Source organism: Taudactylus pleione, unplaced genomic scaffold, assembly GCF_031769625.1.
Source record: "Taudactylus pleione unplaced genomic scaffold, aTauple2 ptg000250l, whole genome shotgun sequence".
Taxonomy (NCBI): Eukaryota; Metazoa; Chordata; class Amphibia; order Anura; family Myobatrachidae; genus Taudactylus; species Taudactylus pleione.
This window is the reverse complement of record NW_028284652.1, coordinates 1,845,423-1,917,511: the sequence shown is the minus strand read 5'-3', so window position 1 is coordinate 1,917,511 and position 72,089 is coordinate 1,845,423. Positions and strand designations below refer to the sequence as shown.

General features: G+C 45.2%; 1 protein-coding gene across 1 annotated transcript; it reads right to left on the bottom strand.

Annotated features, from left to right (window-relative positions):
• Nucleotides 1-26,644: 26,644 nt before the first annotated feature.
• On the bottom strand, nucleotides 26,645-64,181 carry EHD1 (EH domain containing 1). Its single transcript, XM_088480018.1, has 5 exons — nucleotides 63,422-64,181; nucleotides 49,720-49,817; nucleotides 35,905-36,317; nucleotides 30,036-30,200; nucleotides 26,645-28,564 (listed from the first exon to the last, which is right to left on the bottom strand). Exons 1-5 carry the CDS (start codon nucleotides 63,823-63,825, stop codon nucleotides 28,040-28,042), a joined length of 1,605 nt encoding a protein of 534 aa, XP_088336144.1. The 5' UTR covers nucleotides 63,826-64,181; the 3' UTR covers nucleotides 26,645-28,039.
• Between the last annotated feature and the right edge of the window lie 7,908 nt (nucleotides 64,182-72,089).

The following is a 72,089-nucleotide window of genomic DNA, read 5'->3' as shown; positions in this document are numbered from 1 at the left end:
TTCTTGGATTACGGTTTGGCCTTCCTGTGGGAATTTTCTTGTCTGGCAAAAAAAAAATGTTCCTTTGCTCTTCCCTGGGGGCGAAAGGTCCGTAAACGAAGACTGACTATATTTACAGGTAGCCGCAGATTGTAATCCGGCAGATTTTGATACTGCCAAAGTAGCCACTATGTTATCCAATTCTGATCCAAACAGTATTTTTCCAGCAAAAAATATGAGATATGGTAAGAACTTACCCTTGTTATCTCTATTTCTACGAAGTCCATAGGGTTCCACAGGATACCTTAGGGGTATAGGTGTGACGTCAGTCGCAGGGCACCAAAGAGTTAAGCTTTCAGCCTCCCAGGATGCACTAGGTCCCCCTCCTATACCCCGCCCCCGGGCCAAGGCACCTCAGTTAGTTACAAAGCCATAGGCCGGAGGAGGAGAAGGAAGAGAGAGAACAAAGATCTGGACACATACAAGAATCACATTCTCACCAGAGGGAGACGGAAAACCGGTGACCAGAGCAAAGCCCATCTGCAGCACAGGTGCGACAGGGCGGGAGTCCTGTGGAACCCTATGGACTTCGTAGAAATAGAGATAACAAGGGTAAGTTCTTACCATATCTCATATTTTCTACTTCAGGGTCCATAGGGTATCCACAGGATACCTTGGGGATGTCCCAAAGCAGTATCCTTTGAGGGTGGGGACGCTCCTGTGCAGAAAGGAGAATCCGCCGCCCGAAGGAAGCATCCTGAGAGGCGAAGGTGTCAAACCTGTAATACCTCACGAAGGTATGGACAGAAGACCACGTAGCAGCCTTGCAGATCTGAACTGCCGAGGCACCACGTCGAGCTGCCCACGAAGGACCCACAGACCTAGTGGAATGAGCCTTCAGAGAAGGAGGGACCGGTAGGCCTTCATGAAGATAAGCTTCAGAAATAGCCATACGGATCCAGGCTGCCAAAGTTTGCTTTGAAGCAGGCCAACCCTTTTTACGGAAGCCATAGAGGACAAACAAAGCGTCTGACTTCCTAAACGAAGAAGTGCGGTCAACATAAGTCCTTAAGGCCCGCACAACATCCAAAGAGGCCTCACCCACGGAAAGACCCGGTGAGTTAAAGGCCGGAACAACTATTTCCTCGTTAACATGAAACTGGGAAACAACTTTGGGAAGAAACTCGGGCCGAGTGCGGAGCACTGCCCTGTTCCCATAAAAAACCAAGAAAGGGGGTCTACAAGAAAGAGCCCCTAACTCAGAAACACGTCTGGCCGAAGCAATGGCCAGAAGGAAAACAGTCCTAGCTGTTAGCCATTTAAGATCCACTGAGCCCAGTGGTTCAAACGGCGGTCCTTGGAGAGCCCTCAGGACCACAGCCAAATCCCAAGGCGCCACAGGTGGAACAAAGGGCGGCTGAATGCGGAGAACACCCTGCATAAAGGTGCGCACATCCGGGATTGTAGCAATCCTACGGTGAAACCAGACAGATAGGGCCGAAACCTGTACCTTCAAAGAAGCAAGGCGAAGCCCATGATCTAGTCCCGCTTGCAGGAAGGCGAGAATCCGAGACAGACGAAACTCCCGCGGTGCATAACCTCTCGGTCGACACCACTGGAAGAACGTATGCCACACGCGATGGTATATCCTCGCGGAAGACGGTTTCCGAGCTCGTAACATGGTACGCACCACAGAGCTGGAAAACCCCCGGGACCTCAGCATGGCCGTCTCAACAGCCACGCCGTCAAAGACAGCCGAGTCAGGTCCGGGTGAAGGCAAGGACCCTGAGACAGAAGGTCCGGTCGTAGCGGCAACCGCAGAGGACTGTCCACGGACAGACCCTGAAGGTCTGAGAACCAGTGCCGTCTGGGCCATGCGGGAGCTATCAACAGGAGCGTCCCTCCTTCCTGTTTGAATTTCCGGATTACCCGTGGAAGAAGGGAGACCGGAGGGAACAGGTATGCGAACCGGAACGTCCACCGGACGGACAGAGCATCCACCAGAGACGCCCCTTCGTCTCTTGTGCGAGACCCGTACACCGGCAACTTGTTGTTGTGCCGGGACGCCATGAGGTCGATCTCTGGAAGACCCCATCTGTCCACCAGCAGTTGAAAAACGTCCGGGTGCAGGGACCATTCCCCTGGATGAACGTCCTGGCGACTTAGAAAGTCCGCCTCCCAATTTAGCACTCCCGGGATGAAGACCGCTGATATGGCCGGAAGATTGCGCTCCGCCCAAACCAGGATCCGAGAGACCTCTACGAGAGCCGCCCGACTGCGAGTTCCTCCTTGCCTGTTTATGTAGGCCACGGTGGTAGCGTTGTCCGACTGGACCTGCACCGGGCGACCCTGGAGAAACCGCTGTGCCTGCTGGAGAGCATTGAAGACCGCACGGAGTTCCAAGATATTTATTGGAAGCTCCGCTTCTGTCGGCGTCCACCTGCCCTGGAACAAGTGTGGACCCGAAACTGCTCCCCAGCCCCGAAGACTGGCGTCCGTTGTCAACAGGACCCAATTTGGAACCCAGAACGGACGTCCCTTGTTGAGGTGGGTCGTCTGTAACCACCACGCAAGGGACAGGCGAACCTCCTGGGTGAGTACAATCGTCTGGGACTTCAGAGACTGAGTCAGCCCGTTCCACTTGGACAGGATCAGGTGCTGCAGAGGTCTGGAGTGAAACTGGGCGTATTCCACCATGTCGAACACCGACACCATGGAGCCCAGTAACCTCATCGCCGAGTGTAAGGACACCCGGCGGCTGTGCAGGCAACTGCGCACCCTTGACTGTAAAGCAGAGATCTTGTCCTCCGTCACGAAGATCCTTTGCTGTCCCGAGTCCAATAAGGCTCCAAGATGCAGAATCCTCCGAGACGGGATTAGAGTGGACTTCTGCCAGTTGATTAGCCAGCCGTGCCGTTGCAGCAGTGCAATGGTCAGGTCCAAGTGGCGTAACAGGAGCTCTGGAGATCCTGCCACCAATAACAGGTCGTCCAAATACGGCAACATGCGGACTCCCTGCAGCCGCAGAGAATCCGCCATGACCGCCATCACCTTGGTGAAAACACGTGGTGCTGTTGCCAGGCCAAAAGGTAACGCCCGAAACTGGAAGTGGTCGCTGCGGATTGCAAACCTGAGGAACTGTTGATGGCGCAAAAGAATAGGGACATGCAGGTAAGCGTCCTGTATGTCCAATGACACCAAGTAGTCCCCAGGTTCCAGCGCCAGAATGATGGACCGTAGGGTCTCCATCCGAAACTTCGGGACCCGCAAAGACTTGTTGAGTGCTTTGAGGTTGAGAATCGGACGATATGACCCATTGGGTTTCTGTACCAAAAATAGATTTGAATAGAAACCCTGGCCCCTCTGGGAGAATGGAACAGCCACTATAACTCCAGCCTGGAGCATAGTGTGCAATACCTTCCGCAGCTCCGTAGCCTTGTTCCGGTCTGATGGGAGACCCGTGGTGAAGAAGCGAGCCAGGGGTCTGTGCCGGAAGGAGAGGGCGTATCCGTGGGAAACCACCTCCAGAACCCAAGTGTCTGTCGTAGTGGTCGACCAACACTGGGCGAACTGTAGCAGGCGGCCTCCCACCCTGGGATCCCCCAAAGGGAGGCCCGGACCGTCAGGCCGCAGGCTTGTCATCTGGCTTGGGGGCCGGACGTCTGGTACTCCATGCCTGCTTCCGGGGCTTGACCGATTTCTTAGGGCCAGCCTGTCGAGGAAACGACTGTGGTTTGGGCCTGCCCTGGGCCCTAGATGACCGAAAGGACAATGGTCCCGAACCAGAAGGAGCAGCGGCCGACGGGAGACAAGCAGATTTGGCTGCCGCCAGCGTGGCCACAATCTTATCCAGATCCGGACCGAAGAGAACTTCTCCGGTAAACTGCAACGCTTCCAGACCTTTCTTGGAATCTGCGTCCGCCTTCCAGGATCGCAGCCACAAGGTGCGACGAGCAGCCACCGCTGCTGAAGAAATTCTAGACACCAGAGTACTAATGTCTAGAGCCACCTCGTTGATGTAGGTGGCCGAATCACGGAGATTGCCAATCAACTCCGCCTGTTCGGCCGGACAGTCGGATTCAAAAGAAGCCTCTAATGAATCCGCCCAGCGCTCCATCGCTCTGGCAACCCAGCAAATGGCCATAGCCGGCCATGCTGCCCCCCCTGCAAGGGAATAAGCGGACTTCAGGCAGATTTCTACCTTGCGGTCCGTAGCATACTTAAGGGAGGACATGGATGGCATCGGCAATGTGGCACTACGGACAAGACGGGTCACGTGAGAATCCACCTGTGTAGGGGATTCCCACTTAGCAAAATAATTATCCGCGAACGGATAAGCCACCGCCAGGCGTCTCTGCGGCTGGTATCTTTTGCCAGGTTGTTTCCACGCCTCCTCTAAATGGTCCACCAACTGACCCGAAAGAGGAAAGACTGTGGCATCGCCCTTCACATCTTTGAAAAAGGCATACTTAGATTTAGCCGCTGGGGGAACTTCGTCCTCAATCACCAAGGCTGTGCGGACCGCCCGAATAAGTCCAGGAATATATACTTTGGACTTAGCATCAGCGTCCTTAGTATGGAGAGGTTCCTGATCGTAAGGATCCAGAATCTCCCCATCATCAGACGTCCCTTCGTCATCCTCATAAGGAGCGGACAGAGACGCCACCGGCCTTTTATGAGGCCGCATCACAGACTCCCCTTGCAACACATCCGACAAGTGCTGTACAGAACTCGTCAGGGAGTTAACCCACGCTGGCTCCTGAGAACCCGGGAGCGGGGAAATAGGGAGACTGTGGGGTACCACCAATTGTCGTGGGAACCCCTGCATGGGTGACGACACCACAGACTGCTGGGACAAACCCATCGGAGTAAACGCGGGCTGCGGAGCTAACTGGCCCACTAAAGCTGTTAACGCCTGAGCGAAACAAGCCCAGGGCGGCTCCTGTACCGGTGCTGTAACCGTAATAGGCCGCGCCATGGACAAACACTGCCGGCAAAGGCCCTCCGCGCTACCCTCCCCCTCCGCTAACGGTACTTTGCACGTGGTACACTGTAGCCGGAGGGGAAAATCACTTTCAGACATGATGGCACCACGTATGTGACCTCTCTCACCAATTAAGTATTAAATAGGCGAGAGACCACCCTGCAGCACCGCACCGCAAGGGCTTTAGCAGAAGAACAGGGACAGTAATAAAGCTGACAGTTTAGAGAAGAAAAGTTACAGGCAGCGCTAGCACAGTCACATACAATGCAGAGAAATAACAATTCCTGCACTAACAGCGCTGATTACTCAACTACACAGACACAGGGCCTGGTAGGACACAGCGCTGCATACACAGACCTGAGCCACAGCGGAGGAGAGGTATGCGGGGGGACCCAGACCACGATGCTTCCGTCCAGCGCTTCCAGCAGCGTTCACCATGCGTTCTGGAGAAGATGGCCGCCGAGGAGCAGAGAGGAGGCTGGCCTGGGGGAGGAGCGCTGCCACAGGACCAGTCGGCAGCATGCAGAGAGGGCTGTGTGCAGCGGGGGAGGCGCCGGCTGTGAGACAGGGAAGGCGCGCTCCCCTGGCATGCATTTAACCCCTGGGACGCCGCAGCGCTACCGCTCTGCTGCGGTCCGCTGTCCCAGGGGGTAGTGAAAGCGCAGGTTGGTCGCCTGGCTCCACGCTGCAGCCAGTCCCCAGGGAGCCCCCTGCCTGGGGACTTAGGACCATGTGATCAGCGGGGACCCACCGCGGGACCCCGCTGCTTACCTCTGTCCCCCTTGAATCCGGCCATGGTCCGGAGCATCTGGGGTCACCGCTAGCTGTGACCCCAGACGCCCACCAGCATCCCCGGATCAGTACCGGCGTTCTGGTACCGGCGGGGTGTAGGGAAGACAGCATGGACGTCAGGACTGACTGTCCATGCTGTTCATCCAGATGTGCAGCCACAGCTGCATGAAGAAAAAGCTTCAGGGGCTCTTCTAGCCCCCACTCCAACAGGTGCACCCGACTCCGGCCGGGCACCAAACTAAAACTGGGGTGCCTTGGCCCGGGGGCGGGGTATAGGAGGGGGACCTAGTGCATCCTGGGAGGCTGAAAGCTTAACTCTTTGGTGCCCTGCGACTGACGTCACACCTATACCCCTAAGGTATCCTGTGGATACCCTATGGACCCTGAAGTAGAAAGCAAAGATTCAATAGCTTTCTTGGTTTCCCCATCTGCCTTCCAGGACCTTAACCAAAGGGTTCCGAGAGCAACAACCGAAGTTTCCGATACTCTAATAGCCTGTGTCAATAACCGCTTCTCCCACATAAGCAGCCACTTCTTGCATTTGGGATAGGACAGTTGTTCTCTGGTAGCCTGTGGAATACTGTCTTCCAGTGCTTTCGTCCATTCCTCTATAGCCTTGGCTAGCCAGGCTACGGCCATAGCCGACCGGCTAATAGCTCTAGATAATGAGAAAACTGATTTCAAAGCATATTTTAAGTTTTCTATCTGTAACATCCTTGAGTGAGGATGCGGATGGAATAGGTAATGTAGAGCTCCTGATCAACCATGTCACCTGAGCATCTACAGTTGGTGGGACTTCCCACTTAGTACATTCACCAGGTGAAAATGGATACAGAGACGTTAACTTCCTTGTAGCATGGAAACATCTATCTGGAGTGCTCCATGCTTCAGCCATGAGGTCAGACAGCTGCTCAGACTGAGGAAAGTAATCCTTTACCACTTACTGACGCCTAAAGACTGGAGTCTTAGTATAGAGGAAGAGGAGGTCCCGCCTAAATCTATCCACTCTTACCAGAGAGGGGACATCCAGGGAAGATCGGTGGTCTTCACCAGCCGAGAGAGACCCAGAAGAACTATGTGTATCCTCATCTGATGATGTGTTAGAATCCCCAGGCTGCGCCTGATGGGATATTCTCTTATGCCCATGCTTAATGGTAACTGGCCAATTCGCTTGCACTACTTGCTGAGCAGCGGTTGACAGCAGAACCATAGGCATCCATCCAGAAAGGATGCATGGGGGCATAAACATAGCAGGATCTAACTGCTGCGGGTACCCCATAATGGGAGGCAGTACCTGAGCTGCTGCCCGGTCCACTAAATACGACATAACCTGAGACCAAGAGGACACCCAGGGTGGCTCTTGTACAGGAACTTGTGTACCGGATTGGAGAGGTGCCCATTTATAACAGCCAGCACACAAACCATCTCGCATGAAGTCTTGAGCTGACAGAGCCGCCAAACGGGATTTACATGAAACCAGCACTGGAGCCTCAACCTCCTGCTTCCCTTTAACCTTTGCCATTTCATTGTATAAAAAAAGTACAAGGTATAAATGCAATGCAATGTGACAGTCTTCACAAGTACAGTATTTGTGACAGGGTTGCAAAAAATTAGATTTAAAAAAAATCAATAAAAAAAAATCATGTACATGTCTTTGTCCACGTCCTCACGTTTGTCCACAACAGAAAAGGCTCTGTAGCATGCAACCAGCTTAGCTGCTTTTTCATTTCCCAATCTGCTACGTGTTTTGGATTGTACAAAACCGTACGCTGAAAAAAATCCTTTCAATTCCTACACTTGATGAAACTGCAGTAAACATCTGCTTCAGAAGATTTACTACAGAAGTGTCAAACTGAAGTTGAGCTGCGTAGGACATCCACCGGACTAGAGAAGATACTTGGAGTAAAGTGTCCACTTCAAACATGTATGGTGCAAATGGTTTCATGGGTGCACAAAAGTTGATGATGACCGGCATAATCTGACGATTATTGGCATGAGCAAACTCTATAGCAGTCTCAATTTTCCCCTGTACCTAGGATCAAGTAGATTAGCCAGCAAGTGGGCATCTATGAGTGCAATTTTCGCTCTTGTCTTTGCCAAACAGCTTCTTCCACACTTGTACAACATCACTGATTGTGCAGTTGTGTCTTTGTGCACGAGCCAGCGCTACAGCTACAGGTTTTAGTCGAGCCAAATAATCGTCAGTACTCCGCTTAATTACCAAAGTTGTTAACTTTGTTAATAATGTCTTGTGGGATATCATCTTTGTTTTCATCACATACTCTAACAAGAATGGTCCAGTTTTTCAGAAAGGACTCCAAAGAGTCTGCCATAGTATTCCAGCATACATCACTTGGAAGCCTTTTCCCACCTGCTTCTTTGTATTTGGCTGCTGAAAAATGGACATGAAAAAAAAGGACTGCCCCCACCTACACGTCTATCTCTTTCTAAGCAAAAGTTGTAGTTTAATGTTTTGATTTAAATCATGATTTAATCATTTGATTTTTATCATGCAACCCTGATTTGTGAAGTACACAAAAAACCACACACACCTTGTCAGTGGGATGAGGAGAAACACAGTGATTGTTATAACTGACAGAAATAAAAGGTAGTATCAATACAGCAGCTAACACAAGTCACATACAATGCATATGAAGTTTAATCGCAATGGGCTCTGAATCAACTGACCAACACCCAAGGCTTGGTAGGTTGTAGAGCACTATATACCCGACCCAGGGGAGAGGTACACAGGGAGACAAACCCAAACCTTCTAAGCAGCTTCAGCAGAGCACCGATGTGGACTGTGAACGTCTCATATACACGAGGCGGGTAGGAGGAGCAACCCAGGGTCAGGGGAGGGGCTGCCGGGGGGAGCGCCTACCTCCCCTAGGCTGCATCGACGCTGGCCTCGTGGCAGTAGATGAGTCTACTGCTGATCTCCGTCATCAGGCGATAAGGCCCCGGAGGTCTAGTGAGAACGCGGACTGTCTCGGGCCCTCACTGCAGCGGCTTCTGGTGCGTCTCCAGCGCCGGAAGCAAGGAATGCCGTGCGCAATTTCCCGTAATTGAGGAATTGCCTTACCTGACCTCTCCGTGCATCCAATTGCAGTCTGGGCCTCCAGCACACTAGCTAAGCTCCGCTGTGACCTGCCAAAATCACCAGAGATGTTACTGGTGTTTCGGCACCAACGGAGGTAAAAAGGAGTCTCAATGCATGTGTCTTTGTTAAGACGCGAGGCACTGCTGACCCAGTAAAATAGAAAATAAATTAAAATCATAAAATTAGAGCTTGGGACAGTCCCCTGTTCAAAAGGTGTGTCTGAATCCTGCTGAGCACCAAACAAAAAACTGAATGCTGGGGGCGAGGTATATATTAAGGAGGACCAGGGCATTCTGGGAGCTAAAGCTTTGACTGTTTGGTGCCTGTATTACTCCAACCACATACCCCAAGGTAGTTCCTGTGGACCCTATAGAACCTGAAGAAATATATTTAAAAAATTGCATCCAGTACATGGAAAACAAACAACTGTACTGATTACTTGGTCAATTTTGAAAAACAGGGGCACATTGTTAAAACTATCTTTAGAAATTAGGAATAGTAACAATAGGCAGCAAAAAAATGCACCACTCTTGGGTCATCCATTAGGCAGTCAGGACTACGGCTAGTATCCAGTGGTCACTGAGGGGCCTGGATTAACAGTGTTTGAGAACCTCTGATATAGGTGAAAAGTAGGGGTGAGCGGGTTCGGATTTCTGAAATCCGAGCCCCCCCGATCCGAGTCCGATCCGAGTCAGGCTCGACTTTTCCCGCCTGACTCGGATCTGAAATCGAGGCAAAACGTCATCTTCCCGCCTTCCGAGTCTCGCGGGTTTTGGATCCTATATAAGGTACACACGTCGGCGCCATTTTCTCACTCGGCTGTGGACAGTGAAGAGGGAGGGTGGGAGTTAGGGCTGTGTAGTGTAGTGTAGTGTAGTGCTGCTGTTGTCCACTACTTCAAAGTCCATAGGGGCTGGCTGTGTTGTGCTGTGCTGCTGTTGTTAATAGGGGCTGTGTCCACTACTTCAAAGTCCATAGGGGCTGGCTGGACTGTGTTGTGCAGTCAGTTCTCCATAGGGGCTGTGTCCACTCCAAAGTCCTGTGCAGTGTCCCAGTCCTAAAGGAGTGCTGTAGTGTTGTCCAGGGGGTGCTCTGTCCATCAGGGGTGCTCCCCCCAAGTGCTAAAAAAATAATATATTTTCTGTGTTTGTGAATTGTGTGCGCAGTAGCCGCACGTGCATCAACAAAGTAGTGCCAAGCGTGCGCCTGTGTCATAAGTAAAGGGCCGGCTGGCTTGACCGTTAAGGGTGCTGTAACCCCCGAAAGTACACTCCAGTCCAAACCAAAAAAAAAATTATTTTCTGTGTTTGTGAATTGTGTGCGCAGTAGCCGCACGTGCATCAACAAAGTAGTGCCAAGCGTGCGCCTGTGTCATAAGTAAAGGGCCGGCTGGCTTGACCGTTAAGGGTGCTGTAACCCCCGAAAGTACACTCCAGTCCAAACCAAAAAAAAAATTATTTTCTGTGTTTGTGAATTGTGTGCGCAGTAGCCGCACGTGCATCAACAAAGTAGTGCCAAGTGTGCGCCTGTGTCATAAGTAAAGGGCCGGCTGGCTTGACCGTTAAAGGGTGCTGTAACCCCCGAAAGTACAGTCCAGTCCAAACCAAAAAAAAAATTATTTTCTGTGTTTGTGAATTGTGTGCGCAGTAGCCGCACGTGCATCAACAAAGTAGTGCCAAGCGTGCGCCTGTGTCATAAGTAAAGGGCTGGCTGGCTTGACCGTTAAAGGGTGCTGTAACCCCCAAAGTACACTCCAGTCCAAACCAAAAAAAAAATTATTTTCTGTGTTTGTGAATTGTGTGCGCAGTAGCCGCATGTGCATCAACAAAGTAGTGCCAAGCGTGCGCCTGTGTCATAAGTAAAGGGCCGGCTGGCTTGACCGTTAATGGGTGCTGTAACCCCCAAAGTACACTCCAGTCCAAACCAAAAAAAAAAATATTTTCTGTGTTTGTGAATTGTGTGCGCAGTAGCCGCAAGTGCATCAACAAAGTAGTGCCAAGTGTGCGCCTGTGTCATAAGTAAAGGGCCGGCTGGCTTGACCGTTAAAGGGTGCTGTAACCCCCGAAAGTACAGTCCAGTCCAAACCAAAAAAAAAATTATTTTCTGTGTTTGTGAATTGTGTGCGCAGTAGCCGCACGTGCATCAACAAAGTAGTGCAAGCGTGCGCCTGTGTCATAAGTAAAGGGCTGGCTGGCTTGACCGTTAAAGGGTGCTGTAACCCCCAAAGTACACTCCAGTCCAAACCAAAAAAAAAAATATTTTCTGTGTTTGTGAATTGTGTGCGCAGTAGCCGCACGTGCATCAACAAAGTAGTGCCAAGCGTGCGCCTGTGTCATAAGTAAAGGGCCGGCTGGCTTGACCATTAAAGGGTGCTGTAACCCCCAAAGTACACTCCAGTCCAAACCAAAAAAAAAATTATTTTCTGTGTTTGTGAATTGTGTGCGCAGTAGCCGCACGTGCATCAACAAAGTAGTGCAAGCGTGCGCCTGTGTCATAAGTAAAGGGCTGGCTGGCTTGACCGTTAAAGGGTGCTGTAACCCCCAAAGTACACTCCAGTCCAAACCAAAAAAAAAATTATTTTCTGTGTTTGTGAATTGTGTGCGCAGTAGCCGCACGTGCATCAACAAAGTAGTGCCAAGCGTGCGCCTGTGTCATAAGTAAAGGGCCGGCTGGCTTGACCATTAAAGGGTGCTGTAACCCCCAAAGTACACTCCAGTCCAAACCAAAAAAAAAATTATTTTCTGTGTTTGTGAATTGTGTGCGCAGTAGCCGCACGTGCATCAACAAAGTAGTGCCAAGCGTGCGCCTGTGTCATAAGTAAAGGGCCGGCTGGCTAGACCGTTAAAGGGTGCTGTAACCCCCGAAAGTACAGTCCAGTCCAAACCAAAAAAAAAATTATTTTCTGTGTTTGTGAATTGTGTGCGCAGTAGCCGCACGTGCATCAACAAAGTAGTGCAAGCGTGCGCCTGTGTCATAAGTAAAGGGCTGGCTGGCTTGACCGTTAAAGGGTGCTGTAACCCCCAAAGTACACTCCAGTCCAAACCAAAAAAAAAATTATTTTCTGTGTTTGTGAATTGTGTGCGCAGTAGCCGCACGTGCATCAACAAAGTAGTGCCAAGCGTGCGCCTGTGTCATAAGTAAAGGGCCGGCTGGCTTGACCATTAAAGGGTGCTGTAACCCCCAAAGTACACTCCAGTCCAAACCAAAAAAAAAATTATTTTCTGTGTTTGTGAATTGTGTGCGCAGTAGCCGCACGTGCATCAACAAAGTAGTGCAAGCGTGCGCCTGTGTCATAAGTAAAGGGCTGGCTGGCTTGACCGTTAAAGGGTGCTGTAACCCCCAAAGTACACTCCAGTCCAAACCAAAAAAAAAATTATTTTCTGTGTTTGTGAATTGTGTGCGCAGTAGCCGCACGTGCATCAACAAAGTAGTGCCAAGCGTGCGCCTGTGTCATAAGTAAAGGGCCGGCTGGCTTGACCATTAAAGGGTGCTGTAACCCCCAAAGTACACTCCAGTCCAAACCAAAAAAAAAATTATTTTCTGTGTTTGTGAATTGTGTGCGCAGTAGCCGCACGTGCATCAACAAAGTAGTGCCAAGCGTGCGCCTGTGTCATAAGTAAAGGGCCGGCTGGCTAGACTGTTAAAGGGTGCTGTAACCCCCGAAAGTACACTCCAGTCCAAACCAAAAAAAAAATTATTTTCTGTGTTTGTGAATTGTGTGCGCAGCAGCTGCACGTGCATCAACAAAGTAGTGCCAAGCGTGCGCCTGTGTCTTAAGTAAAGGGCCGGCTGGCTTGACCGTTAAAGGGTTCTGTAACCCCCAAAGTACACTCCAAACCAAAAAAATATATATTTTCTGTGTTTGTGACTTGTGTGCACTGTGGCTGCACGTGCATCAACAAAGGAGCAGCGCCAAGCGTGCGCCTGTGTCCCATAAGTAAAGAGCCGGCTAGCTCATTTCTTAAAGGGTGGTGTAACCCACAAAGTGCACTACTCTCCAGCAAAAATAAAAAAATATTTTCTGTGTTTGTGTGCGCTTTAGCCGCACGTATATATATCAATATAACATAAATGGAGGACCAAACTTTCTCCGATAAAAATAAAATAGGGAAAGATCAAGAACCACTTCCTCCTAGTGCTGTTGCTGCTGCTGGGAGTTGTTCATCATCCCAGAGAGGAAGTAGGAACATCACTACTTTTACTAAACAATTGACCCTCCAACAGTCCCTAGCGATGAGGATGAAGTACGACAGCAGTCATCCTGAAGCAAAACGTATAACTGAGGCCTTGACTGCTATGTTGGTGTTAGACGTGCGTCCGGTATCCGACATTAGTGCAGTGGGATTTAGACAATTGATGGAGGTAGTGTGTCCTCGGTTCCAAATCCCGTCTAGATTCCACCTGCATCCTCAAAGCAGCAGCGACAAGCGTGCGTCTGTCTGTTAAAGGGTGGTGACACCCTCAAAGTGTGCTACACAAACAATAAAAATATTCTTCTTCTTTTTTCTGTCTTTGTGAATTGTGTGGGCTGTAGCCGCACCTGCATCCTTAAAGCAGCAGCGACAAGCGTGCGTCTGTCTGTTAAAGGGTGGTGACACCCTCACAGTGTGCTACACAAACAATTAAAATATTGTTCTTTTTTTTTCGGTCTTTGTGAAATGTGTGGGCTGTAGCCGCACCTGCATCCTTAAAGCAGCAGCGACAAGCGTGCGTCTGTCTGTTAAAGGGTGATGTAACTCTCAAAGTGCTCCAAAAAATAAAAAACTATTTTTGTAATGTGTTTGTGACTTGTGTGCGATGTAGCCGCACTTGCATCCTCAAAGCAGCAGCGACAAGCGTGCGTCTGTCTGTTAAAGGGTGGTGACACCCTCAAAGTGTGCTACACAAACAATAAAAATATTCTTCTTTTTTCTGTCTTTGTGAATTGTGTGGGCTGTAGCCGCACCTGCATCCTTAAAGCAGCAGCGACAAGCGTGCGTCTGTCTGTTAAAGGGTGGTGACACCCTCAAAGTGTGCTACACAAACAATTAAAATATTGTTCTTTTTTTTTCTGTCTTTGTGAATTGTGTGGGCTGTAGCCGCACTTGCATCCTCAAAGCAGCAGCGACAAGCGTGCGTCTGTCTGTTAAAAGGTGTTGTAACTCTCAAAGTGCTCCAAAAAATCAAATTTTTTTTTTAATGTGTTTGTGACTTGTGTGCGATGTAGCCACACTTGCATCCTCAAAGCAGCAGCGACAAGCGTGCGTCTGTCTGTTAAAGGGTGGTGACACCCTCAAAGTGTGCTACACAAACAATAAAAATATTCTTCTTCTTTTTTCTGTCTTTGTGAATTGTGTGGGCTGTAGCCGCACCTGCATCCTTAAAGCAGCAGCGACAAGCGTGCGTCTGTCTGTTAAAGGGTGGTGACACCCTCACAGTGTGCTACACAAACAATTAAAATATTGTTCTTTTTTTTTCGGTCTTTGTGAATTGTGTGGGCTGTAGCCGCACTTGCATCCTCAAAGCAGCAGCGACAAGCGTGCGTCTGTCTGTTAAAAGGTGTTGTAACTCTCAAAGTGCTCCAAAAAATCAATTTTTTTTTTAATGTGTTTGTGACTTGTGTGCGATGTAGCCACACTTGCATCCTCAAAGCAGCAGCGACAAGCGTGCGTCTGTCTGTTAAAGGGTGGTGACACCCTCAAAGTGTGCTACACAAACAATAAAAATATTCTTCTTCTTTTTTCTGTCTTTGTGAATTGTGTGGGCTGTAGCCGCACCTGCATCCTTAAAGCAGCAGCGACAAGCGTGCGTCTGTCTGTTAAAGGGTGGTGACACCCTCACAGTGTGCTACACAAACAATTAAAATATTGTTCTTTTGTTTTCGGTCTTTGTGAAATGTGTGGGCTGTAGCCGCACCTGCATCCTTAAAGCAGCAGCGACAAGCGTGCGTCTGTCTGTTAAAGGGTGGTGACACCCTCAAAGTGTGCTACACAAACAATAAAAATATTCTTCTTTTTTCTGTCTTTGTGAATTGTGTGGGCTGTAGCCGCACTTGCATCCTCAAAGCAGCAGCGACAAGCGTGCGTCTGTCTGTTAAAGGGTGGTGACACCCTCAAAGTGTGCTACACAAACAATAAAAATATTCTTCTTCTTTTTTCTGTCTTTGTGAATTGTGTGGGCTGTAGCCGCACCTGCATCCTTAAAGCAGCAGCGACAAGCGTGCGTCTGTCTGTTAAAGGGTGGTGACACCCTCAAAATGTGCTACACAAACAATAAAAATATTCTTCTTTTTTTTCTGTCTTTGTGAAATGTGTGGGCTGTAGCCGCACTTGAATCCTCAAAGCAGCAGCGACAAGCGTGCGTCTGTCTGTTAAAGGATTACATCGGTGACAGCATCCAAGTAGGCATGTCAGACAGTCCGTACCTGTACTGGCAGGAAAAAGAAGCAATTTGGAGGTCCCTGTACAAACTGGCTCTATTTTACCTGAGTTGCCCCCCCTCCAGTGTGTACTCCGAAAGAGTGTTTAGTGCAGCCGGGAACCTTGTCAGCGAAAGGCGTAGGAGGTTGCTTCCACAAAATGTGGAGAAGATGATGTTCATAAAATGAATTATCAACTCTTCCAGGGAGACCAGCCTCCAGAACGTACAGAGGGACCTGTGGTTCCAGCAGGGACAAATTAATACTCTGTGAGGATGAGGATGTACACACTGAAGAGGGTGAGGAATCGGTGGATGAGGAGGATGAGGATGACATCTTTCCTCCGTAGAGCCAGTTTGTGCAGGGACAGATTAATTGCCAGCTTATTTTGTGGGGGCCCAAACGAACCAATCATTTCAGCCACAGTTGTGTGGCAGACCCTGGCGCTGAAATGATTGGTTTGTTAAAGTGTGCATGTCCTGTTTATACAACACAAGGGTGGGTGGGAGGGCCCAAGGACAATTCCATCTTGCACCTCTTTTTTTTCTTTGCATTATGTACAGTTTGGGGCCTAGTTTTTCAATGCCATCCTGTCTGCCACTGCAGTTTCACGCCTAGATGGGTCACGTGGTTGTGCCGCCCACTCGTGTCGCTTAGCATAGTCATCCAGCTACCTCGGTGCAACCTTTTGGACATAAAAACACTATTGTGAGGTGTGAGGTATTCAGAATAGACTGGAAATGAGTGGAAATTAAGGTTATTGAGGTTAATAATAGCATAGGAGCAGAAAAAGCTACAAATTCTGTGATTTTAGCTGTTTTTATGCTTTTTTTCAAAAAAATACAGATCCAAAACACAAAACCCAGAACCCAAAACACGGAAGGGTGGTTTTGGCAAAACCAATCCAGATCCAAAACACGAAGAAAGATCCAGATCCAAAACCAAAACACGAAAAGTGGCCGGTGCACACCCCTAGTGAAAAGGCATCAAATAGTGTAATTTTAGCATTAAGCAATCATATAAATTGCCTGTGTAGTATAATGTAATATAAAAAGCTTATCTGCAAGTCTCTGCCCAAATACTCAGGGGTTCTTCATTATCCACATCATGTATGCCATGCATATAAAATGAGAAATCTACAGCTTAATACTGTATATATAAGACCAATGTGTTTTTTTTTTTAGTCACCAGAAACAGCACCTGGACTGTAATGGCAGAATTTGAGAAACTCTGGTCTAGCTCCTTCTAATAGAGCACTTTAACCACTTGCCTGGCATGGTCGCATTTTTCTGACCACACCAGTCATTGCGTTATCTGATCTGGCCACAATACTCCGACCAGTCAGATAAACAGTGTGGGCAGCTGCAGGAAGAGAAACTTCCTGCAGCTGCTGCGGTCCCACTGAAAGCGGCACATCAGGACCCCCACCCAGCGGCTGCAGAGATTAGCTGTGCTGGGAAAAAATAACCCTCACCCCGCCTAGTGTGTACCTGGTGGCTGAAGCCGCTGTGAAAAGGAAAGTCGTAATGTTTCCATGGTCATATACCGATGTTTGGAAGAAAAAAAAGTTGAAATACACGTTCTTCACCTAATTCACTCATCAGCTAGCCGATAATTTCTGAGCGGTTTTTAGAGAAAAAAAAAAAAGCATCGGTGGGATGTTATGTCAACATGAACCAGGATCTAAGGAATGTTTACATAACATTGTTGAATCCATACCATGGAGCAGTGGTTCTCAAACTCTGTCCTGAGGACCCCAACCAGTTTCCAGGTCACCCAGCAGGTGCACAGGTGTATTTATTACTAATCATCAAGTTATAAGGGGAGGCAGACACTAATATTGAGTGAAAGCATTTCCTGTGGATCCCGTGCACTTAAGCTAAAGGAATCTCAGTTTGTGCTTTTTCAACTTGCAGTGAGCATTGCACATTATGGGCTCGATCCAATTAGGTGCTATGGGTGTGATGTGCCGTTGCAATGGAGTTAAAACGCAGGCAATGGCCTGGCACATCGCACCCTTCGCAGCCCGACTCGCCACTGAATTCGCCTGACAGCGAGCAAAGTCAGCTGAGTCCGGGCGGCCGTCAAGCACAGCCACTGTCACGATGACTCGTACATCGCACCTAACTGGATCAAGCCCTATATATACGCAACTAAACTATACAGGAGACTGATTGATTGTAATTCATTAGTGAGGATTTCTACTCAAAAAGTTACCTTGTTTCATATTTCACATAGGTTTATACTGTACAACAGTGGTCTGGGAACAGGGGTAAATTACCCCACATGGGTAAAAATGAAATTCCTGGGGGTAATTGGCGGACAGCCGGGCATGCATATGAATCATTCTATAATATAGAATGATTCATATGCATGCCCGGCTGTGCCGCAGGGAGGCTCTAAGCCGGACGCCCACTGAGAAGTTATTACCAGCGGCCGCCAGGCTCCTTCCCTCCAGCTTCCGGCTCTCTCCATGCGATCTATGGGAGACACATCATGACATCTCTCCCATAGTTCCGAGGAGCAGCCAGGCGGACAGGACGGCGGCGGATGCAGGTACGGGGATTAAGGTAAGTGGCACTACATGGGCATTATATGGGGGAACTACTACAGGGGCATTATATGGAGGTTCTACAATAGGTTTCCTTCCTTTCAAATCAAGGGGGTAACGTCGGCGTATCAAATATATTTTGGGGTAAAAGGTGAAAAAAAAGTTACCTGACCCCTGCTGTACAAGGACCGATCGAAGTCCAAGGGACACTATTTTATACAACGAGAGATGGTAAGAACTTACCTTTGTTATCTCTGTTTCTACGAAGTCCTTAGGGTCCACAGAGATACCTTGGGGTATAGGCTTGGCTCTGCCATGGGCACCAGTTAAACTCTTCATCCCAGGATGCACTGGGCCCCCTCCTATACCCCGGCCCCAGGCCAAGGCACCTCAGTTTTAGTATCAAGCCATTGGCCAGAGGAGAAAAAGGAAGAAGAAAGTCTGGAACACACAAGATTCACATTCTCACAGAGAAGGAGACAGAAACTGGCGACCAGAACAACACCCTACAGAAGCACAGGGCATCAGGGCAGGCCAACCCCTCTTATGCAAACCATACAGGACAAACAAAGAACTGGTACGGTCCACATAAATCCGCAGAGCCCGTCCCACATCCGAAGAGGCCTCACTAGCCGAGAGATCCAATGAATTAAAGGCTGGGACCACAATTTCTTCGTTAATGTGGAAACTAGACACCACCTTAGGAAGGAAATCAGGGCGGGTACGAAGTACCACCTTGTCTGAATGAAAAATCAGAAAGGGGGGACGACAGGAGAGAGCTCCCAAATCAGACACCCTTCTATCCGAAGCAATAGCCAGAAGGAACTCTGTCTTTGTCGTAAGCCATTTCAAATCCACAGAACCCAGAGGTTCGAATGGAGGACCTTGGAGCGCCCTCAGGACCACAGCCAAATCCCACGGAGCCACCAGAGGGACAAAGGGAGACTGGATGCGAAGGACACCCTGCAGAAAGGTGCGGCTATCAGACAGCATAGCAATCCTATGCTCAAACCAAACAGACAGGGCAGAAACATGCACCTTCAGTGAAGCAAGGCGTAGACCTAGATCTAAGCCTGCCTGTTGAGGTAACAGCACTGGAGTGTTGATGGACAGACACTGAAGATCCGAGTACCAATTCCGTCTGGGACACGCAGGAGCCACCAGCAGGATCTTGCCTCCTTCCTGCCTGAACTTTTGAATTACTCAAGGCAGAATGGAGAACGGAGGAAACAGGTACGCGAACTGGAAGTTCCACCGTACCGACAGAGCGTACACCAGGAGAGCCCATGCGTCTCTTGTACGGGATCTGTTCACGCACCACTTGCGGTTGTGTCTGGAGGCCATGAGGTCTATTTCTGGAAGACCACACTTGTCCACCAGGAGCTGGAACACCTCCTGGTGAAGAGACCATTCCCCCGGGTGTACATCGTGGCGGCTGAGGAAGTCCGCTTCCCAGTTGAGCACTCTCGGGATGAACACGGCCGAAATGGCTGGGAGATGGCTTTCTGCCCAAGTCAGAATGCGGGATACCCCCCCTTAGAGCCGCTTGACTTTAAGTTCCTCCTTGACGGTTTAGGTAAGCCACCGTGGTGGCGTCTGACTGAACCTGCACGGGTTTTCCCTGCAGGAATAGTCCTGCTTGTTGCCAGTGGCCGAAGCTCCAATATATTGATCGGCAGGACCAATTCCTCTGACGTCCACCGGCCCTAGAAGACGTGTGGGCGTGTCACAGCGCCCCAGCCCCAAAGGCAGGCATCCGTTGTTAGAAGGGCCCAATCCGAAATCCAAAATGGATGTCCCCAGCTGAGATGGGACTTCTGTAACCACCAGGTCAGGGACAGGCGCACCTTAGGAGTGAGCCTGATCATCTGCGTCTTTATTTGACGGGGAATTCCGCCACATCTGGAGAGGATGAACATCTGCAGAGGCCTGGAATGGAACTGGGCATACTCCACCATGTCGAACGTTGACACCATGTAACCCGGTAACCTCATTGACGAGAGAAGAGACACTCGGCGACTCTTTAGAACATTGCGTATCCTGGACTGCAACAGGGCTATCTTTTCTTCTGTCAAGAAGATCCTCTGTTGCTGAGAGTCCAACAATGCTCTGAGATGGAACATCCTCTGAGAAGGAATTAGAGAGGACTTCTTCCAGTTCACTAGCCAGCCGTGAGCCTGCAACACTGATATTGTCAGTTGCAGATGGTTGCAAAGGACCTGTGGCGCTCCTGCCTACAACAGAAGGTCATCCAAGTAAGGTAAACAGGCGAACCCCCTGCAACCGTAGGTTGGGGATATACAGGTAAGCATACTGAATATCCAGGGACACCATAAAATCCCCAGGCTGCATAGCTAATACAAAAGAATGCAGAGTCTCCATTCAGAACCGAGGGACCCTTAAAAACTTATTCAAGGACTTGAGGTTGAGGATAGGTCGGAATGATCCATTTAGTTTTTGGACCAGAAAGAGGTTGGAGTAATAGCCCGTCCCCCTTAGGGTAAACGGAACAGGCTCTATAACTCCCATCTGGAGCATAGAGCGCACCACCTCCTGGATCGCTAGAGCCTTCGTTGGATCTGAAGGAAGGCCTGCTGCAAAGAACTGATGAGGAGGCCTTCTGCGGAAGGAGAGGGCATATCCCTGAGATACCACTTCCCTTAGTGTCTGTGGTGGTCTGGTACCAACACTGGGCGTATTGCAGAAGTCGGCCTCCCACCTTGAGGTCCCCAAAGGGGAGGCCTAGGGTTCGTCTTCCAGCTTGGCTGCCGGAAGTCTTCGACTCCAAGCTTGTTTCTTGGGCTTAGTGGTCTTTTTGGGACCTGAAGGTCTCGGAAAGGACTGCACCTTAGATTTGCCCTGTGGGCGATAGGGCCGAAAGGACAGATTTTTAGATCCAGATGGAGTCAGAGCTGAAGGTAGACGTGCAGATTTGGCAGCCGCCAGCGTGTCCACTATCTTGTCCAAAGCTGGTCCGAACAGGACCTGCCCATTATAAGGTAAGCATTCCAAGCCCTTCTTGGATTCAGTGTCTGCCCTCCAAGAACGTAACCACAAGGAGCGTCGGGGGGCCACGGCCGCCGCGGAAATCCTAGAGGTAAGAAGGCTCAAATCCAAGGCCGCTTCGTTAATGTACGTAGCGGAATCCCAGATGTTACCTACTAACACAACCTGTTCATTGGTACCCTCCAAAGCAAACGATGCTTCCAATGCGTCCGCCCATCTTTCCATAGCCTGAGCCACCCAGCAGACTGCCATAGCTGGTTTGGTGGCTCATCCGGCGAGAGAATAGACTTAAGGCACACCTCCACCTTATGGTCTGTAGGATCCGTCAGAGAAGACATGGATGGCATAGGTAAAGTCGCACTCTTTACTAAGCGCGTCACATGAGAGTTCACCTGAGGCGGAGGCTCCCATTTAGTGAAATAATCTTCCGGGCCAGGCGCTTGTGAGGCTGAAATCTTTTTCCCGGAGATTTCCATGACTCCTCCAAGTGATCTACTAACTGGCCAGATAGAGGAAAAACTGCTGCAGCACCTTTAACCTTTTTAAAATAAGCATGAGTAGGTGCTGCAGGTAGGTTATCATCAGTAATCACCATGGCCGCACGGACCGCCCGCATGAGACCTGGAATATATATATATACTAAATTTAACCTCCGCCCCTGTTTGAGGGGTGTCAGTGTCAGACAAATCTAGAATTTCACCCTCATCAGATGACCCGTCATCATCATATTGTGTGGATGGATATGACAATAATGGCCTCTTAACAGGTCTAGATGAATCCTGTTCAGCAGTATTCTGTACCGTAGCTGACACAGAATTAGACCAAACAGAGTCTCCTGGAACAAGAACCTGTTGCGGGGGGAACTGCGCCATTACCATCGGCCCCTGAACCCCTAGTACTGGAGACAGGACTACCACCTGTTGTGCGAACCCTAATTGTGGAAACTCAGGAGGGACTGTCAACCTATTTACAAGGACATTCAAGGCCTGCGCAAAACAAGCCCAAGGTGGTTCCTGGGAGGTGCTGGGTACAGCAGGAATGGCCAAACATGCAGTACATAAACCATCCTGAAGTACCACCCCCTCCCCCACACCTGCTTTACATCTGGAGCAGGAAAATAGGAGAGGTGCACCCATGGACACAGAATCCTCACTGGACATGTTTGTATGTGACTTCTGCCACAGTAATACATTTTTTAACTGTGGGGCAGATTCCCACCCTGACAGTACCGGCACCGAGAGGGCTGAGCAGGAGGTAGAATAGGGATAGTAAAATGGCTGACAGAGAGAAGAATCAGACACACAGCGCTAGCATAAAGGTCACATACAATGCAGAAAATTATCTGCACTAAATGTACTATCCCCTACACTGAGCAGCAGCCCGGTAGCGATAGAGTTACATACTCTGACCTTATAGGAGAGGTATGTAAGGGGCACCCAGGCTCCGCACCCTGCATCCACAGCATACTCTAAGATAGCCGCGGGAGGAATGAAGGGAGGCGGGCCCCGGAGAAGATCACTGCTTCAGCCCGCAAAAACCTCAGAGTAAGGCGCCTGTGAGCAGTGAGGGGAGGAGCCTCCTGTACTGAACATGGAAGGCGTCCTAGCCTGGCAGGCCATTAAGCCCCCGGGATGCTGGAGCGCATCCATAACGCTCCAGCCCCGCATCCCTGGTGGTATAGTGTGAGCGCAGGCTCAGTGCCTGGCTCCGCTATACTGCCGTCCCCAGGGAGCCCCCAGCCCTAGGGATGCCGCACTGCATAACAGTGGGCGCCTGTCCAAGGCCCCCGGGGGTTCCGCTAGCTGGAACCCCCCAGAGCCCGCCGAGTTCCCCGGATCACTACCGGTGGTCGGCGCCAGCGGGGGTGTCGGAGCGGTAACATGGACGTCCGCTGGACTGTCCATGTTACTGCTCTTGAAGATCTTCAGGGGCTGTGATGAAGAGTTTAACTGTGTGGTGCCCATGGCGGAGCCAAGCCTATACCCCAATGTATCCCTAAGGACCCTGGAGTAGAAATGTATGTTTTACTATGTGGTAGATTTGTTATATTTGTGTCAAAATTGCTAACTTTGAATATGTATATTAAATGTTATATTTTACTAAGAGAAGCCTTGTCTAAATATTTTGTTTCAAAGTCAAGTGGTTATTATATTGTAGTCATTTTTAATACGCTTCACTCTGAAGCAAAGCCAACAATCTTTTTTAGTTTCTTTATTACTAATCGACAAATTTTAAAAGATCCACAGGAGGAGCTAATTATTTCACTCGTGGTTCTGTGAAGAGACCTGGAAACATGCACTGTTTGGGGTTCTCAGGACAGAGTTTGAGAACCTGTACCATGAAGTATTCAGCCTGTTCTTGGCGGACTATGGACCTCATTCAGAGTCGGGCGTAAGCGGCCGCTCGGTCGTACGCATCCGAATTTTCCAAACAACGCATGCGTACGGTTAGTTGTGCACATGTGCGTACGAGACCTTGCGATCCAAAATGCTGTCGATCGTATGGCTTACGAGCAGGAAGTGGCTTCCGAGAGTTGATTGACATGAAAGGCCGTTTGTGGGTGTTGACGGGGGTAGTGGTCTGAAAACGCAGGCGTTCCCCCACCATTTTCAGGGCGTTTTAGGGGCGTACATAAATTACCTGCTACGACAGACATAGAAGGCCGGAAGTAGTAAAACGTCACTCTGCGAGCAGGTTCGAGGCCTGGCTGATAGTACAGCTTGAGGTTGGGTACGTGCTCTCTCAAGCTATCGAATGTTACTGATGTTAGGATTGATGTTTCTATTTTGAACCACACAATGCAAGCAGCTAATAATCATTTGTTGTAGCTAATAACACTAATTGGCTTGTAATTGATTCAGCTGCGTTCGCATTAGCAAATAATAAGAATAAATATATTTCATGGGGATGGCTTATTCGATGCGTTTTTTGTTAATTTTTGGTGTAATTTGCACACAACACAAGCGGCCGCAACCATCAGAAGAAAATTAACATACAGCGACTGACAACGATTGACGCTAACTGCTATCACTCGCTAGCTAGAGGAGGTGCATTGTTCACGTATGGGCGTCACTTTGATTGCGACCGGCCGGCCGATTGCTTCCTTTTTCAGTTTTGCAGTCGTTAGGCTTACGACCGACTCAGAATGAGGTCTTATGTCCTATCCGGTGTTGAGATACACTTTACTAGGACTTTTCCTGGTAGGCAGTCACCTAATTGAGAGGCCTGAACTCTGTCTTTTATATTTCAAATTAATTTTAATTTGTTATGTAAATAATTGATATCACCCAATGCTGAGACATGGAAAGGAAGGGGGAGTACATGTATGGGCTGGGCTTACTAAATTATACACTAAGGGACTTTTTCTGAGTTGGATATAAACATAATTTGTGGCTTTTTAGCTACAACATGCATTTCTTTTGTGCGAATGTGCACCTTTTTGCACTGCACGTCTTTTTTCAGCTGTAAGCATTACTTGTGTACGAATAGAGGGCCAGGACTCAGGCAGTGGGAGTGAAGTCACAGACAAGGTTCAGTAATGGTACGCACACACGGTACGATTTTAACGAACAATAGTGATCAACGATAAATCGTTACATTTTTATGCAGCGAATAACGATGCGCATACCCGCATGGACGATAACTATATCTACGGTTGTCCGTACATGCAGGACAACTTGGCCGATTTTAACACGATTTGCATGTTAATAGATATCTATGATAGCTATATCAGTGAAGTCATCTATCAGTGTGTACACCCAAAATCGTTCGCCCGCACTACAGAAAATTGAAGGGAAATCTATCAGCGATATCGTTGGTTGTGCAGGTTGTACCGTGTGTATTCACCATAAGAGTATGGTGTAGGCATGCAGTCACTATTTGCAACTGATGGAAAATTAACAATGTGAATGCAAAATGAGATTACCTTTCTGCATTCCGACTACAATGAAATAAGTAGTGGTAGCTACTATAAAGTAGGTCCCTACAGTCTGGATTCTGTTGAATAACAGTGCAAGACTCAGCGGAATAAGAGCCTGAGTACGAGTTAGGAGTAAAGCAAAAAAGAGCATGTAACTGTGCACCTTGGAAAATCCATACCTCCCAACATGACCCATTCCAGGAGGGACAAAATGCTGTTACCGGACCTCCCTCTTAATTTATGATTGTCATCACCTGTGTTGAAACACCTTTCTGATCAATTAAGTGGTTCAACACAGGTGCCAGTAATCATAAATTAAGAGAAAAGTCCGGGAACAGAGCGTTTCGTCCCTCCTGGAATGGGTCATGTTGGGAGTTACGGCTAATCATGTTTTACTGCAGGTGGGGGAGATGGTGCAGAAAGATGTAGATGTGAGAGCGGTGTGTCCAAACTCATATCTAGATTGCGGTGTAAAATAAAGCTTCACAATATTTGTGGTCTTCATGCAAAAACAGCCAGTATTTAACCTGCATGCAAAAAAAAAAAAAACATTTGCACCCCTTGTTTGTAACAGGTTGTGTCCAGGGGGACTGCTGTTTGCTCTTTTTTGCTTTACTCCCACCTCAGAATCAGGCCCTAATACCACCTCCATGGGAATACCAAAGTGCAGAATAGAGAACATAAGTACCTATGACCAGGTGGTCAGGATAAGAAAGCAGGTTGAGGGGCCATAACCTAACGGATTGCGCGATCCTGCAATGGAAACAGAAATGCCGACCTACAGCCACCGATGTTCTGCGATCTAGCGGAGGTTCGGTGAAATTCTCCATTTTAAATTTCACCAAATCACGATCATATTGTGATTAGATTTCACTGATCCTGCAAACAGGCATCTCTGGATCGCAGGAACGAGACAATTCGTCGCTAGTGTATGGGGACCATTAGTTTGACATTTTCTTTACAATCTTTATCGAAAGGCTAGTAGACATCCTCTATTAATCTCAGCTCAGTAGATTGTACTCCTGCCACTGCAAATTGAAAATGGCCGTCCCTAATAAAATAACGCCTAATAGAGATGTAATATATTAAATTTGGTTATTGTTACCAAAACTCAGTCTTAAACTGTACTCTCAGTCAAACAGTGTACTTTAAGGCAGAAAAAAAGAATAGAGAAACGAAGGCCTGAGTGGTACGGAAGCCCAATGATTTGCGTACAAACCCGATGGTGACAGATCGGTGAATGTGCAGGATCTGTACTGCAGATGTGCTGATCAGTGTTCGCAGGATCATTTGCAGTGCCCACTAAGCCTCAGCATGTCAATCCGTTTGGGGGCGGAGGTGGCAATGGTGAGCTCATTACAAAACAGGTGGCATGTAACCCCCTTTTGTAGGCATGCTGAGGCCAGGGTCTGCATCACCCAATGCAGATTTCCTGTCCCCCGGGCTGAGAAGTTCCAGATGCCATCCCAAATAAGTTTAGGCTTACTCAGATGGCCAATGGCAATCTGATGCTGCATCTTCGGATGCAACACTCATCTGCAATGCCAGCAGTGGACGCCTTTTGCCTTCAGACGCCTCCTGTGCCATGACCATATTTTCGCATCGCTGCGGTGTCCAAAGACTCAGGTTTTATCATGTGTGTAAAATGTATGTTAATCAAATACCAGGTCAAATTCCTCCCAAAAAATGTATCTGTAATATTACAGTTGAAAATTTTACCACCTTAAATTATTCTACTCTTATTATGGTCCCTCACACCTCCTCATACACAATATATTCAGCCTCTTACATGCATACACAACCAAGGTGTTACTATGACATGCAGGAAAAGCAGACATGGGAACACTCATGGTTTGAAAACATAGAACTTGAAAATTACCAAGAAATTAGAATATAAAAAACACAATGCAACAATGTTTGGAATTATATAATATTTAGGAATAATGGGAAGGGGGGGTGAGGACAAGATAGGGTGTGCAATAACTACACAGGTTCTGTGATAGGCTAATTGAAACCAGGTGAAATGACTGCTGGAAACCTGCATTTCATCATCCTCCTGCAGCTCAAACACCGATTCCAAGTACCTATGGTTATAATATGTTCCCTTTAGGGATGAGCTGGCAACACTATAATGACAATGTGCAGTAATATGTTATTTGTCTTATTCTCCAATTGAAGTCAGATAAGAATGAAAAAAACTGAATAAAAACTGCACCAGCCTCAGATCAAACAAAATATCTCTCAAAATTAGAGCATTCTCCCCTCTATTTCTAGATATTTCATATATATTTTGTATTTTTAAAATGTTTATCTTCAATACTTATGCTACAAAGAGAAAAACAAACCTCAGTTGGGAGCAATTCAGAAAAAGTTGAGCGCAGCATTCTGTATCTAATACTGGAGCAATAGTGGACGGAGAAGGTCATTCATGTGGTTCTAATTCAGCCAAACAAGGAAGACCGTGATCATTGTCAGGGACAGTTTTACAAATAAAACAAGAACAAAACTGGGGAGATGACAATGGTACATTAAAAAACATTTCTTGGCATTAAACAGACTATTAAACGTATTAGCAGCTTCAGTGTTTAGCATGGCAATACAATCAGGGTACAGAATTTAGATGGACTTATAAAAGATATTCATTATTAGAAAAATGAATGTCAATTAAGAATCTGTGTTCCATCATATGAACTCTGATTTCTCCTGTTATTTATTTGACTTGCCACAACTGTAAGAATAAGGCAGTAATATGGTGCTTGTCAGGTGCCCCTAAGCAGTGTATTAGAAGTCCTTCATCTTCACCACTCAATAAACGCCAACCTAGTTATACAAAGAAGGGTCCATTGAACAATAGCAGAATGCAATACAGCAATTTGATAGGGCCAGTTGTGAGGTTACCACTTAAACTGATCATGTTAAGAGTTTATGCAAGTTCCATGACGTCAAAACAGAAGTGTGCGAGACGGTTCAAAAAGCAGCTGATGTTCCACCACATATTGCTGAACCCAGTTTTACTAAGTTCATCACGTTACCTTTAGCCAGATGTGGTCTTGGTGATAGACGAAATGACCACTTTTAGGCTGCACAACAAATCTAAGATCATTGTTTACTGTATTGACATATTACTGTTGCTCCTTCAATAAAGCAATATTGTTTATTTTATTTAAAGCTGTGTTATAAGACTTTGTATACATTAATAAAGTTACAGGTTTTTAACGTCTCATCCCTGATGTTGAAGTTCTTTCAAGGGAAGCATTTAAGAAAGACAAAAATTGGAAGACTGAAGGAGAAGAGAGCCGAGCTTGCTTTGGTCACTCTATTCCACGTTTTGATGGTGGGATTAGGTGAGAGGGCAGATCTGTTGGAAGCTCATGCCCTTCTAGCTTTACTTTTATTAAGTGATTTGCTAAGGCAAACTCTTCATCGTCAAGCAGACCATCTCGGTCTACATCGGCTAACTTCCAGATCTTACCCAAAACAGTGTTGGGGAGTTTGGACTTCACCATTTCCTTTTTGGCACTGGCACCTGTGATCTTTCCATTGACGGGTGAAAGAGTGTAGAAGATTTCATCATATGTTGGTTTGTCTTTGCCTACTACCCACTCAACATCATCAATGCCTTCTCCAGCCCCCTCACCATATCCGTGGCCAAACGGACCATTCATGGTTCCCTCAAATGCACCACCTTTCACCACTTGGTTTGTCATCTGCGACTCTTCCTGCCGAACCATAACCATAAGCCGAGCAATGTCATTTGCCAGCATGTCATCTACTGCGTCTAGCAACTTTGGCTTCAAAGCTTGGAACTTGGTAAAGTCTTGTGTCATTAGGACTTCCTGAAAAAGATTAGACACAAGGGAGATGTTTGGCAGAACGTCAAGTAACATACAGGTTTCCGTCTACATTCTCAGCTGTTTTTGACTAACTGACATTGGCATGGTGATCTCTCAAAGTGCACACTGACAGAAATCATACTCTCTTTGTGGGTTATACAAGTGAATTAATGGAACATTGAATCTGTAGTAGATCTTGGAATATAAATCAATACAAAGTATTTATAATGTGTATCCACCTAGTCTGGTATTCTTGCAACACACTGAACACACACAGACTAGTGTGAACTATGAATGACGACACCCAACTTCCTGAAATTGGAAACAAACTTGACGGTTGCAGTGAACACACACATTGTAGTATGGGGGCACCTTAATATCATCTGTAAGCTTGATTTAGTTTATATTAAAATACTGCCATGATATTTGAAAAGGGAATATACAGATTGTGTCTACCTCGCAGTACAAAATAAGCAGCTTATGATTTAGCTATTCTATTTTCCTTTAATAGATTGCTTTGAACTAGTGTGACCCAGACAATGTACATTTAGCTACACTGTTAAAGGTTTATAAAAACAAAAAAAAAATCTTTTTCCTTGAATTACCCTTTCATAGTATAAGTAGTGTATAGTGCCAAACTAAACTCCTTCAAATATGAAATATCGCTTTACGAACTGGAAAAGATATAGGGCCCGATTCAGCACGGATCGTACGCAGATCGGTCGAATGTTGCGTACTGCGCATGTACCGCACTGCGATGAAGCATACGGACAGGAGTCCATCGCAGTGAGGGACAGGCCGTGAGCATTTGTTGGTGGTGACGGGGGGGAGGGGGCAGTACTTAGTGCGTGTGACGAGACTTGCAATTTCTGCAATGGGTCAGGCCTGCTGTAATTGTGCGTGATGGGCCGATGTGCTTCGATGTTACCAATGTATACGCAGGACTGCAAGGTATTACGAATGTGAAAAAGCTGTAGTGGGTGTCTCTATGCTGGCTGAGTGGTGGCAGACATTAGCATATTATGGCAGCTTCATTGCATGCGATTACGCAGCGGCGATCGGTGCTGAATCAGGCCCATAGTTCATATAAAACTCCTTTTAGGCAGCAACAAAGCCACCAAAAAGTTTGAATAATAAAAGGGTCTTTGTTAGTTGCTACAAAGTGCTCTTTTATAGGAGCAGTGAGTTTAAGTTGCTATAAACTAGGACATAGGTTCTCAAACTCGGTCCTCAGGACCCCAAACAGTGCATGTTTTCCAGGTCTCCTCACAGAATAACAAGTGAAATAATTAGCTCCAGCTTTGGGTCTTTTAAAATGTGTCAGTGAGTAAAGACTGCACCTGTGCAACTGCTGGGTGACCTGAAAAACGTGGCCTTTGTGGGGTCCTGAGGACAGAGTTTGAGAACCACTGAACTAGAAGATTTCCCAGGACAATAAAGCCACTAACATTCTTCTAGGGAAATCACGTCTCACCTGCATTTTCTTAAGACTGGGAAAGTCTCCAGGAGAAATTTGATATTCCTTTTCTATTTTCATATATATCTCAGCCAGGTTGTTTATCAGCTCTTTCTTCTTGTTCTCCTTGCCAAAGACATTAGGCATATCTTTTTTTAATGCGCTAATAATATACGCATGGACCTGTAAGGAAGACATTGGAGGCAGATTACAACAGAGGTTGGTATTTGACCATTAAGAATAGATCATCCATTTTCTACAGCGAAGACCGACCTTGGTACCTCTGCAAGAAGCATAACCAGGTTAAATATTAAGGGCCTCAATTACAGCTGAACACAAAAATAAGAACATACATGCAAAAACGTGTGATTTACAACTGTATTTTGAGTGGAAACATCTTAATTCTTCCAGCTATCTGAATAGCCTGGGATAGGAGATCTTGAGGACTGCAATATTTTTTGTGCTGCAAAAAATAAAATTAGAAAAAAAAAAAAACCCCACCCCCACACAAAATAAAACCCCTCCTCTACAACATGAGCACCCCAGCTGTATAGGAGGTTTAAAATTGGATGAGGAAAAGTTAAACTCTGCTACAAAGGTTGCAGTTGTCACAGATCATACACAATGGCAAGACTGAGCGCAGCAATGTCTCTCCCAGGCAAAGAATTCAAAGCAGACTGGGTTTTCAAGATGTGCTGTTCAAGATATTTTGAAGAAGCACAAAACAAACGGGAAACATTGAGGACCGTAGACACAGTGGTCAGCCAAGGAAACATCAGATGAAAGACACATCATGCTTCCTTCCCTTTGAAATCGGAAGATGTCCAGTAGTTCCATAAGCTCAGAACTGGCAGAAACCAGTGGGACCCAGGTACAGCCATCTACTATACGAAGAAGTCTGGCCAGAAGTGGTCTTCATGGAAGAATTGCAGCCAAAAAGCCATACCTTTGACGTGAAAACAAGCCCAAGCGTCTCAACTATGCATGAAAACATAGGAACTGGGGTACAGAAAAATAGCAGCAGGTGCTCTGGACTGAGGAGTCAAAAGTTTAAATATTTGGCTGTGAGTTTGTTCACCGAAGGGCTGGAGAGCAGTAAATGAGTGTCTGCAAGCAACAGTGAAGCATGGTGGAGGTTCCTTGCAAGTTTGTGGCTGCATTTCAGCAAATGGAGTTGGGGGTTTGGTCAGGATTAATGGTATCCTCACTGCTGAGAAATACAAGAATACTTATCCATCATGCAATACCATCAGGGAGGCGTCTGATTGGCTCCAAATTTATTCTGCAGCAGGACAATAACCCCAAACATACAGCCAGTCATTAAGAACTATCTTCAGTGTAAAGAACAAGGAGTCCTGAAGTAATGCTATGGTCCCCACAGAGCCCTGATCTCAACATCGAGTCTGTCTGGGATTACATGAAAAGACAGAAAGATTTGAGCAAGCCTACATCCACAGAAGATCTGTGGTTCTCCAAGATGTTTGGAACAAACTCCCTGCAGAGTTCCTTCAAAAACTGTGCGCAAGAGAACTTAGAAGAATTGATGCTGTATTGAAGGCAAAGGGTGGTCACACCAAATATTGATTTGATTTAGATTTCTCTTCTGTTTATTCACTTTGTGTTAATTTACAAAAATAAAAATAACAGGTGGAGTCTCCCATATCCAAATATTATTAAATACGGAATATTTTGAAATACAGAATTTTTTTGAGAGTGACTGAGATAGTGACACCTTTGCTTTTAGATGTATCAATATAAACAAACTTTGTTTAATACACAAAATTATTAAAAATACTGTATAATGTCATCTTCAGGCTGCGTTTATGAAAAATTTATTTTGTGTATGTACTCAAACTTTGTTTGATACACAAAATAATTAAAAATATTGTATAAAATTACCTTCAAGCTATGTGTATAAGGTGTGTATGAAGCATAAATGCATTCTGTGCTTAGATTTGGGTCCCATTCCCAAATCTCTCATTATGGTATGCAAATATTATCATCATCATTATCATATATTTATATGGTGCCACAAGTGTTCCGCAGCGCTTTACAGAGTACATAAACAAATAGGCGACCAGTGATTTACAATACAATGCAGACCAATATATACATTTTACATTTCTACATTAGCGACTATAACACCCACATAGGCAGCAGAGCATAAGTAACCACGTTTTAGGTTCCCTAGTGGGGAGTAAGAAGTAGATGAAAGTAAAGTAAGGAGAAGAACAAGAGGGTAGAGCTTACATTCTAAAAGGGAGGGGCAGACAAACCGGTGTGACACAGATGAGAGCTGGAAGGCTTTAATGAAGTATTGGGTCTTGAGAGCCCGTTTGAATGATTGCAGAGAGGTGGAGGGTCTGATGGGGAGAGGGAGAGCACGGGCAAAGGTGGGAGTGGGAGGAAGTAATCAGTTGGCATGAAAGGCGGCGTGCATTAGTTGGGCGAAGAGGGCGGACAGGAGAGTGAAGAGAGATGAAATCGAGGGTGTGAGAACCTTGAATTGGGTTCTGAAAGGGAAGGGGAGCCAGTGGAGGGCTTGCAGGAGAGGGGAGGCAGATGTACTGTAGAGCGTTTGGAGAGGAAGATGAGCCGAGCAGCAAATCAGATATCCAAAATACTTCTGGTCCCAAGCATTTTGAATATGGGAGACTCAACCTGTATTAGCACTTCTATTTTTGAAAGCATTCTTACTTTGCAGCATTTTTTCCATACCTGCCTAAAACTTTTGCACAGATATGTCCTTACACAGCACTGCTGTAGTCACACCAGCTCCCGTTAAGAGTCTGCTAGCGCCAGATGTCTTTATTGACGAAAGCGCGACTGGAACGCACCAGCAGACACGGCTGATTAATTTGCTATGCGACACTTGTATATCTGTGTGCAACTAAGTCCCTGAATCTGTATACAACGTGCTATGATGTAGTGTCCGCAGCTTTTTTCCATTCAAGTTCTGTTGTGATTCATATACAGACAGGTACACAGATATACAGTACATGCGTAGAACATCAAATTAATCAGCACAGTCATCTGGTGCATCCTAGTTGCATCACATTGCAACTTAAGACATGTTTTCAGCAAAAAAAAAAATAGACACCCCGACGCTCGCAGAATCTCACGGGACATGGCAACTCACTCATGCCAGGCAAGTTGCGCTGTGTGGCGTATAGAGACTAGATGTATGAGGACACATCTGTACATACATATACATACAGTGAAGTGCCAAAAGTCATGGGATAGATGCCTATTATTATGTAGGACCCCCTCTAGCTCAGCAGCTCGATGTGGCATTGATTCCATATCTGGAGAGATGGTGACCCATGTAGTCTAGATAGCCATTTACAGCTCCCTGATATTTCTAGTTGCAGGATCATGGGTGCGAATGGACCTCTCCGCCACATCCCATAAATGCTCGTTTGGGTTCACATCAGGTGAATGTGGTGGCCAAGTTATTCACCAGAACTCTCCAGAATGTTCCTTGGACCAATTCTGGACAACTTGGGACGATGACACGGAGCATTATCCTGCTTCAATATTCCATATTTGGGGGGGTACATGAAGTCCTTGAAGGGCTGCAAACGGTCATCAAGCAATTCAATGTAGTGGTTACCGATCAATGACATGGTCAGGCCGACCAAAGGACCCAACCCATTCCACGTGAACACACCCCACACCATTATGGAGCCACCACCAGCCGGTACCGGGCCTTGTTGACAACTGGGGTCCATGGCCTCATGGGGTCTGCGCCACACCCGAACCCTACCATCAGCCCAAAACAACTGGAACTGTGACTCATCGGCCCATGCCACATGTTGGCAGTCTTCCAGGGTACAATTACTAACATCACGACCTAGGTGAGTTAGTGTGTCCGGTGTCATAGTGTTAACAGGGGCACTCTGGTGGGTGTTTTGCTCTCATATCTCATGGAGACTAAAGAACGCTGCACTTTCCGTATTCCCGTTACACCGTAAATTGAGGAATGTTGAATGTCATGCCATGTTCGGGGGCCGATAATTCACGTTGCCTTGCCATGAGCAGTCTAGCCGGACCTCAAACTGACTCACGAGATGTGAGATTGCAAGTGATGCAGGACTGGGCATTTCCAAGACGTCACAGTACGGTAACACACGTCAGGATGGGGGGTGTATGTGTGTATGTATGTATGTACATACATACATACATACTAGTTTCGTCAGAGACTTTTTTGATGAAGTCTCTGACGAAACTAGTTGGGCGTGGCCAGGAATTGTGAGACTGTGGAACAGTCATCTGTCTACTCCCAGAGGCAGTGCGGTGTGCGGCTGGTCGCCGAGTGCGGAAGATGTCCGGCTAAGTTTACAGACCTACCTGATAACACGTGAAACTTCTAACTTCATGTATGTGAGCAGATTTTATTAAACATTGTTTTTTTTTTTACTATTCTCATGTCTGTTCAGACATCTAATATGCAAATGTGTAGGTGACTGGTACACTAACACGTTCCTGTGTTGAACATATAAAAGCAGCAGCTCAGACTTTAGTAAAGCCTAACTTGTAATTTAGAAATGGCATGGGAAGATGGTGCTGGTTTGGGTCCCTTTCTTGCTTGTACTGGAACTAGACGGTCAGTTATAGCACTGTAATTGTATTTCTGCAGTGACATCATTGCAACATCACCTAGACATCCCTGATCTTACAGAGGACTAGGGAGGCCTGACTACATGCCTCTCCACCTCCCCACAGCTATGTCAAACATTCCTTGCGTCGCCTGATCCCTCTTCTGGCCCTATTCCAAGCTACATATGAGAAATGTCTGGGTACATGACTACAAGGTCTCCCTAGGCATTATGTGGTTTCATTAGTTTTATCATCCAAATAAGTCCTTATATCCATATGCAAGTAAGTGATTTAAGTAGTTAAATGGAGGGTGGGTGCATGTAATCATACATGATACTACCTTTAATTTTACCCAAGTCTATGAAAAAAAGGACAGAAGTTGTCAAAGAGGAACTAATTTGTGAGTCGCAGTGCAGAATGTGATAGCTGAAGTGGTTTTTTCTTTTTATGACTGGAAGTTTTTAGCTGAAAAAGTGTTCAACATCTGTTTTACAACAACCTTATTAGCTATCCCTATTATCAGATATGGCCTTCAGTGTCTGTTAATACTTAAGTATACTTAAGTATATTACGTAAATAACTTGTATAATGCAATTATATGGATATTAAAGATAATATCAATTCACTCCCTTACCCGCTATAACAATCCAGGCCTGGCCAACCTGTGGCTCTCCAGCTGTAGTACCAGCTGATCGATGGCAGGGTATGCTGGTACTTGTAGTTTCACAACAGCAAGAGAGCCACAGGTTAGCCAGGCTTAACATAGGGCCTGATTCAGAGATGGACTCTAATGGGATCGCAGCTGTATTTTCATACGCAATAGCCAAAATATGCTGTTAGCAAAGATCACCCGAGCATAAAGACGCCCACTGCTGCCTTCTTACCTGTGTGCGACGACACGTACCAGCGTAAATATCGGCAGCCATCTTCCCCTTGTGGCAGGTCTGACCTGCCGCAGCCTTGGGAACTCTTCAGACACAAAAAGCTGTGTATGCTCTAGCAGTGGCTAATTTATGCACACCCATGTAACAGCGTTTAAATGGGTAGACACGCCTGTGTTTCTCTGACCACCCCGCGTCACTACTACCAAACACTGACAACCTGTCACTCACTCTGCAATGGATTCCTATGTGTGTTCATAATCTCAGTGCGATTGCTGCGCACGCGCAGTGCGGCCTATACGCATACGTATTAGCTAACAATCTCTGTATTGCGGGCGAATCGCCTTTGCGTCCATCTCTGAACCAGGCTCATAGTCACTGCTAATTTTCACATCCATTCGCCTCACCTTGGCTAGTCTGGCTCTTTTAATGAGATCATTCAGCTTGCGAAGGGCAGCGTTCCGCGGTAGGGACTGAATATCCTTGAACAAGTCCTGTTCTTCTGCTTCAAACAATTTGCGGTTGTCTGGGATGAGCAGAGGATGGGACCAGAATGAACCAATGTAAACGCGCACCACCTCTGGAGTGTTAATGATCTTGCCCAATGACCACATCAGGGCCCCATAAACTCTCATAAGCTGTTGGGTTTCAATTTGATCCGCCTTGTTCAGCACAACCCGAATTTTATCTTCATGGTTTTTGAGAGCTTTGATGACCTCTGAAAACTCATCAGATATGTCCAGTTTGTGAGCATCAAAGAGCAGAATGATACGATCCACACGTTCAGCAAACCACTCCAACACTGCTGCAAAGTCATAACCTGTGGGGACAATAAACAGGATTACATGTTGTACACAAGATACAGTTGTATCCACATCTAATATTTTGTAACTGTAGAAAGATGCATCATTAAAACTGTCAGGACTCGTGTAGTACACCTTCCCCTTTCAGCGCTGAATGAAACATTTTACCTGTTCAGCTGAGGATATATTTTTGTGGTGTACAGGATATAAGACACAGTAACATGCTCATGGTCTGAGATCAGGTGTCTATAGCCACTTTAAGAATATCATAGTTATCCAGTGCATTAAAACTAATGGGCAATTTGCAATGTCCTTTGTTAAGTTATGCTTAGTGTGCTACATTAAAACTCCTAAGTTACTTTTGGTCTAGACATTGAACTAAAAAGTTAACTAGTGTGGCATAACTATAGAGTCTTTATAGGGTTTGGTACTTTAAATGTATGTAAAGTTAAAGCAGTGAAAGCAAAATGTTTATGAAGAAATTAGTTAAGAATATGCATAGAACTGGACAGGTATCTTTTGATTCCAACTAACACAGTAATGGGGCTCATACATCAGCTATCAACTGGGGCAATTCTGCATTTTGCTAATTATTGTCTTAAAAAAAAAAAACAACACACCCTGTCATGGTGGGTACACACTGGGCGATATTACTGAGCGACTGCACGATTACGACATCGTAATCGTGCACTTTTATGTCGGAAACGACCAGCGATGCGCACTCCTGCTGGTCGTTTGCGACATTGTCCATCGCCTGAACATGCAGCACAATCTGACAACCTCATCAGGTTGCTGCATGTTGGGGAATGGGGCAGAGAGCCCGGTGCTGAACGATATCGTTAATGATATCGTTCAGCAGCTGTGCTCAATGTCATGAACGACATTGAGCACAGCCTGCCGGGGACACACTACACGATATCGCTCAGGGAGCATATTGTGTAGTGTGTACGCACCTTCTATGTATGGGGTTCACTGATCGCAGATTTCAAACAAAAAGCAATCGGAATCGGTGAATCGATTTCACAAACCATCAGGGCTGTAGATTGCTAGTATACAGTACCGATCAGCCATTTTGCAAACAGTTTCTAGTTAAATTATGAGCCTTTCATGATTGGCAGACCTGTTTGGTGAAAATGATCTGCGAATCGCTGGTACATATACAGAATGTACGGACACATATTGGAGAATAGTTAAATTGGAGGGGGGGGGGGGGAGGGGGAGAAGCAGAATCAGTGAATGGTTTGTTTTTCTGCTTGCTGCGTATGGGTCGCATCAGTAAAGCTGTGGGATGCAGTGAAGGAGAAAGTTCACAAAGAATATGAAGATGGCTTTTCCAGATCCTTGGTGTGGATACAGCAATGACTGATGGCAGAAAGTATGTAACTTTCACTCTCCTCTATCTGTGCTGTGCTGCAGTGAGGCTATAAAGAGGGAGGGGTTGCTATAAAGGGTAGTGGAGACAAATTTCTAGCAGGACAGCTAGGGAGACCACAGATCTGCAATACCTCATACAATATACATACTAATATACAGTAAACATATTAAAACTAAAAAGTACAATACACGGGAATGTATGTGCTTGTGAGATTTGTGAATATCCCCTAATAATCTATCAGAGATTCCACACTTGAAAAGCATTCCTTCCTGTTACATATTATTCTGCAGTTATATTCTATACCCTTGTGGGATGTGAAATCAGTCAGAGTTCAAGAGTCAAATTTGGATTCCCTTATATGGCAAGAAGCAAAACAGTTTCTATTTATACAAGGAAACTGCTGCTAGTACTAAATACAGAAGATATTTAATTTAGGAGTCTCAGAGTCTAACAAGAGCATAATATATGTAATGCAAACAGTGAAGTAAATAACACAACAGAGGTGATTATATGTATCAGACAAAGTCATACCTCTCCCCAAACTAGGGACAGAACTGCCTATAAACTACTGTACAGGTCGAGTCTCCCATATCCAAAATGCTTGGGACCAGAAATATTTTGGCTATTGGATTTTTCCGTATTTTGGAATATTTGGATACCTTAATGAGATATCTTGGGAATGGGACCCAAGTCTAAACACAGAATGCTTTTTGTTTCATACACACCATATACACACAGCCTGAAGATAATTTTAAACAATATTTTTAAACATTTTGTGTACATTGATCCATCAAAAAGCAAAAGGTTTCACTAGTTCAGTCATGCTCAAAAAAATTCCGTATTTTGGAATATTCCATATTTCAAAATATTTGGATACGGGAGACTCAACATATACTAAAAAGCCTGCTGAATCTCTCTCGGACTAGAATACTGCTTTCACACAAAATGTGTGAAATATCCCATCTTTTACAAGGCATTTAAATGCCGGGTTGGTTTGCCAGTTCTAGACCTATACCCCTGTCACACAGGAAATGAAATTACCGGGTAAAGCACTTTTAACCGGTAATTTGCTGAACACTTGTTTATTTTCTGCTAAAAACCTGGGTCGAAGACCCGGAATTACGTCCCGTGTTGACCTTTTCACATAGGAAAAAAAGTATGGGCTGTAGCCAACTTAGAAGAACGAGATTGATAAATACAGCATTAATACATTTATGGAATAAATAAAGGGTATGGTGGACTAACTTCAAGACTGCACCATCACCACATTACGTGAAATACTGAAATATTTTATAGCTATTGATTACAGCATTTTAAGACCAGCAATACATAAATACATTGTAATGTCATTAATTTAAAATGGGTTATGTGAATTTCTGGTTTTCACAGATTTACCGTTCAATGAATAATTCACTAAATAAAATTTAGTGATGGGGCACTGGTAATCGGGAAATATAAACATAATGCACCGATGGGTTATTAAACAGTACCTGAGCCCTGCAAATATCAATGTCATACATATATTCTATAGCATCCACTGAATGAGCTCTTGATTACTTATTTTATATAAAATAAGGTAAAAAAATGTTGTATTCAGTAAACTGTCCACTGCGGAAAATGGCAGAATATTTAGCTTTATTAAGCAATAACCTTTGAACAAAAATAAGACACAGGAGAAATCTTGTTTAGCAAACCACCTTTGGCAGCCAGTGACTTCCAATCCCTTGTCTAGACTGGGGAAAATAAAGTGCATCTGGTCACACTGACAAGTGTAGACAAGTAAATAGAAGTGGACACTAATTAGAGCTAATTAAACCAATAGATCACAGGTTCTCAAACTCGGTCCTCAGTCAGGACCCCAAAAGGTGCATGTTTTCCAGGTCTCCTCACAGAATCACAAGTGATATAATTAGCTCCACCTATGGATCTTTTAAAATGTGTCAGTGAGTAATGAACACACCTGTGCACCTGCTGGGTGACCTGCAAAATGTGACCTGTGTGGGGTCCTGAGGACAGAGTTTGAGAACCACTGCAATAGATAAAGCATTTCACAGTTAGTGCTGTAGTTCCAACACACATCTTGCAAACTAGAAGGGAAATTAGGAAACTGAGTGTTGCTGCAACCCAAGTAAAAGAAGATCTGTCACTGTCGCCTCTGAGGTCATTTTATTGCTTTACCTCATAGAGGCTCCGCCATCATGTAGCTTGCCAAAAAAAACACCTAAACCCCTTCAAAATTCCCTGTTGACACAGCTTACCCAGGAGAGAGCTTTTTATGTGCTATGCTCTCGCCGACAAGCTAAAATTAAAAAAAAAAAAAACATAAAATAAAGATCAAAAGAGTTCATTTTGCTGGTTTTGATGAGCGATTGAGTTTTTTTTACAATTTAAACCTGAATTTATAGCAAGCATAATGAAAAGTGTCACAGTAGGCTATCTGAACTCATAACAGTCACTACGACAAGAATGACTAAAAGGGCAGCATGACCAGGAATAATAGAATTCACTGGGCACTGTGGAGTTTGTATGTTCTCCCCATATTTGCATAGCTTTCCTCCAGCTGCTCCAGATTCCTTGCACACTCAAAACAGACTAGTAGATTAACAGGCCTGTAGAAAAGTGTGTTCATGGTAAGGAATGCAGACTGTAAGCACCAAACGGGCAAAGACTGGTACAAATGATTCAATATTGTTTGTGAAAAAGCCATCAAATAAATAATAATAATTATATATATATATATTGACAGATATTTGTCACGATAAAGTCTTTGGAGTAAATATGAGTTTGTATCTGCTTGCTGCTCTTTGTATCATTGTACAGTTGTGGCACATAGGCATTGCAGAGTTTATATTGCAGTGATTATTAAAATAACAATCTGAGACAGTTAAGATAAAGTGCACTTCGGCCTGCTTTTATAGCTGTGGTGTTACATAAACCTCCTCCCTGCAATATATTCGGAACAAGTTTGTAATACAAGTAGAGGTGTCCCAGAGTGCGCACACACAACAGCTTGCCTGTCCCCTGCTGACTCCAGTTTCCTGTACAAATAACAATGCTATGGAGAATAGTAATAAAACCGTTATCAAACATCTCATACACATCTGGACACCTTGTTGATGTTTTTATTGCATAGGGAACTGTATAAAGTTTCCTTTTAACATAATGATCATATTATCTAAAAGTGTTTGTGCTTAACCTGTATTTAGTTACCACGGAGAAGGAATCAGCTGTGCTGACTAATTAAAAACAAAAGCTACAAGACTGAGACCTTTCCTTAAAATTTTCCAGATAATACTATACATCCTGCAGGATTACCTTGGCTTTGGGTAAATGCCATATCTATTATTACGGGGGCGATTCAATTCAACGCAAATTGAATAGTGCCGGGAGCGAGCTCCCGGAGCTATTCAATTCAGTGTGCTGTGTGGTCAGAGAATGCCAGTTATCGCGCCTTAACAAGGGTGTTATGGGTTATGGCGCGGTAACCGGCATTCTCTGACCAAAGTGTCGGGCGCGAGGCTGTTAGCGCCGCGTTATGTAGAAAAACAGCTGCGATGGCACTTTGGTCTGATTTCTCTTCGCATCCCCAGGGGGGTGCGAGAAGAAATCCTTAGCATACCCAAACAGCGCGGTGTATTGAATAGCTGCGGGAGTCCCCCCGTCGCTATTCAATAGCGCGTTGAATTGAATTCCCCCCTATGTATTACCAGTTATTTACATAGAGCACACATATTCTACAGACCTTTGCAGAGAATACTTTTCCCATTCACATCAGTCCCTGCCGTAGTGGAGCTTACAATCTTTGAGGTAGATTTATGAAGCTGTGAAAAGGGAGGCAAAGTGTGCCAGCGGAGAAGTTACTCATCGCAACCGAACAGCTTCTACCTATCAATTTATAGAATGTACTTGATAAATGAGGCCTCAAAGCTAATTGGTTGAAAGGGGCAACTACCCGATTGGCACACTTCTCTACTCTTTGCACTAGGGTTAATTTTTGTGGGTTGGGAGCCAATTAACCTAACATACCTGTATATTTTTGTAGTGCGGGAGGAAACCGGAGTACATGGAGGAAACCCATGCAAGCACAGGGAGAATATACAAACTCCACACAGTTAATGCGGTGGGAATAGGTTCCAAGACCTCAGGGATGTGAGTCAGTAATACTAACCATTGCACCATCCAAGCTGCCCATAAATGCTTTTTTTTCCTTTTATTTCTTCACCACACTGATGTTAATGAACCTGCGGTCTCAATAAATGGTGGTGTCTGACATGACATTCATCCAGTCACATTCTGTATGTCATTTTCTGACAGGATAAACTTTGGGTTCTATAGATATTTCTTATTATTTGTCCCAGTCATACATATCTCTGAACCAAGAAGAGCCGGTGATGTGTGTGTACAGGCATTATGTCATTTTATCTCCCCTCCGTTCTAGATGGAACAGGAAAGAGGAAAGAATGTGCTATCTGCTCAATCTCTGTTCCGTCATCTGCCTTGCTAAGACAGCTGCATGGAAAACACTGGCACTTGTCTACAGAGATCATTGATCTCTATAAGCTTTCATCACTCCCCGTTCACATATTACAAAAATGTAACTGAGGGAAAATTCAATTACTCAGTACCTGTGTATGCAAACCCTTACTATACTCAGAAAGATATGGAATGGGGAGTGGCATTATCTTTAAAAATGCATATTTGCAAGGTTACTCATGCCTCCAGATAAACTCAAGGAACTTGCACCCTACTTTGCCACTGTAAAGGTGCCCATCTACTAGACATTTATGTGAGCGCTTGAACGATAAAGTTATCGTTCATAAATAGTTTGCAAAAATGTCTAAAACGACCAGCGATGCGCCTGCCCGCTGGTCGTTTAGACATCTATCATCGTGCAAACATGCTGGACAACCTGACGATATCATCAGTTTGAGCATGTTTGCAGATGATTGATGAGCCTGCACTGCTCGTTCTGTGCAGGCTCATCACAGACTGACAAATGACTGCACGATTGCAATGTCGAAATTGTGCAGCCGTTTTCAGATCTGCAAGTGGATGGGCACCTTTAGGTACAGTGTGAGTGTGTGTACAGTAACATCTTTGTAGGATAACAGTCATAATTAACCCGCTTTAACAATAAATTGATAAAACATGATTTTTTTCACATACGACTGGAAGTTACTAATTGATAAAGAGATGCTGCATATTAGTGGTTATATAATATATATGTTAACTAGCTAGGATACCAGGAGATTTAGACAGATGCACTCAAAGTAATTTTAATACCCTTTTTGCCCATTTATTACAGACCAAATACATAGACTATGAATTAATTCTTCCATCAGAATCAAGAAAATGCAGAGGGCCCACCACTAAAAACCTCTGTTGTAGTTCAGCTGCAGTAATGATCAACATACTATGTTCTCAAAGCATATTATAATATTACTGGTATGCCCATGGCACACATTTTGCCAGTTTGAACCCAGAACATACGCACGGAAAGTGCTTAGCTAGATAATGGCTAGATCATATGTTAATACGACGGAATTTTGTAATAAAAGATGTGTGTGAAACATAACCGGCTAATGGGGGGCATCCACTAGACGATTTTATCCCTGTCCAACCTCTTAACGATTTTCCCTTGAAGTTTCCCTTGAAATATGATCTTCCACTCTGAACAATTTGCGAAAGATTTGCAAAAGATCTAACAATAAACTATGTTGTTTTAATCTGTGATTGAGAGCTTTCAGCTATAGTGGGCAGATAGTGGTTCATCGTTTGATCGTTCAGCATGAACGATGTGTAAACGATGTGTAAATGATTTGTAAGCAATCAAGTGAAATTGACCTTCATGTTCAGTCGATGGAGGAGACGATCAAACGACCAGCGGGAGCGCGCATCGTACATCGTTAGAAACAATTACTGCACGATTTGCAAACGATGTTCAAACGATGTTTGAACGATTATCGAACGATTTTATCATTATCGTTCAACTTTATCGTCTAGTGGACACCCCCCTTAAGCCACGCCCCTTCGTGGTTTTTTGGGGGATTTTTTTATTGTAACATTTCGCCAATTTGTAAGTGCGAGGAAATATTTGGCCATAGACTCTGAAGCAAAATGGACCAATTCCAGGGGGTATTGCAAGTTGAGCCCCTATAGATGCAAATGATAATGCACCGTCTCCCGCCAATCAGCGGCTGCTGGCAGCTCTTGTGGAAAGCAGAGAAAAGAGGCGTTGCTTTTGAGGCGCAAACCCGGTACTGATTGGCTGGGAGTTACAAGCCTGGAATCTACGTGTTGGAGAAAGTAGATGAGGGTAGAGTGCCCATTACGGCAGCAGCCTCACTTGTTGTGCCGCCCGCTCGCCCTCCCTCATTATGCAATAGCTACGTCACGCAGCCAATCAGTAGCTGAACTGCGCAGAACGGAAAACAGTGTCCGCACATGGCTCGAGCGCCGGGTCCATGTGAGAGCACAGACCACCAGTAGTGCGTGAGAACAGTAGCCAGCGGTGGTCACCCCTATCCCGCTTCCCCCGGGTCACTGTGCCGGCTCTGTGTATTGGTAGTTTTCTAAGACATTTTAAGGTCAGCTATACCAAAGCATTTATTATTGTTTTTGCATCAAAATTTACACAGTTTTATGCCAAATTCAAAAGATAGGGGTTATAGTTTCACATTTTTGAAGCCAAAATGTACAGATGAAAAATCACAGGAAGGAATAAACATCCACCCTTTACTCCCAAGAGATTACAGCATTGTTTACAGAAACTCTCTCTTTAATACATTGGACTAGTTACTGCGGCCTTATCTTCCCCAGTACAATGCTTCCTGCTGCTACTGGCATGGAGGAACCACTGACAGGGAAGGGAAGAGTAAAACAACTACAGGAACAATTGGCTGAGCACTGGTTAGTCAATTGGAAATAAAGTGCAGCTAGTAGTCAATAGCCAGCTGCCAAATTCATAATCGTACATATGTGCATGTGGTGGGAACAAAAACTGTACTTCTGTATCCTCCTAAACACATCATGTTCCTACAAAATGCAACCAAGTTAGAAACGTCTATTTGTTGCCTACCTAGAAGGAATGAAGCAGGAAAACCTCCTGAAAAGAAATGTGTTAGTTACATTATAGCAACAAGCTGGTATGTAGAAGGTAATGCAGTCAGGTCACAAAATGAATGCAGTGGTTGGGTACATACATAGGCACCAATATAAATACACAAGTAGATTCCCACTTGGTATTAGTATTTGTGAGTCAGGCAGTTTAGCATCACATGCCATCTATAGTGACCTCCACACATCACCAGTCTGAGCAGGTCTGCATAACCCAAACCAGCCACAGATTTGATTTTATTACAATCGCTAAAGTACTGTTACTAATAGAAGTCTGCAAAACACTGTGTACATGAAATGGTGGATCATATCTGTGTCAGTCTGTAGACATCATTGCCAATCCAGTATGTCTAACAGAACTGTGTTGTCTGTCACAGTTGCATGTTTGGAATGATCAGAGTGTTAAGTGAGTTTAGTAAAAACTACTTTTAGCTAGTTATGAAATACCCAGGATGTTTAGATTACAAACAAGTCTATTTTCCCAAAACGTTGTTCTACAACACAATCACACATACACTACACACTGATAATTAACTCTTTAGGGGGAATTTAAGTGTTCGTTATCACAAGTTTGACCTTGCACCCTACTTGCAATACGATCACCATCATAAGTGGCCGATATGTGCACAGGCGGACATTGTGGTGATGCCCAGCGGGCAGTAGCACATCGCACAGTTCCCGTTTTGTGACTGAAGGGTCTATTTACTAAGCCTTGGATGGAGATAAGTGAACAGTGATAAGGGACCAGCCAACCAGCTCCTGTCATATTTTCAAATACAGTCTGTGACATGGCAGTTAGGAGTTGATTGGCTGGTACCTTATCTACGTACACTTTATCTCCATCCAAGGCTTAGTAAATAGACCCCTGTATCCCCAAAACAATGTATTGGAAATACAACCGCACGGTTGATGTAGTGGTTACCACTACTGCCTCACAACACTGAGGTCATGACTTTAATTCCAAGTCAATGTCAATTTGTGTGGTGTTTCTATGTTCTACTGTGTTTGCGTGGGGCCTCCTGCAGGTACTCCGGTTCCCTCTCACACTACAAAAATATACTGGTAGGTTAACGGACATTAACAAATATTAACCTAAGGACAGATTTCAACTAGCTGCTGGGTTTACCGCACAGCTAATTGATCGTTCTGCCCGAATTAATTAGCTGCGGAAACCTTGCCCGCTAATTACCAGAGGCAGGATTTTTCCGCACAGCTCCTGCATTCTTACATGCGGTGAAACCCATTGATTATGCACCCTACGCAGAATCAATGGGTTAGTACTCATTAACCCCTGGTTTACCAAAGGAGGAAAAGGCTAATTAATTGAATAGCTATTCCCCATGTGGCATGATCAATTAGCTAAAGGGCAGAATTCATCAAATTCCCCCCTTTAGTGTGTGTGTGTCCATGTGGAAGGGAATATGGCTTCTAAGCTGCACTGGGGCAAGTACTGATGTGAATGACTGAATTATTATCTATAAAGTCATGCGCATTTATTGCAGCAGGGTAAAGATATGATTGTGGGCGCTACCTCAGAAGACATAGCTTATCCTTGCAGAATGCACGATCATTTGCAAAAAAATATATATAATTTCATGAGTGTTCAAGGGATGCCAAGTTTCTTCAGTACTGATAACTTACATTTCAACTGGATAAACTACACAAATGTTAAATTAACTAAGTAAAAGGAGAACCCAACATAATAAATCTGCTGTATACTTTAAACATACAAAGATATTCCCTCCAAACTATTATGTCAATGTAAATAATTAGGTGGCAATGTAATGTGTATATATTTTAACACCTTCTTCTAAACACACAGGAGGTTTTTCATGGTAGCGCCTGGTACACTACAGTTATCCCAGGCATGCAGGGGTGGGGAATTCTTTCCTGGCAAGAAATCTCCCATGACTTAATAGCTGTCTTGGAACATGTCCTATAATTGGTGGTATGCCTGATCTCCCTCATGCTGTTAAGTGTTATGCAGAGTTTTAGTGACTGAGTCAGATCAAGACTTATAAACTAGCATTTTGCAGAAGTGTCTAATTTCTATTAAAAAAACGCTCTTCATATTAACAGATATAGGGGTCAATGCTATTAGGTGCGAGTTGGGTCCTGCAAGTTGTTCTCATGGAGAACTCTCTGTGAATTTAATTTGCAATCCAATTCTAAACTTGCCTGGCATTTTCTGAGGAGATTCACTTGTTTTGTGCGTTGGGGAGCAGGTGAAAAGTTAGGGAAAATATTTTAAAGTAAAAAATGTCAGGACAGTGCAGAATCTCTGGTCCATCCCTCCCAATGAATAATAACTTGAAGGGGTTTAAATAGTATAATTTGGAAAATAAAGACATTTCAGTTATTCAGGTTCTTTTCTCTTAAAAGCTCAATACTGGGATATATGACGTGGGACAGGTATGGCAGGTGTTGTATTGATGGGAAAGGGATTTTTGAACTTGTAGATTGTAGCTAAAAAGTGTGTGTGTTTCTAAATTTTTACAAACTTGTCTGTAAATTGATTTTTTTTATCCATTTTTCAATAGCCCAAAAGAAGACTAATTTGCTGAGAAACACTTGCTGGCTATTCTTTGTCCACCATTAATACATTAATAAGAAATGCAAAAATCAGTCATTTGACACCTTTTAAGAACCTCCAATACTTTGCTTATGGTCACTATCCGCTTCTATTCTCCTGCTATCTTAGGTGCCACTTTTTTAGGGTCCAGGATGATTTCCCTACTTTTTCATGCACTTCTCTCAGGTGGCTTTTTGTAGAAAAATAGTGTAACCATGCTGCGAGTCCAGCAAATTGCCATCTTTAATTGGCTATTGCATTCCTCAGCTGCGCGCATTCATGCAATGTATTAGCGTTTAATGACGCAAATTCACTTCCGTAAACGCACACCTAATAGGAGTGAGTTAACTAAATGGAGATTTTTCATTAGGTCATAATAAGCATTCTCTGACCATAGAGAATGGCAAACTAGACAGAAGAAAGGCCATCTATAAAAAAGAATGCTTCCTTAAATTTATAAGACTTTTAGGGCTAAATGTAATAGCCTTCGGACTGCAGGCATCGCTGAGTTTCGTGCAACACTGCCCAATGTTTTAAGGTGAAGTCATTTAAAAGAAATAAAATCAACCTGGTTTTGCCCTTTAAATGACTGCTACTTTAAATCATCAGGCAGTCTCGCACAGAACTCGCCAATCCTGCAGTCCGCAGGCTAAGACACTTACCGCTTAGTATCTGAACTCCAATGTGAGGTGTGCCCACCCTTGAAGTAAACACATTCCAGCCTGTAGAGTTCATCAACTGCAAAAATGACATAAAATAGTTTCCACTTTTTGCACCAGAAGTAATAATTTGATTGGCAAGCCAACATTAGTTAGATTTATGGAGTATTGAAACAAGGAGTGTATAAAACAAAGCAAAGGTATTTTGAGTGTTAATAGAAAGAATACATAAAAGACCCACTTCTCAGTTTCACTACCAACTGCAGCAGCCCATATATGGTAGAATAATCTGTGATATATGGCCAACTATAGAGTAACTCCAAGGGCATATTAATAAGGGGTGTAGGGTGCACACGGGCCCCAGGGTCCGGGGGGGGGGGGCACCCATATGTACCCTGCACCCATATGTTTTAATACTTACCCCTCCGAAATTCCGCATCTGGCTGTAGCGCCGGACAAAACACCTGAAAAATGGCCGCCGCAGCCATTTTTCCGGCGATTTGCGCATGCGCACTAGGGGAATCACCGGGAAAATGGCAGCCGTGCCATTTTCCCGGTGACCTGCGCATACTCTAGTGCCCAGAGTCTACAGGTGCAGTGCTGAGCGCTGCTGGCCGCTGGAGTGAGAGGAGGGGGCCTGGACAGAGACTGCACACAGGCCCCCTTCTCTCTAGAAATACCCCTGAATAACTCAGTACCTTGTGTCGGCTTCAAAATACCTCTATACACAATCAAATAGTATTTGACACAGGAAGACCAGTTTCAACAATTACTTTTTTTTAGCGTATATTCATTTTAATAGGAACATTTATTTAATTATCAAAAGTCAGAGTCTAGAGGTGTGATAGAGGATGACAAATATGGCAACACACAAAAAGCTGTATAAATAGACCACAGTTGCCTCTAGGGCAAAGGGAAGAGCATACAATTCACCCTAGTGCCTTGGGGGACCCAGATAATTAAGTACAGGTTGAGTCTCCCATATCCAAAATGTTTGGGACCAGGGGTATTTTGGATATCGGAATATTCCGTATTTTGGAATATTTACATACCATAATGAGAGATCTTGGGAATGGGACCCCAATCTAAACACAGAAAGCATTTATGCTTTATATACACCTTATACACACAGCCTGCAGGTAATTTTATACAATATTTTCAATAAGTTTGTGGCTCAAACAAAGTTTGTGTACATACATCAAATTAGTTTTAATAATTTTGTGCATTAAACAAAGTTTGTGTATATTGAACCATCAAAAAGCAAAAGGTTTCACTATCTCAGTCATGGTAAAAAGATTCCGTATTTGGGAATATTTGGATATGGGAGACTCGACCTGTATCCAACTGGCAGTGAAAAGCAGCTGTCCCCGTAATCCCTAACAGTCTGGCAGTGAGAAGGCAGCGGAGGGGTCCACTTGGATCTCCGTTTGTAACCCCTGTACTTCCTTCTCATACAAGGGAGTGGGGCTCCTGAAATCAATGCCATCTGAAGATGGAGTTGATTCCCACAAGCAAACAGCAAAAACTTTCAGTTTTTGGAGATTGCTGAATACTAGGCCCCTAATCAAGTTACAAATAGCATGCGGTAACTAGCGAACCCATTAGTGATGAATAGGCTCCTTAGAAAAAAATAAAAAGAGTCCTATGGAATAAAAATTTCTCAACCACCTTGAAGACCAACAGGAAGAAGCACTTACCTCTACTAATACGCTGCTTTTCCCCAGATAAAATGCCAGGTGTATCTATAATACTGATACTCTCCAGGACAGGATTAGGCAGTTGCGCACACATAAACCTAGCAACAACAACATAAATATCTGTTACTTGCAAATACTACACAATTATAGTTAAAAAAAAAAAAAAAAAGAGGCCACAAAGAACTAGGAACAAGACGTGATTTAACCATCTAAACTATATATAAGAAGTCGACATAAAGGTCTTAGACCTGTAATTATTTTCATAAATAAATGCAGTCTTTAATTAAGTCTGAAAATCTGTGTTTTAGGTTTTCCTTAAAAGACTATCAACGTCCTGTCTTATAGCATGTTTGCTGGCTTGTACCCCTACATTCACCTTACAATCAGCACCAGTCACCGCCATTTGTGTTCATGTAGAAATGGCTTCTTCTAGCTTTGGGGCACTGCAGTTGTCCCTGGCTATCCTCTGCATGATCACAAACTGTATACAGCATGATGATCAGTTCAAATGCATGACTGTGTATTTATAATAACATCACTTGTCACAAAAGAATTACCATATAAAAGCATGCAGTAGCAGGTATACAGGTCACTGAACTAAACATTGGAATGACCTTATATTTCACGGTAGCGGGTGTGTTCCATTTTAAATTATAGTTGTTTTAAGACACATTAAAAACATTTTAGTATTTTCATTAACATTGTGTTAAATTTCAGTATACTTAGTTAATTTAATGTAGGATTGTTTTTAATGAGAGAAAACCAGAAAAGGCCGTTAGTCGTCACATAATTGTTAGGTGATGCGGTCTATCACAGGATGCGGAATGAGCAAGGGGGCAGGAGCTGTACAAGGTGCAGGGCTGATTCTGGTTGTATTTATTATCTATATTCTGTCTATGATTTGTGTTTAACACCTTATTTAGGTACAATTGAAGGAAAACTGTAATGACATGTAAATTTTGTTCAAATAACATATGAATAAACATAGTATTTGTATGATATATACACCCAGGTATATGACTTCAGTCTTGGTGCACGGAACAACAGAGTAGAATGAAACGTGTATGACAGCAGGAGCTACCAACAGGTTTCAGTAGAGTATACAGTTAAATTCTATATTTAAAGCACAACAAACTGACAACTGTTCATTCCAACTGCACTGGACATACGGACAGCTGTACCGAAGCGCAGACAGTAGTTTTCACCTGTTCATGGCATAGATAATAGTTTCTTGTATAAATGTATCTAAAATTATTACACAAAAGGGAATGAAAAAACAAAAATAGCATATTAAAAATACTGAGGTTGATCGTAACACAATTACAGAGGATTTTTCCTTGTTTACAAGAATACAATAAATTGCTCCTTTAGTTATATATGGTTGTGCTACAGGCTCGCAGAGGGGGTGCTGTAACACAGTATTGGCCCCAATCCCCGCTGGTGATTCATACATACTTCTCAAGGGTGGGATGATGAATAATCATTTAGAGGTGAAGAAATTGCAGTATTACATGCAGCAATCTAGGGCTGTCAGGATGAAACGGATACCGCTTAACAGAAAAATACCCGGGATGTGTATTTTGTTACAATCAGCAAGCTTTACAAAAACTACCCCCAAGAAAACAAATCACAACAGTATGCGCATACTGCATTATAATTCCACATATTTTACAAGTTATATACAGACTAATACTAGTAAATAGAACTAACGGTTTTACACTTAAAATAATATAATGGCAGACCAGTTGACATCCCCAGCCGTATTAAAGAACCGTAAACAAAAAGTTTGGTGGTCGCTCACATCAGCTTAATGACATTGCACAGGTGCTTGTAAAGGGCGGGGTTTACACTGAGCTACAGAAATAAAGGGATTTTCCCTCCAGCTCACTGCAGCAATTGCTGCAGTGTGCTGGAGGGAAAATCCCTTTTTATCTGTATTAAAAGAGCCTGTATCCGATAGAACCATAAGATCTCATCCGTATGACTGGTGTAAAGAACACCCACTTATATGGACTTGCTTGTAACATCATACAACCACACCTCTCTTATTGGCAAACTGTGTGCTACTAAATATTTAGATTGAATAACTTAATATTTATCTTAACCCGAATTAGGTCTGGTCTGTCTCTAGAATGATTTAAAAAAATAACAATGCATTGCTTGACAAACCCAAGATGCCAGGAGGCTAAAAAAAATAAGTAATGGAGAGACGTTCCCTGTGTGATATAGGACGTGTAGTTATCTGGGTTCTGGTATTGCAAGTGGTGGCAGAGTGCTCGGTAATACTCTGACCAATGACACCAGCATCTAATGGACATCCCTGCATATGGCCCAGCATTCTGGAGCAACAAACTTGCTCAATAAAGAACTCGGATCAAAATGGCTTAACGGTGACACGTTACTACTCAAGAGACGAATGGATATTCAAGGGGTTTCAGGCATGTAAAGGTCGAAATCCCAATCGGGCCAAATATTCAAGGTCTAAGTGTGTGGGTCACAAGAAAAAAAGAAAAAAAAAAAAAAAGTCTCAATAATATGCTCCAGACCCCATTCACACATAACGTGTATTATTATATTACTTCAGACCTCCCTTGTAATAATATGCTCCACAAACACCAGGCCCACTCCCCCAGTAGTAATATGCTCCAGGTCCCTCCCACCAATAATATGCTCCAGACCACCTCCCCACGAAAATTTATATATGCTCCAGCCCCCCTTGCTCACCTCCCCACACACACGTGCATTCAACAAGACTGTGCCACCCCCCTGTGTCTTTGCCTCACTATTCTCCAGCCCATCTCTAAGCTTCACCATCCCCCAGATTCCCCAGCCATGCCTTCAGCTCCAAACTCCGCCTCCCCCCCTTCCTCCACTTTATACTAGTCAGGCAGACAGATTTATTAAAGTATAAATTTACTTACTGACTGTCGCACTACTGTGACAGAGTCAGAATTGGCGGGACAGAGCTGGCTCCTGTTCTTGCTTTCTGTCTCTGTGTACTGTGCAGGGCTGCAGGCCGCTGCTGTGTGTGCAGGGAAGGCTGCAAAGGGGCCGCGGACGGGATGGAGGCGGAACAGTCAGTGGTGACTGACAGCTTCGCAAGGGTTTATGGGAGGAGCTGCTGCGGGTGGGCATGCGCAGCAGCTCCCCCGTCAGCCATGTTTTTTTTTAACTAGTAACACTGCCCGATCGGTGCTGAGCTCCGATCGCGGCAGCCAGGCCGGCTGAGCAGAACAGCAGAGATGAAGGAAGGGCTCCGGGCTGGGAGGTATAATATATGTATTTGGCCCCATGTTTATTTGGGCCGCATGTTTGACATGTCTGCTCTAAATACATGGAGAAGAGAAATGTGGCAGTGAGGGAGGAGGAGCGATGGGGTTACTAATGGAGGCGGTTATTAAGTGTGGCAGTTTAGAGATGAGGGCAGAGCAATAATGAAAGGAACATGTTGATAAGGGGATTGAGTTTATGATAATGATGGAGACAGGCAATGGGATGGATTAGGTGTTTGAATGAGCAACAGATATGCTGATTAGGGGGTGATTGGTTTTGTGGAAAAAGAGGGAGCATACAGAATGGAAATAAAACTGGAGGTAGAGAATGAAAAGAGGAAGGGAGATGATGTGAAGTTAAAGGGAAGGTTTTCTGATGTGGATTGGAGGTGGTGTAATGTTTGGAAGAGGGGAGAGATGTGTGTAAAGCAGGGCTCGACAAATCCCAGGGGCCAGGTTTCCATGGCTAACAGATTTTGCTGCCTGGTTACCAGATTTTGCAGTGAGGGAGGAAACAGATCCGCATCAGCTCTGTCAGAGATTCGTGCCTATAGTATTGTGGTGTTCATATCATGCACAGGAGTCCATGTGGTGGAGCCTGCGGTGACTGCTGTGCCTATGTCTGTCCCGGCCTGCGCTGACGACTCCTCCCCATCCTTCTCTGATCCCGGTTGTCTGTTCCAGTCTACACTGATCCTCCTGTACGTCCTGGCTGTCTCCTATCTCCGGCTGCATAGAGCTCTCGGGTAGTAGGGTCAGGGATTGCGGAGCGGCTTCAGAGGGATAGTGGTGTGACCATGAGGGGGAAGGAGGTTTTGTTGTACTTTCTGGCACTATTGTTTTATGTGAAATGTGGTCCATTATTGCTGGAGGGTGGAGCAGAGGAGCTGTAGAGAGCAGCCTCCATTTTACTGTAACCATTCAACTGTGACCATTTTGTGGACTAGTATAGTGTGTATAGGTTGCATAAGACACAGAGCTGTGCTCCTTACTCACTCCTGTAATTTTTTTGGGAGGGCGGTGGTCTGGCTCCTACAATGTCATCCTGGCTCCTAGGATTTAGAAAAATTTGTCAAGCCCTGGTATAAAGGGGGTGGGAGCAACGGGTATGGTCTGCTAGATGTGATAACATTACTGATAGAGTTCTAGTTACGTGGTGACTATCTTAATCATGTTTGTACTATCACAAACATAAGCAGTGGCGTAACGTGGGCAAGGCACCTGCCCTTGGTGCCGTGGTAGGCCCAGCAGAGAGGGGGGGGGTGCTGCCAGCGTACCCATACCGCCCGCAATTATGCAGTCGCCCATCAGAGAGTCAGACCCGCCTTTACTCCGCCATAGACCCGCCGAGCATCATGGGCCTGCACCCCCCACTTTGCTACCGTCACTTGTCCTGCTGTGAAGAAGAGCCCCGGCACCTGCCTGGCTGACTGTTTGCTGGCTCATCCAGATAGGTGTGGGCAGATGACAGTTAATGGGGGAGGGGGGGAACACAAACACACAATGACAGGAGGGGGGGGGGGGGGGGACACAGAACCACACAATGACAGGAGGGGGGGGGGGCACAGACACACAATGACAGGAGGGGGGGGGGACACAGAGACACACAATGACTGGAGGGGAGATTCAGGAAACACAACGAGACACACAATGACTGGAGGGAGAAACCCACAATGACTGGAGAGGGGAACACAGACACAGAATGGGGGAGCACATCGAATGAAGGGGGGACACAGAGTGAAGGGGGGAGCTGTTTGACACAGAGTTTAAGGGGGGCTGGTGAGAGATGCATGCGGAACATGATGATGTGGCAGAGAGACGTAGGTGGAACATGATGGTGTGGCCGAGAGAGACGCAGGGGAGAGACGATAGTGTGGCTGAGAGACGCAGGGCGGAGAGGACGTGGTTGAAAGATGCAGGGGGAAGATGGTGTGGTTGAGAGATGAAGGGAACCAAAGACCCTAGTTACGCCTCTGACCATGTTTATTCAAATATGTGGTGGGGGGGGATGGGGACGATTGGAAGCAATTATTAAATCATTTAAGGGCATTTACAGAAACAAAAAACACAAAACAAACATCCTGATTAAGCAAAAAAGCTAACCCTTATGGACTTTGTAATGTTGGAAATCCCCAAACCCTAATGCAGCGTTTCTAAAACAGTGTGTACAGTGATAATGGACAGTGCCAGGATAGATGTGACACAAGGATTCAGAGGCAACAAGATAATTTGAATTTCTACAATAGAAGTTAGAAATTAAATATACTGAATTGTAAATGATTATAAAAAAAAAAAATGGGGGGGCATATGTATTGGTAGAGGCACAAAAGTTGGGAGCCAGGTTACAGGCAGAAAGTTTAGTATATGTACTGCTGGAGATATATATCATGTTGACATAATAGGGCAAACAGGATTAATGCAATTTAAAATGTAAAATTATTTAAGGAGAGCACAGAAACAGATATATCTGCTGTTCTCCCAACAGCTGTCTATGGGGACTGCAATAGTGCCTGATTTAGAAAAGCTCCACAAAGCTTGGTGCAGTTATCTAATGCGTAAGCCATTGTTACAGTATGGGCTACAAAAACACACCTTTTTTTGTGGAGACAGATCCCAATGATCCCGCTACTGTAACTACCACTTGTACCATGTGGGCCCAAAACGGCTTTGGCACAATTATATACATGGGACACTAGCAGTCTCTCATTTGGGCCGATTTAATCATGGTATAGAGAAAAAAAAACAAAAAAAAAAAAAACAGTAAACTGAGGAGCCAATCACATTCTATTGTTTCCCTAGTGCACTTTGGAAAGTCACAAAAAACACAATATTTTTAATAATTGCTATGGGCTACACCTGTGCACTTGTTTTTGTATAAAGCCCCCTTCACCACAAAACTCATGGGAGTTATCCTGTGGGGAAAGTTTAATTAGCCGCATGCTTCACCACGAAACTTCAGCTTCTAGGTAAAGTACCCAGAGCTATTCAGTTAGTGACCCATGACTAGCCCTGAGGCAGAAATCAGCATTAAGTGGTGCCTCAGGGCTATTCCTGTAGATTATCATAACGCATATACTCAAGTCTTAAGCATGGAAAGAAAATATACTCAGCCATTAGACTTTATACATTTAGCTCTCATTTTTCCACAGTTGGTCTAACTTGCAAAACCTTGAGTAGCAAAGGTTGTCTTTACTGGCTTGAAAAACTCTATATGCATCTTTTTACAATTTTTGTGTGCTCTCCTTACAGAAGGCAAGCCTCACAAAACACAACAATTGATGAAGAAGGGTCCCATGGGACCTTTAAATATCCAGCTGCCTATAACTTCTAGGAGCTTCATCACCAACATCATTCTCCAAGCAGCACCAGTTTTGTGGATGGAGTCTGGCAAGAAGTTTTCCATGATTCTGGCTGGTCACTAGACTAGCTACTCTATCAAATTAGCCGTTGCCATAACATCAATACCACAATGAGACTTTGACATGAATACGCACAAGAGGCCTGCTAAGCGGTTTACACATTTCTGTAAAAGAATCATGGACTGCTGTCATTCAGAGATACCAACTGAACTGAAAATACCATCCAACAAGGCTACACATCATCCCCAGATCACTGAAGACCAGCCATGATGAATCACCAGATACCTACACACTCCACTTCCATCCCAATTTCAACACTTTCTCCAGTTTCAAACTTGAACATTTTATAATATTTAGCCTACACTTTACAGCCGGAATCTGTATGTAATGCCGGCTATCGAGATGCCGACAGCGGCATCCCAATGGTTGGTCTCCTGACAGGGGTCGGGTAAGTATACTTATCCTCCCCCTTTCCCCCCCTAACACTCCCTTCTTGTAGCCTAACCCTCCCCACAAGCACCCCAACCCACCCTGTTAGTTCCTGAACCTAAGTCCCCTCCTTCGTGCCTAAACCTAACCCCTCTCCCCAGAGTGGTGCCTGACCCTAGCCCCCCCCCCCCCCAAAAAAAAACTAACGCTTACCCCGCTAACAGCAGGAAACCTAACCCTCTCCCCACAGCTAACAGGGCATGCGTCCTCCTGGATCCCAGCATCGGGATCAAGATAGGCGTCGATATTTCGACGCCTATCTTAACTCCCTTATCGGGATTTCAGCGTCGGCATAGAAACCGTCAGCTTCGCGGCCGCCGGTCTCTTGACTACATCCCTACAGCCGTCTCATACAGAAAGCTATGTTACTGCTGAGAGAGAGAGAGAATATATATATATATATATATATATATATATATACACACATATACATATACATACACACATACATAATTTGGGGGAGATGCACCATTGGGACAGAGTGGTAACCACTCCCAAACCATGCATTTCACCTTGCACAGAAAATAAATAAGCTTGCGCTTGGTTTTACCCATATTTTACATGACACCAGCTGCGTGGCAGTAATAATCTCATATATGTATACAAAACAAAGACTTTTGTTATCTGCGCTAACAATAATATACAGTACTGCAGATCTGTGTGTATCTAGAAAATAGAAGTATGGGTATTTCGATCAAAACTCTTATGCTTGCAGCCGTCAAGGGACCCCAATTCTCTGTAAATTCCTACATAGACTAGCATATATGCCCAACTGCAATTAAACATTGCATGTAATTGAATTGGTCACTTTTAGAGAACTGCAGTACACACATACAAGAAGTGAGGACATTAATGACACCCATCCCTCACCTTTTAACAAGACAATCAGATGGCTGAACAAAGAAAATGATGAAATGAGACAGTACTAAGGAAGAAAAATCAGTGGCAAATGTTTATTTTCAACCACAATGCAGAAGAATATAAAGTTTAAATGGACAACTCATACCCCTCCACCGCTCCCCCTCCCAAAAAAAAGGGGAATGTCAGTAAAGTTCCTGGTTTCCTCTTGGAAGGATATCCTGAGAACAGGATTCAGAAAGGCAATAACATCCGTCAGCTGGCTAAGCAATAATGTAAAGGAATAGTTTGTTCCTATATACACTCAAGGTGGGAGAGCGCCCTACTCAGTAAGCTATACTCACTTACCAATCAATATCTCTGGCCAGAAATCACAACTGGGAGGGCATTTAAATATGCGTCAGTGTTGACGGTTCCTGCAGGAAGTGTACGGCCGGTCGGCAGGTCGTCTGTGCATACATGCAGATGCACTTATATATCGGCACGACCTGATATGTGTGTGAACTACGTCGTTCAGACATATTGGGTGTACATACGAGCTGATCCGCTACCAATATATTGTTTGACGTTATATAAGATATCTAGTAGTGTGTACCCAGCATTAGATACATGTATTCTATGTATACGTTCTTTTATATTTCCACCATTTTTATCAATTGTCCTGTAACCTTTTTTTTTTTATTCCCCTCTCTGTGCCCAGGAAAAATACACTGAAATTATAGCTATATAGCCATTATCAGAACATAGTTGAAGCGCATAATACAGGTGTAGCTGGCTGCTGGAACAGCAGAGATTTAGGCCTCCCTGAAGGGAATTGGCAAACTGGAGAGTATTACAATTTTCTGCTAAGATTTCTCATGTAGAGACAATTTAAAACATTTAGCTGCATCAAATTTGCTGACCGTAGAACCCTTTAATATAAGCACCCAATATCTCACAGAGATGCCTTCAAAGGCACAGCTTCCCACTTAAGCTGGATTCACACTAAACGATGGGTGCACTCAGCAATGCGACTGGCAACGGGCCGACATATTGGGCGGCTGGTGCACACTAGACGATCCGGGGCGGCTGGTGCACACTAGACGATCCGGGGCCCGACCGCCTCTCCCGCCATTCCACTTCTGCTGCTCCCCTCTGCCGAAACCTTCACTGGCTCCCATTCCCCTACAGAATCCTCTTCAAACTCCTCACCTTCACATACAAGGCCCTCTCTAAGTCTACTGCTCCCTACATCTCCAACCTCATCTCCTTACACACTCCCTCCCGCTCACTCCGGTCTGCCAATGGCTGTTACCTCTCCTCCACCCGGTTTACTTCATCTCATGCTCGTGTCCAAGATTTTGCCCGTGCAGCCCCCCTCCACTGGAATGAGCTTCCTCGCTCGATCAGGCGCTCCCCGACCTTGCAGAGCTTCAAATGTGCACTGAAAACCCACCTGTTACTCAAAGCATACCCTTCCACCACATAACCATGTTACCAGGTCTCTGTCCCTCCTGCCACAGCCATCTCTACCTCGCCTACTTCCTACACTCAGGTCCCCCTCTACACACTCATGCCTCATGTCATCTGTCTGTCTCCCCTAGATTGTAAGCTCCTAGGAGCAGGGTCCTCCTCCCCACTGTCTCACAGCCTTCTTCTCTAGCACTTCTATGACAGCCTTCACCTTCCCAGCTGTATTGTGCATGGAAAATTTATGATGCTAATAGTTACTTGCGTTCTGTTTATATTTTGGTTACTGTATTGTAATGTAATGTTCTGTGTACCCTTTACTGTATGTACGGCGCTGCGGACCACTTGTGGCATCCTATAAATAAAAAGTAATAATAATAATAAGTCGGACCCTGCTGCATCCAGCTGCATGGGGTCATCTGCCACGCAGTCAGGTTGGGCTGTATGTAGGGCCGACCTGACGATGCGGCTGATGACCCCACGGGAGCGTGCACTGCACCACATAGTGCATAAGCACTTGACGAATTGACGTTCCAATGCGTCCGAATCAGGCAAATCATTCAAAAAGTCGTCTAGTGTGTACGCACCCTTAGTTTCCATTTTGAAGTATAGTATGTATAATTTAATGTAATTACCGTATATACTCGAGTATAAGCCGAGTTTTTCAGCACAAAAAATGTGCTGAAAAAGTACCCCCTCGGCTTATACTCGAGTCAAGTGTAGCGCTGACCCGACGGAGTTCGGTCAGCGCTACACACTGCCAAACACACAGCCGCCGGAGCCGGCAGCTGCGTGTTTGGTGTAATCAGCAGCCGCTGAGAGTCTGTCAGACTCTCAGCGGCTGCTGCTGCTCCCACTGCGGGAGCCATCTTCCGGCTCCCGCAGTGGGTGATAGGAGACACGTCGTCATGACGACGTCTCTCCCATGCAAAGCGGCCGGAGGAGCGGACAGCGGCGGGACCAGGAGCGGGAGTTTAAGGTAAGTGTTTATTTTTTTTTTATTCTTTTCACGTCTCTCTCCACTAGGGGGGGGGGGGGGGAGACTACAGGGGGCGATGACTACAGGGGGCATTATCAGGGGGCACTACCAGGGGGCGATTACTACAGGGGGCACTACCAAGGGGCGATTACTACAGGGGGCACTAAAAGGGGGGATTACCACTGGGGGAACTACAAGGGGGGGATTACTACAGGGGGCACTACCAGGGGGGGATTACTACAGGGGGCACTACCAGGGGGGATTACCACTGGGGGAACTACCAGGGGAGGATTACTACAGGGGGCACTACCAGTGGGGGATTACTACAGGGGGCACTAAAAGGGGGGATTACTACTGGGGGTACTACCAGGGGGGGATTACTACTGGAGGCACTGAAAGGGGGGATTACCACTGGGGGCACTACCAAGAGGGATTACTACTGGGGGCACAACCAGGGGGAATTACTACTGGGGGCACTACCAGCTGCTGCCATTTCCCACACTAGGATTATACTCGAGTCAGTAAGTTTTCCCAGTTTTTTGGGGTAAAAGTAGGTACCTCGGCTTATAATCGGGTCGACTTATACTCGAGTATATACGGTAGGTACACCAGGAAGATTTGTAGTGATGAGAGATTGTACCAATGCATTAAGTAATTTATTATTTATTTATTTATTACCAGTTATTTATATAGCGCACACATATTCCGCAGCGCTTTACAGAGAATATCTTACCATTCACATCAGTCCCTGCTCCAGTGGAGCTTACAATCTATATTCCCTACCACATGCACATACACACTATGGTCAATTTTGTGGGCAGCCAATTAACCTACCAGTATATTTTTGGAGTGTGGGAGGAAACCGGAGTACCCGGAGGAAACCCACGCAAACACAGGGAGAATATGCAAACTCCGCACAGTTAGGGCCGTAGTGGGATGCTATATACTGTCATAAGCAGAGAGCTAGGTTTACTCTAGATTGAAGGTAGGCAAGTGTGTTTCTTATGCTATTGTGGAACTACAAGTTCAACAAGAATTTGGTTATAATAGACTTGTAGTTCTCCAACTAAAGACCCAAAAGAGGCGATTCAATTCAGTGTGATATGAATAGCGCAGGGAAGGAGTTCCCGGAGCTATTCAATTGTCCCCATGACGCCCTGCACTTAGTTGGGAGATGCCCGTTACCGCGCCTGCTTGGTCATTGTAACTGCCATTCTCCAACTTAAGTGCCAGCCACGATGCTGTTAGCACCGCTCTAAGGGGGTCATTCAGACCCACTCGCGAGCGGCAGTACGCTCGCAAGTGGGTCGATGTTCCCCACTGCGCATGCGCACGACGGAGGGAGCTCCGTCGTACGCATGCGCGAGACCCGGGGAGCGACGGGCTTCCCATCACTCCGGGTCTCGCAGCAAAGGGGGCGTGCTGTCGATGTTGATTGACAGCACGCCCCCTTTGGTGGGCGTGCCTGGGGCGTGCCTGCCAGACGGAGGCGTTCCCATGGGAACGCCTCCGTCTCAAGCCGGCCCCACTGACATCACTAGTGATGTCAGTGGGAGTGATTTTGGCTCCGATAGAGCCAAAATCACTCCAGGGCTTGTGGCAGGGAGACCCTACCGCAGGGTCTCTGTCGCAAGTCCGATGGTCGCGATGGTCAAGACCATCGCGACCATCTTTTGGAAAGCTCGTATATGCTGTGGGTGGTGACCCACAGCGATACCAGCATCCAGGAGGACGCTCCATTTTTATGGAGGAGGGCCCTGATTCAGAGCGAGTGCTCTGGTCAGAGCGTCCGGCTCTGAATCAGGCCCTAAGTCAGAAAACAGCAGAGGGTGCGAGGAAAACTCCTCTAGTCAGATTTAACAGTGTGATCAGTTAAAGAGCTAAAGGAACTCCTTTCTGCTGCTATTCACATCGCGCTGAATTGGCTCTTATGGGATTTTCACCCCCCAACCGCGAGCCACAGGGAGCCCAAATCTAGTCAGCTTCCCAGCATTTATTATTACTAATGTCTCTGTGCAGCTGTTTTATCTATATCTGACCTAGGTGTTAAACTATATACCCATTATACTAAACTAAAAACTGTTATAGCCAATGTCTGGCTACTGTCATGGGAGCTGTAGTTAGATTATAAATATATATATATTCACTCATGAATTACACAGGTTCTGTGACTGGCTAACTTCAAGCCTGCATTTGACCTGCCACAGAACCTGTTTAACTTATTAATTTAGTTATTTATATAGAGCACATATAATCCACAGCGCTTTACAGAGAATATCTGCCCATTCACATCAGTCCCTGCCCCAGTGGAGTTTACAATCCGTAGTCCCTACCACATGCTCACACACATACACGGTAGGGATAATTTTGTTGAGGGGTCAATTAACCTACCAGTATATTTCATGTGTCCCAATCTGAAGGGATATGGGACCTGATTCAGACCCGCTCGCAAGCGGGTCGATGGTGGGCCATTGCGCGTGTGCGCGAGCCCCGAAGCGAGTGAGAAATCACTCGCTCCGGACTCGCTACAAGACGTGCGGCTGTCGATGTTGATCGACAGCTTGCACCGTTTTGTAGGCGGAGGGGGGGTGGATGCACAAACGGAGGTGTTCCCGAAGGAACGCCTGCCATTTGTGGGCAGCCCTACTGACATCACTAGTGATGTCAGTAGTGGACTTCCTGCTCTATTAAAGCAGGAAGTTCACTTGGGCTTGTGAGACCTGAGACCCTACCACAGGGTCTCCTCGCAAGCCCAATGGTCACGATAATCGCGACCATCGCCAAGCCGCACGCACATGCTGTGGGTGGTCACCCACAGCTGTGCGAGTGGCCTGGAGGCCGGTCAAAAAAAAAGGAACGCCCTGATTCAGAGCGAGCGCACGCAAATAGCATGCGCCCCTGAATCAGGCCCATAGTATGGTAGGTTTATATCACACGTGTGTATGTTGGTGTGTGTAAAAAGTTCAGGATATAAAAGGTACTAACATAACCTAACAAGTAAACTTTAACTTCAGCCATACGTGTTACGTGTAAACTTTAACTTCAGCCATACCTGTTACCAGCATCACACAGGATTATTGCCTCTACAATGTATTCCCAAAGGCTGCTCCTGTACCTCCTGGGGGTCCTAATGCATAAAGTAGGGGAAAGCAAACTGTGGCTGCCTAACTGTTGTGGAACTAGCAGTCCCAGCTAACTGTAACAGCAGGCAGCTACTGCTGGGACTGTTAGTTCTACAGCAGGCGGCCTGTGCTAGTGACAGGACTATGGTGTGCTGATGTGTGACCGGCACTGACCTGTTCAGGAAGGCGTTCCCAAAGGCGCTGAGCTTCCTGAAGGGTTTCTTGGGGTCCACCACCAGCGCGTTCCCGGGCAGCACCCCCTCCACCGGGCCGTGCATGACGGCGATGAACGAGTCGGTGGTAGGCTCCGGGCCGATCCTCATGCCGGGGAAGTCCTGCTCCATGAGGTGCCGGATGAAGGTGGTCTTCCCCGTACTGTACTGGCCCACCAGCAGCACCATGGGCTTGTTATGGAAGTCAGCGTCCTCCAGGGCCGGGGAGTGGAACTCATGGAAGCGGTAAGTTTCCTCCAGGGGCAGCAGCTTCTGATTGTACAGTTGCCGGAGACCGTCAGCCACCGTCTGGAAGAGCTCGGGCTCCTTCTTCCTGCGGGCGTCTTTGCTGACCCAGCTGAACATGGCGGCGGGTAACCGGGTGACGGGTCGCTCAGCCTCTAACGGAACCGACGCGGGCTCCCGTGCCTGTGTCTCGAGCTAGGCGTGGCGCGCGGGGGGAGACAGAGAGAGGGAAGGGGGGCGGTTAGCGCGCGGTCACGTGGCTTTGGTGCGGGTCTCACAGGGAGTGCTGCTGCCGGTGTCACCGGGGGGGGGGGGGGGGGATGATGATCAGTAGCACGGTCCCCTCACTGTCAGCTCTCCCCGGTAATAACCACACAGAGAGATGATGACAGAGCGGTCCCTCCAGCACGGACTCATTCATTCATTGCTCAGGACAGTGTGTGACTGAGAGCCACGGGGAGCGGAATCCCGGACCACCCTTGTACGTCACATAAATTGATGACGTCACCCAGGCATTCCTGTAGGTTGCCTCACTTACGGAAAGTTGAACTAATAGCATCTGAAATGTTCTAGAAGAGGAATCCTGCCTCCATGTCAGAGGAACAGAAGTGAGTGTGACTAATAGGAAAACTACACATAATAAATTCCTCACTGCATTCTGCTGTGTGATAAACTCTGTCACACAGACCCACATTCATTTTCTGCTGGCTGGTGCTGCCATTTCCTGCCACTGGTTGCAATAAAAACAAAAAAGCACAGACATTAATAGAGTAAATAATTGCTACAGTAACAACATTTATTTATGTTGCCTTCATAATATTTATTTTATTTATTTATTAACAGTTTCTTATATAGCGCAGCATATTCCGTTGCGCTTTACAATTGTAAACATTAATAGAACAAAACTGGGTAATAACAGACAGATATATAGGTAAGAAGGCACTGCTCGCAAGCTTACAATCTATAGAATATGAGGAATAGCACTACTGGTCACTGTGGGAGCTTGTCATTATGAGTTGGGGGTCAGAATCCCGACAACGGCATCCCAACAGTCATAACCCCGACAGAATTAGGTAAGGATCCTAACCCACCTTTCCCGCAGCCTAATCCTAACCCTCCCCTCCCGCAACCAAACCCTAATCTTCCATCCCCCCCCGCAGCCTAACCCTAACCCTCCCCCTAGTGCCTAACCCCTGACCCTAGTACTTAACGTCGGGATGTCAGCAGTCAGGATACCGACGCCGATATTCTGACCGCCCCAACCCTGTCATTATAGCTGCTGCTCAGATGATGCTCTATCTTTCACAACTGTGACACATGAATGGATTCATCATCATCATACATGGGGGTTTAAAACAAGAGCTTTTCATATTTTTAATTTCATTCCAAATTCGATCAACAATATGTCTCCCTCTCAATAATACCAATTTTTGTCTCCATTCTAAACTAGCAGTGTAAAGCCAGAACACTGTGTTTACAGGCTAATTCCATCTAAAACTAAAATTTGTCTCCAGATGAGCAGTTAATACAGCGGATTCATTTTATTTTCAAATTGGTATATGTAAAGAACGGGATATAGTCACCATCCCGGCTGACAGAATCCCAGAACCGGAATCCAGACAGCAGTCAGAATAATCCTGGCTCCTGAATCCCGGCGGCTGTAAACCCAGCGGTGAGTGTTAGGGTTAGGCAAAAAAGGCAGTGTTAGTTTTAGGCTGCAGGATGGGGGAGGGTTAGGGCCAGGCTGCAGGGAGGAGGGTGCGGGAGGGGTGGGTTAGGGTGAGGCTGTAGGAAAGGTGGGTTAGAGGTAGGGTTAAAGTAATGGTTAGAATACTTACCTGCATTTGTCGGGATTTCCACCATCGGGATTACGCCGCCAGGATTCTGAATGCTGGCATTATCAGCACCGGGATCACGTACCAACCTGTAGAGAACAAAACAGTCATGTGCATTTTAGCATTTACTTAATTACTTGCAACATAATAAGTAAGGTATACAGATAGGTGGTACAGAGTGTAACGTACGCAACTGTGCGGATTGTATCTTGTGTGTTTTTGCACTGCACATGCATGGTCCAGAAACAAGTGTACGTGACTACAGATGGGGCTGAATTGTACACCTTTCAGAGGCATCTCCACTTACGTTGAAGTAGACTTAACTGGGCTGTAACCGCGTTGTCATGTAGGCAGTGTTCACAGAGGGTGTGTTGCACAACCACTCACATAGAAGGCCATACTCAGATGGAGAAACTGCACCTGCCATAAGACAGTGTCGATGATGCATCTAAAGATGACTATTTTGCATTGCCATGCCCTTCTTGTGCTTTGATGGTAAATGCCGCAGGAGGGACACCCACTACACTATACAGGTTTACCAGGAATATACAGACTATTTTAACTATGGGCCTGATTCAGAGGTGGATGTAAGTGGTATTCGTGCTACGTCCTCGGTAGCAGCTGATCTGAGAAGCTATGTTGATGCAGCAGGAGATATCTTTTGTAAAAAGACTCTCACTGCAGACTTCTCAGATCCGTTGCATGCATCTGAAGACGCAGATGGGCCATTGGAAATCTGCAGAACCCTAAAGGTGCCTTAAGATATTTTACACGATTCGCCCAATTTCGACGCATTGGAACCTACAAATCATGTAAAATATGTCCAAATTATGAGTGACCACTCACGATGCCGATGCGTGTACCCGCGGGTCGTACATCGTATCGTCAAATATTGCCTACTGCAGGCAAGGTTTGACGATCTCCTACACAATCCGGCGGCATAGCGTTCAGTGTGTATGCACCAACGATATGTCGTTCAGATCTGCATGATGCTGCATGCATGGATCAGAGAGATCCGTCATGCATGCATCAAGGCACTGATGCAGCATGGATCAGTGCGATCCGTGCGGCAAGCACCTGTGACAAAAGACACAGATGCATGGACGGATCAGTGAGATTAGTCTATGCATCTTTTCTAAAAAATTAATACAAAGTGAAAAAAAAACAAAAAACAGCGTACCCATCCCCCTCAAAGCACAACCAGCCCGGGCTTTTGTGACCCAGTACTGGTTGTGCTAAATACAAGGGACAAACAACATAGGGGTCCCCTGTATTTGGCGCAACTAGCACTGGGCTCTGATCCGATCCTGGTTCTGTAAATATAGGGGGAAAAAATGCGTAGGGTTTACCTGTATTTACCAGAACTAGCACTGAACTTTTTCTAGCGCGGGGGGGTAATGCCACAGCTAGGGGAGCCTTTTCACCAGGTCCCCCAGACAAAGTATTACCCCTGACCGCTAGTCAGCCCAGGCTGGGGACCCCCCCAAAAAAGGGGTCCCCCTCTCCAGGGCACCCCAGGCCTAGGCTGATAGTCCGGGGCTATCCCCGGCACCCCTGGACGGTGGTGCCGGGTTGATTATGTAGTGTGGTGAATTTGAAATAGTTAAAAATATTGTCTTTTGCTGTGGAACTACAGGTCCCAGCAAGCCTTCCTCGCATGCTGGTACTTGGAGAATCACAGGTACCAGCATGCAGGGCATTGCGGGCCTGCTGGCACCTGTAGTTCCACAGCAAAAGCAATATTAAACAATGACAGAACACACACACCGTAGAAAGTAAAACTTTATTAAAACATACATGCAACTTCATGCACACACACTATCTCACATACTCACCTATGTCATCTTGTCTCCTTGTCCAGTAGATTATCCAATGGGTGTACCTGTAAAAAAAATCTGATACTCACCTCCTCCTATGCATGGATGACGTCCTCTTCTGCCCATGTAGCATCCACTGATTTGGCAAAACAAAAAAAACGGAAATACCCGGACACACAAACTAAGGGCCTGATTCAGCTTGGATCGCACTTTCTATTGTGTACGCAATCCGTTGATTGGTGCTTACTGCGCATACGTATGCATCAAACTCGCCACGCAGTGCATTAGCAGATTGATTGACAGGCACAGAGCATTTGGGCATGGTGACTGGCTGTGGTCGGGAAAACGCAGGCGTGCCTGTGAGTTTGAACGCCATTGCGCGGGCGTGCATAAATTAACCTGAGCTTTCCACATGACCTGGAAAGTTAGCAATTTGTGAGTTAGGTCTGACCTGCTGCAATTCTGAGTGTGGGTTCGATGTCCATTGATGTGTCCGATGTTTGGCCTGGTTTGGGTGGTGTTATGAATGTGAGCGTAGGCAGAGGGCATGTGTATGTTAGCCGTGCGACAGCATTGCGAATGCAGCATTTGCATATATTCGCCTAAGACCTGCCTACAGAATAGCACACAAGTTAGCAACTGCGATCCAAGCTGAATCAGGCCCTTAGTACTGTCCTCTAAGGACAGTACTACCTGAATGACGGCTCAGCGGCAGGATTTTACTTTGGAAATCCCGGTGCTGAGCGCTCATTGGCTGTGAGAGGCGAGCCTTCCGCCTCTCAGCCAATGAGCGGTTCTCACCATAATGAAATCCTGCCGCTGAGCTGTCATTCCTTTGAGGACAGTACTAAGTTCATGGGTACGGGTATTTCCGTTTTTTTGTTTTACCAAGCCAGTGGATGCTACATGGGCAGAAGAGGACGTCATCCATGCATAGGAGGAGGTGAGTATCGGATTTTTTTTACAGTTACACCCATTGGATAATCTACTGGACAAGGGGACATGATGGCTTCAGGGATACATAGGTGAGTATGTGAGATAACAGTAGTTCCAAATAGAGCGCCAATCCCGCACCAGCCATCTATTATGTAGTTTACAGTTTCGTTAGTCCTCTCTCCAATTAGCTGTTACTCAGTTCATCTGTATCTACAGATTAAATATAAAGCTTGCTGAGGTGCTGTAAAAAGGTGTGAATATCTGTGCTAATATAAATGTGTCTCCAAGAGGACTGATGTGAACGAATAACCACTAACACACAGATTATAATATATAAATATGTTTACTATTATGATTCAATTGACCAGTCAATGTAAAAAACAAATTAACAATCACAGACAATTAACAATCAATATAAAATTATTGGACATATTTTGCCAATAAATAGACTCGCGGTCCCGCTGGATATTTGCCGGCAGCTGGAGTAGAGGCTTGGATTGAGATGCGGCAGGATCAATATCATCTAATTATAAAGGATCCGCTACATTTCCGTCTCTCCAAGGACATCAGCCTCCTTCCTCACCTGCACCACCTGGATGTGGACTATGCAATTCGCAAGGTAATCCTCTATGACATTGCCTTTCAGGACATGCAGCTCTATGGAGCCTAATACGATTGAACATCAGTTTATTTAACCCATGGTGAAATCAACAATTACTTACTGCAGATGTGGATATACATGGAATAACGCACATCCATATTATGGATGATAACAATTGTCTATATAAATACTATATTTTTTTGGATCCACCTCCTCCAGCGATAATTTTTTATACATAAAATATATCTACTTATTGGCAAAATATGTCCAATAATTTTATATTGATTGTTAATTGTCTGTGATTGTTAATTTGTTTTTTACATTGTCAATTGAATCATAATAGTAAACATATTTATATACAGGTTGAGTCTCCCATATCCAAATATTCCGAAATACGGATTTTTTTTGGCATAACTGAGATAATGAAACCTTTGATTTTTGATGGTTCAATGTACACAAACTTTGTCTAAGGCACAAAGTATTAAAAATATTGTATACAATTACCTTCAGGCTGTGTGTATAAGGTGTATATGAAACATAAATTAATTTCTTGCATGTACACAAACTTTGAGCCACAATATTATTGAAAATATTTATAAAATTACCTGCAGGCTGTGTATAAGGTGTATATAACACATAAATGCATTATGTGTGTATATTTGGGTCCTATTCCAAAGATATTTAATTATGGTATGCAATTATTCCAAAATACGGAATATTCCGTTATCCAAAATACCCCTGGTCCCAAGCATTTTGGATATGGGAAACTCAACCTGTATTATAATCTGTGTGTTAGTGGTTATTCGTTCACATCAGTCCTCTTTAAGACACATTTATATTAGCACAGATATTCAAACCTTTTTACATTTTTGGTACACCTGGTTCCCAGGTGTATTTATGTGCTGCCACAAGCACATCGATTCAATCTGCTGCTCATTCATATAAATATTGTGATGGTTTCTAAAAAAATTTTATAAATACCTTATTATATTTTATATTAGCGCTGGGTATTGTTTCTTTTGTATATTTGTTGAAGTGCTACCTACTACTTAAACATTATAGAAATCACGTTTACAAAGAAGAAAAGTAAGTAGTTTTAACTGGTGCGCTGGGACTAATGTTGGTAAGTTAAAATTTAATATTTTTAATAGGTATGCATTAAAATATCTCACTGTATTAAATTTGTTAAGATGGTGAAATATAAAAAGATAGAATTGTGCAAAAGAGATGAAAATTAACGTGTAATAAACTAAACCATGGTCAATTTGTAATTCTTTCATTACAATCAGTGTTTAGTAACACAGTGGTTCATTACTCATTATAGTTTGTTCTGTTATTTATGTTGAAATTATTTCCTAAGGCTAAATGCCTTCATCATCTCCTTTAAAATGAAGTAGCAAATTGTATCAAACAATGCAGTGACTGATAATGTGTATAGTCAGTATTCCAAACTGATACAATGTCTTCTCTTCCTATGCTTAGATGTCTTATCCTTATGTATTGTCATGCAATGCTTATTGTGAATATTTCTTAGCTATGCAGTTTATACAAATATATGTTGTAGTTTTAGGTCTCTTAGCTATAAGGTTTAATCCCACACAGCAGGTATATTATGTTAGTATATAGTTGGTCAACATACCTAGTATTAATGGGTCTTCACTACATGTGATATATATTAATAGTTCCCATTATATCATGTGTGTGAATCACATACCATAAAAAAGGTTTTATATGTCAAAATGTTAACCTTTGCAGCTCTGGGTATTCATGTATACAGTAATGCAGCTGAACCTTTAGGCAATTGCAATCATTCCCAGCGCTGTGTATAGCACATGTATCATTTTTTTCATCAGTAGCTGGAGCATAGGCCTCATATATTTAACATACCTTTCAATTATCGTAGGCAATAGCAATTAGTCTCAGCACTATGTATAGCGCATATATCATTTTAACTTATGCTGGGCATACACTACCAGATAAAATGCCTGTCAGACCGACAGACATTTTATCTGGCAGCCTGCCAGCCGCAGAAGTCGCCGGCATACACTGTGAGAGAAATCTCACAGTGTATAGCCCGACATCCGCGCTCCGCCCCGGGGGCGGAGACATTTCCCTGTTCCTTCCGTAGGAAGGAACACAGGAAATGTCTGTCTGTCGGCTGCGCTGGGCATACACTGCCCGATGCGGCCGACAGTTTACCCGCTAAATATCGCATCGGACGGGCATGCTGGACAATCCAGCATGCCCAACCGAGCAATATTTAACCCTCGGTCGCCCCCCCACACGCTACAATTATCGCGGCGATCCGCCGATATCGGGCGTATCGTCCCGATAATTGTAGCGTGTATGGCCAGCATTAGACATCAATGGCTGGAGTTTATGTCCATTTAGCAACATATTAACATTGAATTTAGTTACATGACATTATGAATCGGTTACAGATAGCCTACGGCGGTTTCATCAGTCAGGCTTTCTCAAGGCATCCCTGACCCACAATCCTTGGACTTTTTGGGACTTTTTCATTTGGACTCTCTGTTCCCCATTGTGATAACTACTGCAGCATTGGATGACTCCTTTTAGCTAGTGCTTCAGAACTTCTTGTGGATTTGCTGGATGCCAGAGGATTTCCATTAAAACTACATCAGCCATTGAATTTGGTAAAGTTTATATTGCTGCTAAAAAACTTTCTTCTCTGGGACATTGAGAGAACTTTCACGTCCAATATAATAACACTATAGGAGCAGATCTAAGTGGCGTCTATTATTCATTTATTGTCTTTTATTGCTTTGTTAACATTGGCATGCATTTTTAGCATTAGAATCATTTATATAAAATAGCAGACTGCAGATTTTAGATTATCTAATAAACTCTATTTGATTTATTGTGAAACCTTCCATCATTCTTAACTGTGTTTCTAGCTCTGGTCATACATTTTTCTTTACTTTCTACGGTGTGTGTGTTCTGTTTTTTTTTTTTTAATATTGCTTTTGCTGTGGACCTTTAGGTGCCAGCGGGCCCATAATGCCCTGCATGCTGGTACTTGTGGTTCTCCAAGTATCAGCATGCGGGGGATGCTTGCTGGGACCTGTAGTTCCACAGCAAAAGACAATCTTATTAATCTATTTTTTACACCACACATTTAACACAATCAACCCACCACCTACCGCTCAGGGGTGCCGGGGATAGCGCTGGGCT

Excerpts from the sequence above, each read along its gene's own strand:
- EHD1 (XM_088480018.1), bottom strand. The coding sequence starts at position 63,825 with ATGTTCAGCTGGGTCAGCAAAGACGCCCGCAGGAAGAAGGAGCCCGAG. Across the intron at positions 49,818-63,421 it reads GGGAACGCCTTCCTGAACAG|GTTTATGTGTGCGCAACTGC; the intron begins GTCAGTGCCGGT and ends TGTTGTTGCTAG. Across the intron at positions 36,318-49,719 it reads AAAGCAGCGTATTAGTAGAG|GTTATGACTTTGCAGCAGTG; the intron begins GTAAGTGCTTCT and ends TTGTCCCCACAG.